Source organism: Apteryx mantelli, chromosome 14, assembly GCF_036417845.1.
Source record: "Apteryx mantelli isolate bAptMan1 chromosome 14, bAptMan1.hap1, whole genome shotgun sequence".
Taxonomy (NCBI): Eukaryota; Metazoa; Chordata; class Aves; order Apterygiformes; family Apterygidae; genus Apteryx; species Apteryx mantelli.
The window spans coordinates 13009825-13070772 of record NC_089991.1 but is presented as its reverse complement, the minus strand read 5'-3'; the positions used below and the strand labels follow the sequence as shown (position 1 = coordinate 13070772).

The following is a 60948-nucleotide window of genomic DNA, read 5'->3' as shown; positions in this document are numbered from 1 at the left end:
CCTCACAGAGCTGGCAGCCCTCGGGGCTCACCCGCCGCCTCCTCCCTCCCCCCGCCCCCCCCCCCGGTGCTGTGCGCTCCCCGGCAGCACTTCCCCACGGGGGGCTGGCCCTGAGGGCCCCCCGGGGGGTGCGGGGCTGCCGGACCCCGCGGCTGGGTCCCGCTGTGAGAGGGGCGGCCACGTTTCTTGAGCCGGGCGGCCTGAGGTGCGGGGCCCCCGGGGCCGAGGCGAGCCGGCCCTTGGAGGCCGCTCCCCCCACTGTAGCTTTGCCGTCTCCATGCCGATCGCTAATGACATCACTGACGTTGAAAGCATAGTTGAGCTTCAGTGACGTCATTGGTTGTCGCTGGATAAATTCGGAGGCGGCTGGGGGCGGTGGGCTAGTCGGCAGCGATCCCTTCGAGCGGCGGCTGCCCGCCCGCATGGGGGCACGGCGGCCGCAGAGAGCGGGGGGGGGGGGGTGGTGTTAAAATATTCCCGCAGGCAGAGGCCCTGCGCGCCCGCGGCGCTGGAGAGCCGCGGAAAGGCACCGCTTCGGAGGGCCGGCGGCGCCCAGGTGGGTCCGGGCGGAGGGCCCGCGGGGCCTGCGGTGGGCGTCGCGGGGCCGCCTCGGAGGCGCTCGGCTGCTCCCGGCCCTGCCCGGGCCCGGCCTAGCCGCCGGCAGGGGCCACGGGCCGGGCGGCGCCCGCGCTGCCCCCGAGCAGCGCGCGGCTTCGTGGCGGCGGTCGTCTCCGTTAGGGCTGCGGCTTTACTTTCAGAAATGAGACGAATCCCTGTTTCTCCCAAGTGTTTTCGGCTGGGCAGGGGAATCCCGGCAGGCATGGATTTGGGTCCCTTCAGCAAAAGGCTGGTGCTCCTTAGCGCGCGGCACCGGCGGCTTGTGCCGTCCCTGTGTGGGGCCGGCTGCGGCCAGCCTGCCCTCTTCGCCGCCCTCACGGGCTCTTCAGGGACGCGTTGAGCTTGCGGTGCTTCTCTGGAGGCCTCAAAATGCTGGGGTGCAGGGTGCTGGCGTCCAAAATGAGATGTTATTCCTTTGCCTGTCCTTAGCTGGAGCTAGGCAGTGGGGTGTTGTTTACAAGGGAATCCCAGAGCTATCGAGCATGATAATAATAATAATTAAAAAAAAAAAAAACTTTATTACTTTCCAAAAATCAACCAACCAAAAAGAAAATCTCTCACAAAGAAATAACGCATTTCCAAGCACAAGGAAACAGGCAAACCCCATGTTCGTTAACCTCGCCGCCATGTCTTGCGGAGGAGACACCGCGTGCTGCCGGCCCTTGCTCCACTATGTGCACCTGTGCCCAGGGCTCACATTCGTGTGCCTGCAGTTTGTCGCACATAACCAGCGGCTGGATCAGCAGTCCTTTTGGCACGCTCTGACCATGCCCCAGGGACCCAAGGAGCCCTGGGCGGGTGGCAGGGCCATGTACCAGTGGCGTTCAGCTTGGGACCAAGAAAGCCACAGAGAGCCACAGGGATGTCCCTGCGCCATGGCCTCAGGGTTTATTGCTTGGCTGCTCTGTAGAAATGACCCCCCTGGGTTTCTTTTGGCCAAGTGAGAGACATGCTGATGGGGTCAGCCCCACTTCTGCCTTCTCTCTCCCTTGCCTTGGGCTCAAGGGGAGCAAACACGGAAGAGGGTTTGCATCAACTGGACTGTTCCACCTGGCAAATCGTTAGCCCAACACAAGGCCTCGGCGCCAGAGCTGGAGACGGGGGAGCCCCTGCTGTCCCAGCCTGGGGACTCCCAGTCTGTGCAGTGCTAGTTCATTTGCACCTTCTCCACCACAACCACTGCCACATCTGCAATGTTTGCTCTCCTCCTCCTCATCTCAACAGCCAGGGTGGATGACTCCGCTGTGGGAGGAGGTGGTACGTTCAGGTCCTGCTCGGCACTGGAGGAAGTTCCCTTAGCAAGGAGGGCGTGTTAGTCTGAGGCGTGTTCTCCGTGTCCTGGCAGTGGCAGGAGGATTTGCCCTCCGTTAGCAGCGGGAATGCCATGGAGGGCAGCAGGGGTCAAAGATCCAGGCCAAATTCCCACCCAACTGTGCAGGCTGGGGTGGGGATGCTGTGAACCGGAGGGGGCGGTGGGGCAAGCCTCCCCTCGGTGGCATGTGCTATCCCCCTGTGCGCTGTTCTGTGTGGAGATGCGCTTCCCTTCTCGCCTCCAGAACGAGTCCCCGTTAAAACATCACCTCTTCGCAGCTCCCATAGTCGCTCTCCACCATATCGGAGCCCTCGTAGTTGGGAGGCGGGAGCGGCTGGGCTCGGATGTTCGGTTGGTGGCCCACCTCGCAGTCTGCGTAGGAGGGCTGGGCCACGCTCAGGCGCATGCTCACCCGCTTGTACCCAGGGTCAGGCTGGTAGGGGACGCCTTCACCCTGCACCAGCTGGGCTGGGTAGTAGCTGATGGCGGTATATTCATTCTGGCACTGGGAGGCTCCCATTTCCACAGGGCCGAGCGGCAAGAAGTCCTCCAGGTTCTGGTTGCTGTAGCGAGGCGGGATGGGGGCCCGCTTGTTGCTCTGGTCAAGGGGGAAGGGAAAGCCCCCATAAAGAGCAACTGGCTCTGTGTCCGCTGGTGGAGGGGGGGGCGGGGGGAGAGGAGGGTGGGAGGAGGATGCAGGTGGGCTTTGAATGATCTCGTAGTGGGAATATTCCTGGACGTCCGATGACAGGTACCGAGGTGGCCAGTAGGTTGTTTCTGCTGGGTAGACTGGAATAAAACAGAGTCACATTAACAACTGTCCCTGCTGCGAGCTGTTGTTTTCCCTCTCTTGTCCTCCCTCTAATTCCTTTCATACAAGTCTGACCCTGCAGGACACGTGGTAGGAAGGGAAGAGAGGAGAGGAGAGGCAGGGAAAGGGGAGAATGAGGAGAGTGCTGGCTCCTGCATGTGCTGATCTCTGCTGCCTTGGCAAATGGGGGGATGTGGCCCTACTCCAGCCTGTGCAAGTCTAGGGTGGGAATGGTAGCACTCCTGTGGCAGGAGATATGCAAAAGCCTGGATGATGAAGGTATGGGAGCAGAGCAGGTGATCCACTAGGTCTCTCCCTTTCCCTATAGTTACCCTTCTGAACTCTCTTCTAACCACTGTCTTTGCTGCTGAGCTTCCAGTGAGATCCTGGATGGGGAGAGAGCACCTGCCCTGGCTATGGGCATTTGTTGCAAATGTCCCCACTAAAAATCACACTGACTTTTAGGATCTCAATTTCTTCCCCTTAGCTCCACTATTATCTTTTATAGGGTGTTTTGACCCTGGCTGTGTGGGAATACAGGCTGTGCATTAGTGGTTTTCTCTTTCCCCTGTAGATTGTGTAGGGGAGTGAGCCAGTTAAGGGTCAAAATTAGGATGTACTGGTGAGCAGGGAGAGAAGAGCTAATGAAGGGACCCTAGCAGGCCTCAGGCAGCATTTGCCCATGTTTCACTTGGCTTTAACCTACACTGTTGGTCTCTTATGTTTGTAAACTCTAGACCCACTTCAGGGGGAAAGGGAACCTATAAGTGCAGGAAAAAGAGGTGGCTACGAACCCATCTCCTCCCTGGCCCAGGTGCACTTGATGAAGGACTCGTTGTCGGAGTTGGAGGGAGGAGCAGCGGGGGGCAAGTTGGGCGCCACGCTGCACACAATGGTGCCTCGGTGCTTTGGGGCATTGGCCGAGTTGAAGGTGACAAACTCAGGAGTGCTGGTGGGTTTGCGCTGCTCTGGTGTGGCCCGGTCCAGATTGTTGTGCACCATGTCGCTGAGGATGTTGAGCTCAATGGGTGGCACAGCCTGGGTGCCCACACCCACGCTCTTGGAGAACTCACTCTTGGAGAGTAGGTCTGGGTCCTCCCGGGCCACAGGCTTGTGTGCCTTGGCCCGCTGGCAGTAGCGCTTGCGGATGAGTACGAAGGCCACAGCCAGGATGGCCACCCCCAACACACCGGCCACGATCTCTGCAATCTCCTCGGGGCTGACGGCCCACTGTGTGGGCATGATGGCGGGGGTGATGATGGGCTGTGTGCAGTAGTCCCCCTGGTAATCCGCCGGACAGATGCAGTGGATGGAACCCTGGGTGCTCACACAGCGCCCTGCGTTTTGACATGGGTTGTTTTGGCACTCCTCCACCAACTTCTCACACCTGTGGGAGGACACCAGGATGGAGACAAACACTGTCAGCCTGGGGACAGGGGAAGGAGGTGCTGCCCAGCTGAGCAGGGTGCAAAATCCACATCATCCTATTCAGGGCTCTGATTTACACCTGGCCAGGGATGCTCGGTCCTGGCCTGCGCTCCCTCCCTTCCTGATAGACTCTGTGCTACCTGGCTCTCCTGGCAGAGGACCATGATCCTCCAATTTAAAATGATGCCTTTTGGAAGGGGACCACATTTTACAGGATGGTCCCATTTTTCAGTCTTGTCCAACAAATGAAATTCGGGAATGCTTGGCCTTAGAGGGGAATATTTTGATCTTCTCCGTTGTTGTCAGAATTATCTCTTTTCCCAGGTTATTTGTCTTGTATGGTAGTCCAACAGGCTGGCTGCATACAGTTTGTGTCAAAAGATGTTACATGCAAACAATATGTTTGAACCATTTTTAGAGGTTGCAGGAAAATGTCCCTTGTGATCCTTTTTTGGGTCCTGGTTGCCCTCACCGAGGCTTAGCTGTAGAGGGACAGGGAGAGGGAGATGGCTCGTGTGCGTGTGAAGTGAGGAGGATGTATTTGTTGATGCCGCTGTTTAGGACAGGCCGTGGGCTGTATTCAGCTCTGTGCTGCGCCACTTTTCCCAGGATGGCCATGCCACATGGCTTGCCTTTTCTAGGGCAAACACTACATAGAGAGGCGCTCCTGTCCTGTTAAATAAGGGTCTCTAGGGTCACTCTGAGATTTGTTAACCTCTTATGCTGTTTCACATGTACTTCAGCCTCTGCGGAGTCTCAGGGTGATCTACAGATGTATGCAGGCCTCAAACATACAGGTAACATCTAGCCTAGCCCTCAGAAAGGTGCAAACTCCTGAACATAGTGAGGAGGAACACTCATTGTAGGGGGCTCTTTGACATTTTATAGAGTATCTGCAGAACCGAGACTGAATTTCTGATTCTCTGTCCTGTTCCACCCCATGCAACCAAAATGTTTCCCTCTACCATTCCCTAACAGGACAGGGGACATCCCTTATGCTAGGTTATAAAACACTTTGTTATTTTTCCTTCCTTTTTTGTTTTCTTAATACCTGGTGCTGCACAAACAGAAACTCTCTGTGAGGTTTGGCTCCTTTTAAATTTTAGTCAGTGCTTGCTTTTTCTTTAGGATGTGTGAGCTTGTGTGTGTAACAAGTATCCACAGGCTCACACTTGTGCTGGAGGACTGGCAATTTCAGATATTACACTGCCACCTAATGCTCAGCTATATACTTTTATTCCAAGAATTGTACTAATAGTTTCTGCCTTTGTATTGATCCAAAGTACCAGTTTTCATCATGGCCAAATGACTAAGACAGAAGGATGAACTGGACATGTTTCCATTTCAGCCTGTGGTGGGTATTGCTTGTCATGCTGACCTAGAGGCAGGAGCAAAAAGTTTGGTGGGAGTATGTGGCTAAAGCAGGTAACACCTGAGAGCTAGATCAGTTTCAGGACCTGGCAAACACATTCTAGTATTTCATGTATGGAAATGCATCTGAATTATAACACTGATGATGAAAACTCCAAAGTGATATTAACCATAGGCTTCAGGGTTAAAGCCAAATGCTCCAATATTAGTGATAATGGAGATCAGTAGGATACCTGATAGGGAAGGGGGAATATCATCCTGCACCTGTTTTACAGGGTAGCATGCTCTCCTGAGACTAGTTTTCGAACTTGCATTAATCTTGCCTCTGACCTGGGACAGAAATTCTGCAAGAATGAGCCCCACAGATCTGGTCTCTGACAGAAACAGTCCCTGTGGGTGGGTGTCCCAGCGACTGAGTGAGGGGGCAGCTCATGACTGTTTTTGCCAGCCTTTCCCCCTGCACCTTGGTGTGTAGCCCCGAGCCTCCAGGTGTGCGGGACAGGGCATCCTCCCGGCAGGCATTCAAAGCTTCTGTGAGGATGGGGGATCTTTTTTCTCTTGCTCAGATAACTATGGGCACAGAAAGGACAGTGACCGTATGACTACAGAGCTAATAAATCCTTTTGCTGCCTCACTCTGCCTTCTAATATCTCCCTGCTGCAATTCCCATGGTGCATGCAACTTGTGGTTAAACCTGGAGTGTCTGGACAAGGTGAGCTCCAAAAACATGCAGTCCTGGTTTGTTTGCCACCTCCACAAGACACTGACCAGATATGAGATGTGCTGAAGCAGAGGGCATAATTTTAGCCTGCCATGGGAGACCACCTGGCCCAAAGCATTCTTGGATCTTACCTTTCACCCAGGTACCAGTTGGGACAGTGGCAGGAATAGCCTGTAGCAGAGAAGGTGCAGGTTCCACCATGCAGGCAGGGCTTGGAGTCACAGGGACTGTCCCCTAGCTCACAGTGCTCACCAGAAAATAGCCCAGGGCAGATACAGGTATAACCTGGAGAGGATGAGAGAGAGCCATAAGGCGATCATATCATATCTGTATCTGAGTGCACGGAAGAACTAGCAAGAATAGCAAGTAGCAGTACCCAGCACTGATGGCATACACTGAGATAGCACTTAGGGCTCAATCCAGTGTCTACTTATAGGTACTTAGTGCTGCTGGAGGTGCTCTTAAGCACCTGGGATGTCCACAGAGAGCTGGCAAGGACCTGGAGCAGCTGCTGGAGGCTAGATGGCTGCCTGGGAGCATTCAAATGGCACTTTAGATCTATTGTTAGGCAACAGGTCAAGCCTGTCATCTCCTGACACAGACCCTCTCCTGTCAGAGGAGTAGTCAGCGTACAGCCGTATTGCACAAAGAACCTGGGGGACAAATTCAGCTTAAAGGAGGGGGAGCCTAGCAGACTGACTGCAGAGTTTCTGACTCTGCTAAATGTGATCCCATGTAACTTGTTGCTCTCTGTAGTCTTTGATTCTGCAAGTTCTTGCAGTATGAAGCTCCTGTCTCAACACGTCTGGTCTCTCTTGCCTACAGGAGGTATCTAGTCACGGCCAGAGAGAAACCCATCATACCCAGGGATTCAGAGGGGCTGCTGCTGTTTGATTTTTGGCTGCTGTTTAGTGTAGCCCTAAGCATGGGAATGTCCCTGGCTCTGCTGAGCTCTTTCTAGTCGTTCATCTGGTGGTGCTGTGTGGGAAATTCGGTGCTTCCACTTTCAGCATGCTAGAAAAGTCTTTGCTGCTCATCCACAAACTAAACATCCCTGTTTTAGAGCACAGTGTGAACAAATGCAGACCTCTTTCCACGTGTGTTAGTGGTTGTACAACAAGGACGTGCTGACGTTTGCACAACAGGTGTTGGACATGGCCTATAAGGCTGCACGTGAACAAACGTGTTCTTGCACACGAGTGTTCACGTGTTTGTGTCTATGGTCCTGAGCACTCTAGTTGATGGGGTGGCTGGTCTGGCTTTGACCCTTTCTGTCCAGATGCATTCTCATGTGGCCAACATGGCCCACCTGAACTCACTTGCACAGACCTGTCTTTGCCTGTGCATGTAATCCCGTGCCTAAGATCCCTGGGCAGAACTTTGCATAAACTCGCACAGCATGCCCATAGTCTCCAGGAAGGAGCCCACATTGCTCAAGGCAGCCAAGCACCCAGGATAACCTCACAAACAAAACATTCCTCCAGCAACCCCTTCCCGGTCATACTGTCCTGCCTGTTTCTGCCTGGGGCAACGTCCCATGGCATGTCCCACAGGCTCTTTCCTAGACATTTGGGCCATTTGCAGGGGAAGTTGTTCACATTGGAAGGAAACTGTGGGAAGGGCAGTGGATGATCATTAGCGAGGAAGTGATTTCTCCCCTTGTATCCTCTCTGCAAAGCAAGCAGGCGATGCCTTGGCCTAGAGCAGAAATGAGTCCTCATCTCTTGGACTTAGAGCACCTTCCAACCCAGACAGAGGGGGTTTCTGTGCAGAGGGTCTCAAGGGTAAAGCTAAGATGCAAGTGCTAGCCAGGCTAACTGTTCAGTATAGACACAGTGTGTGTCAAACAAGTTCACCTGAATCAGGCAGCTGCTGAGTCGACAGGTCTGGGAATCTTGTTCCCAGAGGCTGCAGGCAGGGCAGGAGGTGGTTGTGTTCCCTCCTCTGGTCCCCGTACGCTCTCCAGGCAGGGTGTGGGCATTGGCAGCTGGCCATGAGAAGCATATAGGTGCAGAAGGAGCTTCTGCCCCACACAGTAGCCTCCAGAGCACCCGCTGCCCCAAGAAAGGGAAGGCAGGAGGGCCAAAGCACAGGCCATTTCTGGCTCATGAGACAGGACATTATGATGTGTGGCCTTGCAGCGTTCAAAGCTAGGATGTGGACACAGGGCAGATGCTGCTGTGAGCGGTTCCCTCCCTCTGCAGACTAGCCCTGGCCCAGGGATATGGCTTGCAGGGGAGGAACCCTCTACAGAGGGATGGGCAGTGATACAGACTGTCTGGGGGCAGAGCCTGGTTCTGAGTACCAAACTTCAGCTGAGCATCTGGGTCCTGCATTAACCTGGGATTCTTGAATCTGAGCTTACGGTTTTCCCATATCCCTTCCCATAGCCCCGGGGAGTCACTGACTGCAGTGGGAACAGACTAAGATCTTGGCTTGTTTTTGCCCAGATACCATCACTGTGTGATCTGATCTTGCCTGATTCCAACTTTGCTAATGGCTCCTTAAGGAAAGAGGATGCAGAGGGGTGGGTGGAACTTCTATTTGCATTTGAGTTTTTGGCAAAGCTGCGCTCTCCTAGGTCATGCACACTCCTTAGAAACACCCTCTTGCCCTCCGGGCCATGGTCTGCTGAAGGGAGGCAGGACGATGATCTAATACACCCAGCTGCTACTGCACTGAGTCAGTTATCACTTGAGGTCGCTTGGGATGGGAGACCTCAGATTCTCCTATGGCATAGCCCCTTGCATAGGGATGATTGAAGAGGCTGTCTGTTTCTCTCCCCTTATTGCTTTCCTATTGCTCTGCGCGGGATATTTACTTACCACCTCCATGAGTTTCGGAGCACATCCCGTTGTTGAGGCATGGATTGCTGCTGCAGGCACCAGCAGGGGAGCAACACTGCTTTATTTCCACCTCCTCCATGACTTCCTTTGACTGCCCTTTTCCAGGCAGGAGAATCACTTCTTTGCCATTGATTGCAACGACATCCAGGCAGCCTCTGAACCCCCGTGTGACTCTCTGGGACTGGAGTGGCTGCCGGAGGCCCCCAAAAAGCAGATCTCGCCTGCCCTGGGAGATGCTGCAAGTCCCTGGAAGCTGGAGAGAGGTGTTTCCCAGGCCATCGATGAGCAGGCGGACAGATGTGTTTTTCACCTCCAGGAAAACTGAGTGCCACTCACCATCGCTCACAAAACGTGAGGAAGAGAGGTTCCCAGTGTAGTTTCCCCAACAGCCGTACCCAAGATGAGGAACTCCATTAACTATCTGCAAAAAAAAATCCCGGAGGTCACAGTTAACAGCGATGCAGGTGACAGTTGTGCATGGAGGCTCTCAACATTTCTCATGCTGTTTATTCCCCTCTTCCCTGCCGAAGCATTATGAGTCAAGATGAATCACAATTTTTAGACCCCAAGAACTACCATCCTGGCAAATCCAGTCCCTTTCACTCTTGTTAAGCTTTGCACTGGCCAATTGAAGCCCGTTTAAGTGAATGCAACCTCCTTTATTTTGCAAAATGCCTTTGTCTCACTGATTCGGCTTCACCCCAGGGCCCTTTCTTGGTGACCAGTGTGCAGTGAGGGAAGCTCATCTTTCCACATACCAGGGTGTAGAGCTGTGTGATTGTACTTCTGCAGCTGTTACCCCTTCTCCCCCCTTCCTGCTCCTAATCAGAGCTTCGGTATTCAGGCTATCCATAACTGACTGGACACAGATGGACTCTTGTTATGGGCACCATGGCCTTTATTCTTTTCTCACTGTCTCGTTACTGGTGGGGAAGCTGCCTGTGCTGGAGCAGTTCCCCCTTTGGCATGGGTGAGGAGTGCTGAAAGGACCTTGTTGAGGAGGAGCACCTGGCTGCCTTTCTTTGGAGGAGGCAATAAGGAGGTGGGAGGCAGAGAAAGGAATTACTGTTGTAGCCAGTTCCTAATCAGCATGCTGGAAACCCGGGCCAAAGCTGCTAATAGATGTTGCAATCCAATCCTCTCTCCCCAGCACCAGAGGATGGGAGGGAGACAATTGAGTTATTGAGTTTCTAAAAACTAACCACACCAATGTCTTCTGCAGTGTACTGGGCAGTCAGAAATCCCAGTCTGTGGCCCAAGGCTCCTCTTTAAAACTCAAGTGGAGGAAGAGAAAGGAAAGGTTATCGGTGCTGTTTCAGGGTGAATTGAGGGGCAAATCCCTTCTTCACATTTTCTCTCCAGTGCTTTGTTAATGAAATATATCTTTCATAGAAACCAGGAGACTGGAGAAGGAGGAAAGAGGGAACAAAATATTCATGGAAACCTGCAGAGCTTGCTATATAACATTAAGTAATTCATCCCAGGCAAAAGAGATCTCTGTAGGGGATGTTGGAGAGAATGAGGTGTGATGATGCCTGGAAGAGGCTAGAGGAGGAGGAGGAGGAAAGGTTATGGGCTACACTGAACTCTAGAAGAACCTACATCTGATATGATGGGGCTACTCTGGATGGGCCAAAAGCAGGCCAAGACAACAGTTCACTCCTAGAGAAGTCCTCAGTACAGATAAAGCTCAGTGGATGGAGAGAGCAACCACCAAAAGAACCCAGGAATAACAAAAGAAAGCTGATTTCAGAAGAGCTAGATACAGCTGGCACGTGTTCTGGAAGAGCCCCAGGGCAATGTGTGTGTAAATCCCTCCGCACAATTGGCAAGTACACCAGAGAGTTTTGTCGTTTTGTTTTATCCGAAGGAACCTGATTTCACTGAAGATGGGTCTGTAGATTGGGTTTATCAATTTCTCAGGCTGGAAGACAGCTGAGAACTCAACTCCCTGAAGCAAGAACTGACAGATTGCCAAGTCTTTCCCAGCTTGTCTAGTTTTCCATGTTCGTGCTGCAGAGTGCTATTTCTGAATGTCAGGAAAGCTTAGCAATTGGAAGGGCAATGATATGTGCACCCTTGGGAGAGCTCATCCTTTTCACCAAACCATCACCTGCTAGATATGAGTCTTTTAAAGATTTTGGCTTATACCTAGAGTGCTGCAGTTCACAAAGCTTAATATCTTTAGGACTTCCCTGAATTTATCAGTCTAGGTGGCCTAGAAAAGGTTTGGTCCCTGAGATACTGTTCATAAAGTGAGTCAGTGAAGAAATGAAAGGCAACTTTATGGTGGAGACTCTATGAACACTTCCCATTGAAAAGTCTGCAGAGAGGTCAGGGTACAGTAGATGGGTACACTGAACTCAATTGTTAATGAGTCTTTTCTCCCTAGACCCTGTGTGCTTGGGCTGGCTAACTAGAGCTTTCTGCCTTTTCATCCTTTCTAAGTATCATCCTGAGTGCTGGACTGCTTCTGCTGAACTACTTGGTGATTTGGAGGCACAGCCAGTCCATGTGCCGGTATATTGCAAAGTCTGTTGTCCTTCATGATGAAGTGGGAGATACATACTCCATGGCAGGAATTTGTTGATGATATGTGTTGCAATGGGTGTGGTAGGTGGAAAGACCTAGATTGTGGCTGATGCTGTGCGAAAGGGTGCAAACAGGGCAGCTAAGCTCTTCGTACTCTTGCAAAAGAGACTCCATCCCAGTCCTTGCCTTGTGCTCAGTGACTCATAGGATAGATGGATGCTATTTTTTCATTCTTTTTCTTGGTCAGTGATGACTGCAGCAGCAGGAGCATGCAATATATACTTTGGGCAGTTCTCTGTGCCTTGGTTGCTGCACAGCTTCCTCTCTGTGTGGGTCTGAGGATGGCATTGCGAAACCATTTGAAGGGACAAGGGAATTCAGGGACAGGATGAGCACTTGAAGATAGATTTTCACTGTGGAGATTACAATGTGATTAGGCTCAAGGAAAAATCTCTGTAAGCTGGTATATCCTAAAGTCTTGGTCTCCAATTAGGCTGATTTTAATTAATAAGGAATATACAAAAAAACTTTTCTTTAGTCATCTCTTGCTTTTTTTCTGTTGCCAAAGTAGAAGAGGGAGACATTCTCGAATGCTGGACAGATTCAGTGTGTGAAGCCAGGGAAAGGGAAAAGATCAGCCTGAAATATTCCTGACTTTGCAGTTGTCCTAAATAGTGAAACCACCTGAAGGAAATATAACCTAACTGGTCTGCAAGTTTGATCTGACATTTTGCCTTCCTGCTCCTTACTTGTTACAGTTGTTTACATGATACATGAAAAGTGGGTGTTGAAAAGTAGCATTTAAGAATCATGTTTTGTCCCTTCTGTCCATTAATATAAAGGGCCTTTAATTTGCTGAAGTCCATTCAGTTAGATGCATGGTCTAACTGGCATATGCTCTGGTGCAGGTAAAGGCTAGTGGTTATCATCCCTGTCCTCAGAGCTCATCTGTGCCCTCCCCATCTCTGTACCCTGGTACCCAGACTCTTTGGCCCTGTGTAGCTACCTCCTCTGTGCTGGCTGTCCACAATGGTGGGTGGCCATCCCTGATGAGGAACCTGGGGATGTTGGATATTTCAGCCACTGAGGACACAGGAAGAAACAGAACTTTGAGTTTTTTAGTTTGCATGTCCCTGGGTAGATAAACTCCATGTTTAGGCATCACTGAACAATTCGTTGAGGGGTAAGTGGGGTCAGTGGAAACATTATGTCTTGAAACTCCTGATCAGCTTTTTTTGTGGGCTTGTGTACTTTGGAGCATATCTATCTTGGGATGCAATTCCCATGGAACTATGCTGGGTCACTGCTGTGAATCTGCCCCCCGTGGTGTGGGGTTACTTAATTGACCAGTTTGGGACTATTTGGGAACTTTACATTCTGATAGCTCAGAATTTTCTCTGCTGCTGCTGTCAAACCTACAGCTCTCTTCCCTCTAGAGTTTAAGGTTCTCCTTATCTTGCCAGTGGATCAAACCATAATGTGGTCTGGCAAATGATTTGTATGCTCAGTGTGAATCTGCCTCCACTCATAAAGTTTGGGTGAAGTTTGCCCTTTGCTACAGTGGAAGCAGACTGGTCTGGGAAAAATTGTATCTGATAAATTCTTCCTCCTGTGAGGTATGATATAATTGCAGGATGAAGACGCAAACTCTAAGGAAAAAGGAAGATGTAGATCTATAATACGGGTAATTGCCAAACTGTGCTCACTTGGTCTTCCAAAGTCATGTATTTTATGAAGCTGAGTTACTAAAGATAAGTACTATTGCCTCTCCTTCCTGTGATTCCCTTCCCCAAAGCAGTAAGTGGTTTATTAAACCAGAAAGAAATCCTCAGGTATTGCAAAATGTACCTCCAAGGTGGTGTGGTCAGTCCCATTAGCGTAGAATACAATAGCATGCAGCTGGTGGGTTTTCAGGCGGAAGTGCATGTGCCAGGACCCAATCTGTGAGTGGTGGTACCAAATGTAGCTGTGGCCTCCAAACCTCACAGCCGTTCCTGGAAACAGAATGAGTGAAAGGTCCCATCTTTGTTGCACTTTAGGAGACCATAGACTGTATCCAGCCTTGCCTTTTTTCCCAGTGTGACACCATAACTGACCAGGAATAATCCTGTCCACAGCAAGCCCATGTACAGCTACACTGCAACTCCTACTGCTTCCTATTTGGAGCTCCTAGGATTTCTTCTATGTACTGAACTGCAAGGCAATCCTGCAATAGCAGCTTTGCTGTCTGTCCCATGGATCCTTCAAGGTTCCCTCAGCATGGTCCACTACACCCTTGACTTTCCTCATCCTTAACATGACTTTATCTTAGCCTGCACTGTCCCCCTACTATTCCTGCCCAAGGCTAACCCCCATCCTTGCTTCCTCATCTCTTTTCTTGAAGTATTCTAGAAATGAAAACAAATACATATTCTTTGTCTTTCCTGGAATTTTTCAATTAGTCTCTGCTTTGCTGAGTCTAGGACCAACACAGTAGCTCAAAGAATGAAATTCTGATCACTGAGCTCAGCTTCCTTACCTGCTAAGTGTGAGTCACTTTTCTCAACAAGATAGATGCTGCTATTAATGATATGCTACAGAAGATTCATTTTAAAGAAGACTAAGCGAAATTTTAAAGCTCTAAGAGTCTAGACTTGGCCATGAAAGTGCAGCCAGAATGGTTAGTCATTGGGGCAGCCTAATTCCATTGAAAGTCCTGATGCTTTACACTGGACTGAAGGAAAACACAATGTGCCACAAAACAGTTTCAGGTTTCTAGCATGGGATGCTGACAAGAAGGATTGCTCACCGTTGCAAGAACAGATTTGCTCCAAGCTGTGCCTTGGGGTGAGGACGCTGAGTCGGGCGGTGCTGTAAGTAGACATCATGCCTGGGTCCAGCTGAATGGTTTCCTTGCAGACACGGTGGGCACAATCTGACCCATGACATGGCACGTGAATTGCCTTCTTCATTCGGAGCCCAACGAGCTGGTCCATCTCTCCAGCTGATACAGTGATCTTATCTGCAAGAACCCGTGGTTCATACAATGAGCCATGAGGTTCTCCAACAGCCAAGAGCAGGTCCACTCCGTCAGAGGTAGCTGCAGGCTGCAAGCTGGCCATGTGGATATTTTGGCGCCGGGTGACAAGGATGTTTCCCAGAAACCTTTGCAGGTTGCGCCAGTGGTCCCCCACAAATTCCTCAGGAGAGAGATGGCGGAAATGTAGCACTACAGCCTTGTCCAGGGCCTCCTGTGTGAAGCACCACACATGGACATTGACACTGGTGGTGGCTGTAAATGTACCATCACTGACTGTCACATTCAGAAGATAGTGGCCATGGGGAAGTTTGTCTCCAGCAATGATCTTTCCATCTGCAGCTCCAACAGAGAAGAGCCCCTCCTGGGGCACTTCAGCCACCAAAGTATACACCAGTGTGTCGTGGGGATCTCGGTCTGTGGCGTGGATCTTGCCCAGAACACCTCCTCGGAAGGCTCTCTCATTGGTAGTGATGAATACCTCCAGGGGAAGGGCTGAGGGAGCATACTGGCTCTGCTCAGTCACTTGGATATTTATAAATGCAGATGATGACAGGGGAGGGATACCACTGTCAGAGACCTGTCAAGGAAAACAAGAGGATACATTATAGCTGTCTGCTGATTTACTGTCAGCTCACCTGACCTGACAGGCTGAGAAGGTTTTACAGAGGAGAGTGCCTTGCAGGTAGCAATGGGTGGAAACTGTCAGGCAGCGGTTTGGGAGTGAAGAAGGAAGGGTGCTAACTGGGAAAAACTGGAAGCAGTGTTGGATCTCATCTGGAGATGGCTTTACGAGACTGGCTCCAGGGCAAAGGCAGGTCAATCTGGCAGAATGCCTTCCAGCACGGACACTGATTGAGACCTTCTGTTAACAGAGGGGTCGCAGTCATTTCTGTGTGTGCTCATCAGCAGCTGAGACACAACTTGGCGGTTCTGATTCCTGAGAATTAATCATCTTTAGAGATGTTGACAGTCTTTGGGGCTCTGTACATAACTTAGTGTGCAAAGATATAAAGCAGTTACACACATCAATGCATTTACTCTCCTGGTCTGTTTAAGCCCGTATCCTGTCTCTGACAATGGCTGCCTATCATTAGTCAAGGAACCTCAAAATAAAAAAATGTGAATAATGAGATCATAGGAGAAGTTTCTCCCTAATTTTAGGCAGTTAGTGGCTGAGGTTTATAATAATAGTATCTAGCTTTTAGAACAGCTATTATTACTGGAGATGTATGTATTTTACATGTTGTTATCCTGTTGTTTCTAATGGGATATCCTTACTGATAACAGTGAAAAATAATTCATTTATCCTGTACCAATACAAATCCTTTTTGAAGAAAAGCTTAAATCCCTCTAGGATGCTTGGAGAAAGTTTTCAGAACCAGATCCAGGTCTCACTTTAAACTGGAAGTTGCTAGGATTATGCTGGGAAAAGTGATTGTCTAAGGAAACTGGTGACAGAGCACTTCTCATGATCGTATTATCTGATTTTATCAGTGTAGAGGCTGGTTCCCGGCTTCTTGTGGACAAACTTTTTGGAGAGATGAGCTCTGTATCTGGTTCCAAGATGCAGAATTTGTGCCCAGGCTGGATTTCTCCAAAGCCAGTGGAGTTCCCATCCAGCTGTGCTGTCCTAATCTCATTTTGTTATTACTAAACTTGGCTGGGTGAATTCATATACCAGGGGAGTAAGGCAGGCTATACCTGGACTTGTAATAGGTACTGTTCTTTCATTCTTCTGTTCAGGATGGATGATGTCACCAGCAGACCATTTGGTGTTACATCAAAGGCCTTCCCATCATTGCCCTGGGTGATCTGGAATGAATATGGTGGTCCATTTTCTGGGGAGTCTCTGTCACTCATAATCAGCTCCAGGATGCTTGTACCCACTGGGGCATTCTCCTGAAATAAGGAAGGATAATAGTGGAGAAAGGCAAGCAAGGAGAAAAGGCCTGGGAGCCTGCACTGCTCCTAAGACTGCTGCATCAGGAACACAGAGATAAATTTCACCCCAGTGCATGTGCGCTCTCTCTTTTCCCCCGTCTCTCTCTCTCTAATATGTGCACATTGGGACTCTTGCCATCACTGGCAGTAATGCAGTGGTGACAAGGGTCTCCCTTACATAGCATTAAATACATGGTAGAGTCACCTGGATTAATGTAGACAGCTGAGCTGCTGCCCTGGCTTCCCCCTAGAGTCATGTAAGTACAAGGGGAGATGAAAGCATGTTCTGGGCTCCTCTCTCTCTGAGTACATATGGATGCTTTGAGTCCAAGCTATGGGCTCGCTGGGTTATGTCCATCAGTGATAGCGGTGCTTGATCATGTGCTTGGGTCCGTGCTTTATTTTGTGGTGTAGACATGGACAAATCCAAAGGAGGAAAGGACTGCAGGTCAGGCTTGAAAAGTGTGAAAAGAGCTCTGCAGGCTCTGTACTAAAAGGACAGAAGGTGCCTAAAGCTGTTGGTAGGAGAAAATGGCATCTGTTCGCTATCTGCCCTGGTGGGTCCTGCCAGTTCTTTGTGGCAATGAGCACAAGCAACAGCATGCTTCCTCACTAACTCGCCCCTCTGCCTCAACAGCAACTCACACATGGGTACCTTAATACCCTGAGATGAACTGGGAGAACAAACCCCCTCCTGGCTTACCTGCACCACCACGCTGTAGTTGAGCTGGAAGAACCGAGGAGGGTTATCATTGACATCAGACACTTGGACATGTACAGCAACGTCACTGAACTGAGCAGGGTGGCCATTGTCTGTGGCTCGAACTGTCAGGGAATAGCTGGGGATCTGGAGAATTTATAGAGCATGGTCACTTGGAGAAGTGAAGGAATGCTGGCTTTCTCATATAGATGTTTGACTGTTGCAGCTTGTTAAAATGCTTGAGGCTTTGCATTATACCATAGCAATAGCTTTGTCCCTCAGCTAGGACTCTCCATTTACAAATCTTAAAGCACCTTGCTAAAGAAAATTAGCCTCGCGGTAGTTGTGGAGAAGGGAAACAACTTGCCAAAGATGGATGAGAGCAAGCTGGGCAAATATCCGTCAAGGGTGGTTTAGATAGAGTTGCTTCTGCTTTATGAATAAGGGATGGTCCAGATGACCTTTCAAGCTTCTGTCCATAACTATTTTCTATAATATGCTGAAGCAGAGAAGCAGAAACCAACTATGCTGGTTTCCAGTTTGGAGCTGGCTCACATCCAGCTATCTTGGAGCACTAGCAGAGCAGACAACAGCCCAGTGCTGTCACCAGCAAAGACTTTATCACCTTCCCAAAAGCCCAGCCTTTCTACAGCAGTATCTATGGGTCTAGTAAATAAACGAGTGAAAGATTTGCCTTCTCATTACAGTATTAGCATTAGGTCATTCAGAAGACAGGATGCAACTTAGTGTGCTCCCTTAGTCTTTTGCGCCTCATGTTTTCTAACTCTCCTGTTTCTGTTATCTTGAACTCACCTCCTCCCTGTCCAGATGCTTGGCAATGCTGATCTGCCCACTCTTCGGTTGAATGGCAAAGTGTCCCAGTGGGTTCCCTCCCACAATTGAATATGTGATCTGATTGTTCATTGCTCCGTCCAAGTCATCAGCTGATACCTATTAGGAGGAAAAAACCCCTATGGTTCCTGGTCTAAGATGGCCTTGCCGAGGAATGACAGGCATAAGACCTACTTGTCATTTAAGCGTATTGGATTGAGCTTGTTTCAGATGAGGAGGAAGGAGGAAGGCAATTTACATAAGTTTCATTCATTAGTTTTTCCAAGAGAAAACTCTGAAAAACTACAACACAGGTTTTTTGCTCATTCTTTTCCTGGCTTCACCAACTCTGTGATGGTAATACAGGCTTGGCAGGGGACATCTCACTGGAATACCTTGGGCTCTGCTTTTCTGCCCAAGGAACCCCCTGCCTTCCCCAGGCCTCACAGGCTTTGGGCCTTCTGCAGTCATTTGTCTTGTTTGGGATATCCCCAAGCTTCTGTGTTTCTCTTAGGTATCTTAAGCTTTCACTTAAAGGTTGCCTTCTAAGGCTAAATGCCCTCCATGTCCATGGTCTATCATAATGCTGGCAATCATCCTCTTTTAAGTAAGGTCTGGATCTTAAGTGCTGAATGTCACAAACCTGCTGTCTGTGTCAGTCCCAGTGCACGCTATTGAAGATGGGGATCCCCTTTTCATTCAGTGGCTATGTTGAGGTATCTCTATGCAAAGGCAGAGCAAATACTGTGTAACATAAGTAAAAGAAGAGAAAAAGACAGCTGGCCTGGTTCTTTATCATACCGTGAGGATGATTTCTCCAACTGCAGCATCCTCCCGGATATCAGCAAAGTAAGGGTCTTGGATGAATTCTGGCGCATGGTCATTGATGTCAGTGATGTTGATCACCACCATGGTGACATCACTCAGAGAAGCTGAGCCCTTCCTTGTCCCCTCAATGGATAGATAATACTCGTGACTGGCTTCGAAGTCCAAGCTTCCATTTATGTATAAGGCACCTGCATTGGCAGATGGATAGAAAAGGGCAGAAGATACTCTGAATAGATAATGTAAGGATTCTTGGAATAATGCAGATCTACTGAGATAATTGCCAAACTGCCAGCTGATAATCACAGAATGAGGTGCAACTGACCTAGCTTTGACATTATCTGGTTAAATCAAGGGATTGAAAATCCTGGCATCACATTTAAAAAAAAACTATAAGCAAACTGATTCTGCCATAACCTGCCTCATTCTGCTATCAAGTGTTTGAAGAGGTAAAGTAACCTCACATTCTGAAAGGTCTTCAGGAATCAGGGACAAAATCGGATGAGAATCCGACAGTGCTATTGAAAATTGTGACAAAGACAGTAGTACAGTATCACTGAACTGTGTCTTAGAGAAGCAGATGCAGAGTTGTGCAGGAGAAAAAGGTGCATAGAAAGATTATATGATTTGGAAGTGAAGCTTGGGATGCAGCATGGAAGAAAGGAGGAGGCTGTTTATCTCGGAAGATGAGAGAGGAACAGGGACGGAAGATATGAAATGAAGCAAAAGCAAAACAAATGCAAAAGCAAAGTGAAAGCAAAAAAACCAAAAACATGCCTGAGTGCTTCAATGCTTTTCTGAGATTAGCACTGCAAATTTCACATAATTATTCCCTGGAAAAGACCCTGCTCAGTGTCTTTTAAGAGGTATGTAGTAAGGAAAAGACTGGTGTGGAAAAACTAGCAAGAGTCTTTGGGGACAGAGAAGCTGAGGAAGGCACCTTGAGTCAGGATGTTACAGCCAAGGGCAGAAGGCCACTGATAATGCAGCCAAGGGTTTGTTTCAGGGAGCTAACACTGGCCCTGTGATGGGCAGCTTTTATCAGATCATTGTGCAAACAGAGCAGTGCTTTACTTTAGCTACTAAACCTGGCTCGATACCTGCTCTTGGTTAATCGGATGGTATTTTCCACATTCATTGAGCACTACCTCATATAACTGCATGTTACCCTGGGCTACAGGTTCCTTGTGGGATCAGCACGGAGAAGGTTTTTAAATGAAATCACCTCCAGCATTATGAAGTGGAAAAATGTTCCCACCCTATTCTCCATGTATTCCTCATTTCCATAGAGCTGTCTTAGATCCCAGAGGTATTAGAGGAATCTTTCTGTTGATTTCAGTAAGATTTGAATCAGGCCTTAAGTGACTTGGCTGGTAAAATTTAGGGTAGAAGAGAAGACTGTATTCCCTATCCCCCATGCTGTACTCAGTGTAGGAGCAGAAAAGATTTGTGGCCGAGATGGACTAATTGGGAACATCAGGGGAAGCTATTTTTTAAAATGAAGTGTGCTGAAATTATTCTTCTTCCCCAGCATCCCCCCCCCCCCCACACACACTCTGATATGCACATGGGCACCCTTCAGCAAAAGAATAGGGAGGGGTGTTAAAGGCTGGGAAGATAGGAGGGAGAAGAAAAAGATCAGAGGACACATGCAGGGAGAGAGAGGGATGGGAATGAAAGAAGATAGGAAAGATCTTCAGAGAAAGATAAGGAGAAAATAGGGGGAAGAAAAGATGAAAGCAGTCTAAGAATCACATGAGTGGATCAGTATCAAAGAGCAAAGGCAGGAAAAGAGCAAGTGCAATACTTTAAAATGGCTGAAGTCAGAGGGGAAAAGAGAGAAAGAAGTGCAAACCAAATGGAGAAGAACAGGAGAAGGAGCAGACAAGGACAGCTGTTGATGTTGGGTCAGTCTGGACCTTTCTGGGCACAAGACCATCTTACCTGTGTTTGAGTTGAGTTGAAATTTCCCGTGGTCATTGCCATTCACAATTTCATACTTGATCTCTGTGTTTTCTGTGTTGTCCCTCGTCAGCGTTGACAAGTTGAGAACCTCCGTGCCCACAGCCACATCTTCTTTTACCACGGCCACATATTCAGGGGCCAGAAAAACAGGCAGATATTCATTTAGATCCACCACAGAAACAGTGACAGTGCCAAGAGCAGAGAGGGGCTCTGGGGTGCCCCGGTCTGTGGCACAGACTGTCAGCTCAAATGCCGAGTGCTGAGAGTCCTTTAGAGGCTTTTCCAGACGAATCACCCCTGTTGTTTCCTCAATTGAAAAGTGTCCGTTGGCGGAGTCAGAGAGAGAATAGACCACTTCGGCATTGAGACCTGGAAGGATACCGTGACAGACTGCATTAATCCATGGGTAGGAATGCTGCTGTTTCTTTTTCTTTTTTTTTTTTAAACCCACTAGGACTACATGTACCTATGTGAATTTAAATTCTCAGGGGAAATGGAGGCTGTATGAAGATCTCCTTCAAGCGTGCTCCTGTCCTTCTGCAGATTCAATTATCTAGCCACCCTCACTATCATCTATCAGCATCACCTGTCTGTATGTACTGGTGCTTCCCATTTTTAATTCCTTTGTAAACTTCATTTCCCATCCAACAGTAGATAAATATTATCTTGCTTCTCTATTACTGTAAGTTCAATCTCTGCTTTGGAGGTTTAATGGAAACTCTCTTCTAAAGGAGCCTTAGCTATTTTTTCTGAGAATCTGAAATCACAGGAAAAATCTCTGCATCTTCAGAAGGACCACTCCAACCATATCATCTGCCCCTTGCAGATCCAAAGTCCCCTTTCTTCCCAATTATGTGGGTTCTCAGTCTCTGTCTTTAGGATGATTTCTGTCCAGTTTGGATCCAAGATAAAATTTGTTTTACAGTCAGTTGTGTCATAGTACAGTTTCTGAACTTGTCCTCAATGTCTGTCTGTGCATGTTTCTACAGACATTGCACTTCCTACAGGGTTGCAAGAATGCTGATGCCAGCCCACAAGTCAGGAACGTGTCAGTGATGAGATTCAGGTGCTTGTCTTTGCCAAGATTCAATCATCTATGCCCGTTGCTGCAACCCTTCCCTAGCTTTTAAAGGTTTCTATTCAGGATGAAAGATGAACTGTAGTAAAAAAAATGCATCCTATTCTGACTCACCTTCATCAAGGTCCCTGGCAGCAACCACAGCTATGGGTGTCTTTGTTGTGGTGTTGTCAAAAACAGCCACAGCGCAGTGACTTGGGAAGAATCTTGGTGCATTGTCATTCGTGTCCTCTATGATAAGCGTAATATCTGCCTGGCAGGAACGGCCTCCACCGTCTGTCGCCTTGGCAACAAGATGGTACATAGGTTTCTGTTCCCGGTCGAGAGGTGCAAAAGTGGTCAGCTCCCCTATTGGAAATAAGAGGAGATGGTCTTGTCTCTTGCAGCTGCAGTCTAGGAGAGTTTAGAGAGGTTCAAGCATGCTGTCTTCCTGATTGAACCATGGGAGACAGCAGACTGGATTTGAACACCAGTTCTAATCCAGTTAATAGTGGTGATGTGTCTATGCCGCATTGCTCAGAGCTATTTTCAGATCATTGCCAGTCTTACAAGTCAGGCTGAACTTTATGTGAGGGATGTTATCATGGAATATGGGTGCTCATAAATAAATTGTACTTCTAAACACCTTTGTAAACCCTGCTGAATTAAGCTTCCTGCAATGTAATGAACCCCAAGTGATCTCTAGAAGTATCAGTATATCTATTTGGAAAGGAGGAAACCAAGATCAGCAAATACACTTCCAAGACCGCTAAGACTTCCCTATAGAGTTTAGACCAAAACTTACGTTTCTAGCTCAAGTCAGTGCTTCAATACTTTGCCTATGTCTCCTCCTTGGGGTCTGGCTGTTAGCAATAGTGTCTGCCCTTCATTTTCATAATGTTAGTGCCAAACATTTGTAAATAAAGCTAGCAGGAAGACACGTAACAAGTGCTCCTCTATACCATATTGCAATAAAACTGCTGTTTGTCATCCCCTGCTAGCTTGGGAAAGTTAAAATGAACAGTCATTTTTGTTTGTTCAAGAGAAGATAAGTGGTAAGCTGTGACTGGAAGCTGGTATCTCTCTGGTTGGCGAGGAAGAGAATAAAAACATCCAGTTTCCCTTATACTGCCATGGGGCAGGGTCAGATCTCACCTGTATGCGGGCCCAGTCGGAACTCCTCTGCTCCGGGGCCATGGAGGCTGTATGTTATCTGGGCGTTGCTGCCAACATCAGGGTCAGTCGCTGATATTTTCAAAATGAAAAGACCCGGGAGGGCATCTTCAGAGACTCTCCCAGTATAGAATATCTGGCAAGTACAGAAGGTGTCATTGGCTTCTGATCTATCTCCAAATCACCTTCACTCACCCTCATTCAATAAGGGGAAAACAGACTAGCAGAACTTTCATAGAAAAGGATAAACCATGTGGTTTACAGTGGAGCACGATGTGCCTAATGTCTTGCTGTTGTGAAAGAAAACCACAATACCAGGATATATGAGTGCAGACTGGAAGACAAGCCTGTTATGTTTGACACTTTTAAAGCCCCAACTGGAGCAGCAGTCAACTGTGAAAACTACAGTTCAGGAAGAATGTAGACCACTTGGAGAGAGTTTGGAGATCTACAAAATGTGACCTATGGTTGACCTAATCAGTGCTATTTAGCTTAAAAAAAAAAAAAACTGACAGGAATCATCTTAACTTTGATGCTCTGTAAGAGGCTGCTGCATTGAGTGAAGAAGCAACCTGGTTTCTAGGAACATTCAACATTTGGGAAGCTGTCTGACAGATGATGCAGTAAAACTGAGTAGCAGATTATCAAGGAAGACTGCAGACCTCCATCTCTAGGTCTCTAAGAATGGGTTAGACAAACAGTTTTGATAGATCAGTTCTTGTTTGAGACCGGAGGATGGAGTAGCTGCCATCTTGAGGTCCTTTTAAACCTGAAGTTTCTTTGTTAGCAAGTGTTAAATGATAGATATAATCTCTGTTATCCTTACTCTTACAGTAGGGTGGGGAGCTATAGAGTGCTATGGTGATATTTCAGTACCCATTCCTTATCTCTGCTGTGAGCATGCGAAGGTCAGTAATTCGCATCAGTGCCTTTGAGATGAGGGTCGCTGGCTGCTGGGAAGTTGACTGGGACCAGTGCACTCATTTCACACAGGTCTTTGAAAGTTTAGGAAGTGACCACTTCTGTTGTTTTCCACCTCGAGTGAAATCCATGGTAGCGATCTGCTCTCTGTACAGTAACAAACCTCCTGATGGGAATCTCTTAGCTTAGCAGGATATAAAGCTTGGTAATTTACATGCCCCTACCCAGGAGGCTTCCTGGCATTTTTTATCTCCAAAAATTATCCTTCATAATGCTTAGGCACTCATTTACTGCTGGCAAACATGCTTGGAGGCTAGATTTAATGTTCTTGCTTGACGTGCAGCTTAATTAAAAGTGCTAAGCACAATCAAAGCAACAGGATCGTGTGAGAAAAATTATGACAAGTCAAACCTCTTCACACGTGCTCCTTCTGTCCTTTCTTCCTCTCTGTTGCTTTTACTTCTTTCCAGCTGCTTCCTCATGCCCCCTAATATACCGGCACAGATGTCTTACCTGACCACATTCAGGGCTGTTGTCATTGATATCCAGAACAAAAATTTCCACTTCAGTGGTAGCCTGAAATTTTCCATCGGAAGCCATAACCTTGAGGAGATATTTCTCTGTATCTTCTCTATCCAGAGGCTTCTTAGAAGAAATTGTCCACTCTCCCTCGATTTGGTTAACTGTGAACTGTCCTAATACATCTCCTTCTAGAAGGGTACAGGAGACAAGATGAAGAAAAAAGGCATTTACATGGTGCTGAAAATCTGAAGTGACAAGAGATGGGGATATATGCATGTTCGCTCCCAGTCCTTTATGAGAGCCGACGGACTTGCAGTGGTGACACAGAAAGTGCATTGGTATTGTACTGACTGGGTGGGGAGTAGTTGGCTCCTCCTCACTGCACAGCAGACCCTGAGAAATACGCTTCATGTTTCTGTTATTTACTGTTTGAATCCTACAATGAGGAGAGGAAGGGGTTGGAAGGAGGGAACAGCTCCTAATTGCAGAAATGTCTGTGTAATGTTCTGCAGACGTGCATATTAGTTGCCACAAAACTGTGTTCTCTGTCACTTTCTAAAGCGTGTCAGTCTTTCTTGGTGTATATTCTTAAAGGGACCTGAGAGTTATAAATATCCTGCAAACATTGGTTGGGTCTTATTGTTACAGTACCATGTTTAGTTTCATTTGCTTTTAACTTGTAGATGCATTTAACATAGAGCTCTGTTATCTGGGGCTACGTTTTGATTTTATAAGGGGCAAATTTTGAGATACCCAGATAAATCCAGGCTAGGCAGGCTCTCCAATCCATCAGCTTCATGTCTCTCCTGCTGATGTTAGACAAAGTGGATTATAAAAGGGGTGGCTGCTACCCCTGGAGAATCCCTCTTTTCTGGCAAAGAGCTCGTGTCCTCTGCTGAACCCAAGCCTTTGGGCCAAAGGAGGGAGCACATTAGGTAATGGGAGGCAATGAAGAGAGGTGGCCGCAGGGCTTGTTCATGTTCGACTCTAAAAGGCTGTGCACAGCCAGGTAAGTTATGTTCACTCTCTTTCTGCTTTCATTTGAATTAGGGTGACGTGGTTGTGAATCTGGAGGCACCGGAAGGCCTCTGTTAGCTCTTCTTCTGACATTGGGAGACTCTAACCCATATTCAGATTTAGTTTCCTGCATTTGAAATCAATGTGCATATGAGGTAGCTGCTCCACAGCCATCACTATGATACCAGCAGGGCCACAGAGAGCTTTTGGACAAGATGGACCTTAGGTCCTCCTGATGCAACTCCCCTGGAAGTGGACTAAGAGCCCTTATTCTTCCGGGTAGCACAACTTGTGGTGCGACACCAGAATCCTAGCCCTGCCTCCTACCACAATGCCCATGAGAGGAACAGAGAGGAAGACCTCTTCCACTAATTCTCTGTCTTACTTTGGGGAAACAGTTTATGATCTGGGACAGATCTCCTCTCTGTACCACTCTTCTTTCTCTTACTATCAGGGAAATTTGGGCTCTTCACTAACGGATGACTGGATGGACAAGAAACTGGTGGACGCTCTTCTAGGCTAGTGCTTGAAGGGTCTTCTCTGTTTGGGTCTGAAGGGATTTGAGCACTGAGAAGTTAGCTCCTTGTTCACCTCTTAGGTTCTTTTGCTGCAGCGCTATACTGCAGTCATACTTATGTGTTTGTTGTGTAGAGTTTGATCTATGCTTGTAAGTACAAGGCAGAGGGAAGGTATGTTAATCATCGCAGACATAAATGTGCACCTTTTTTGATCGTAATTTGAAGTGGAAGTTACTAGTACCTTTAAAACAGCAGAAATGCTCCTACAGAAACGAATCTTTCCTCTCAAAGGCTTACAAATACCTAGGCATGCCATAAAACAATTGAAAGTACCAGCATTCCTGTTCTGTTTTGAATGGTTATACTGATAGATAACAGGCTATAGCATGATCAGGCTGAGTGCTTTGACCCTGAAGTGTCTTGTTTGAGTTGGAAAAAAACATTTTAATTTGAAGTATTTGTTCCAGGCCTGAGAAAGACCCTTTGAGGTCAAAAACTACCATAAATTCAAGCTTCTACTTGTACAGATGCATGATGAATGTTCAGTGTAACCTTTTTTGTTGTTTTAGAACAGTGGTTAATTTTAGTTGGCACAACTGATGTTCCAGGGATGCAAGAGCCATCTTTAGTATTTCTTGCTAGTCAAAAGCTTAACTAAGATTGATATAGCAGTCTCAAACATCCACCAGCCTGCAAAGTGGTTAACTGCAGTCTTTGGGGAAAAAAAGTGCAGCTCCATATATTTGAGGACTAATTTTTTGATAAGTCAGAGTTAAACTGACTTTGTAGGAAATGCGCTTAATACCAGAAAGTTATACACATGCTATGTGCACGTATACAGTTATAAAAAATATATGCAGAACATACATATGTGTGATGTGTAAACTCAGGGCAATGTTTGCAAGAAAAAAAGCAGGGCCAAAGAACTTAAATACAGCTCACAGATCTCTGCAGAAGAAACTTTCCTTCCAGCTGTATCACTGCTTGTGTCCATGCAATAGGCATTACAATTACACAGTCATAATTATTTAGCTAATAAGAAAATGTCTATAAATATACCTCCAATATTGTATAATTACTTATATAATTTTGTGTTTATTTGTTTCCAAATAAGTATGAAAAATACATCTCGTAGTTCTGATGGAATTATTAGTATAATACTATTTGTATATCAATATTCTATAAGACATTGTATCAAAACCTGACTTTGACATGACACTAATTATTCTTGTCCACTGAAGAATAAAAGTTAGGAAGAACTCACCAGTTATGTAGCATGTGACCCGCCTGTTCTGCTCAGAAATATCTGCATCGATGGTACTCAGTGTGATAACAACCTGCCCTGGCTCCGCATTCTCAATTACCGACCCTTTATAGAAGTCTGAGGTGAACTGTGGAGCATTGTCATTTTCATCAGAGACAGTGACCTCCACCAGGGTTTGGGAAGACAGCTGGACTTTCCTGCCATGGTCAGTGGCCACCACATAAAAACGGTAGATCTCCTGAGCTTCGCAATCCAGCTCTTTCAGTGTGGTGATCCACCCACTCTCACCATCAATAGTGAAGAGTCCTCGGAGGTTGCCAGATTCTGCTTCCAAACTGTAGGTTACCTGTCCATCATTTCCTGTGTCCTGATCATTAGCTGTCACTTGAATGACTGTGGTTCCTGATGGCATGTTCTCCATGACAAAAGCTTTGTATGGATCTGCCTCAAAAACAGGTCTGTTGTCATTGACATCCTGTACTTGGATGTTCACAGAGACCAGCGAGACAAGTTCAGTCTCCTGATGTGAGCAGTGAGCCATAACATCAATCTGGTACCACTTGGTGGTCTCATGGTCCACAGCCTTTTTGATTTTCAGAGCCCCTGTTTGCTCATCCAGTGTGAACACCTCGTCCTTGTTACTTTCTGTGGTGGTTCCCTTTACCAGGCTGTATATAATGGGATCCTCTGCAAAAGCTTTGACTGACCCTATTTCTGATCCTTCTGGAAGGTCCTCAGATGCTGAGAATGTATAAAGGGGCTCAGAAAACCTTGGCAATGTCACCTCCCGGGGGACAATCTGAAGATTCACTGGGACAAGGGAGTTCCAGTGAGGGGGTCTGCCATCCTCAGCTTTCACCTTGAAGTTAAAGGCTCTGTTTTCTAAACCAATAAGGCTCTCCTTGACCTTAACAACCCCAGTGGCAGCATTGATCTCAACAAGGTCTTCTGCCACATCTTCCACAGAGTCAACAGAGTAAATCACATCTGCATTTGCACCTTCATCAGCATCATAAGCCAGTACCTGAATGACAGGGGAACCTTTGCTTACGTTGGACTGGATGGACAGCGTATATTCAGAGGCTTTAAACTGAGGTGGGTTGTCATTCTCATCTGTAAGGATTATTTTGACAGTACAGAATGCCACCTTCCCACCCCCATCCTTGGCCATGACTTTAATGGCAATGACTCTCTCTGTAGAGTTTTCCCTGTCCAGTTTTTGCAGTGTGGTGATATGGCCTTTATTGTCTATGGAGAACTTCTCATGGGCAAGTTTATTTATGATAGTATAATCTATGGTGCCATATGGGCCACCATCTGGGTCAATAGCCAGCAGCTCAATCACTTTGGTGCCTATCTCAGCATTTTCTGCCAGTTCTGCCTCATACATGTTCTGCTGAAAAGATGGGCTGAATTTGTTGGCATTTGTGGTATTGATGTATACAGGCACAGTGCTCTTGAAAACTCCATCTGAGGCAGAAACTCTGAGGTTGTAAGATGACTCCAAGTCTTTTCTGCAGCGGTTAAACATAGATATTATTCCAGAAGTGCTGTTGATGGTGAAATGTCTATTGTCATTACCTGAGAGTATCACATATTCCAGTCGGGTGGTATCTCCGCTATCAGGGTCCAGGGCCTGGACTTTTACCACGATGTGCCCACATGTAGCCATTTCGCTTACCTTGGCTTCATACTGAAGCTGGCTGAACTCAGGGGGATTGTCATTGATGTCTGTCACATATACAATTACCAGGGCATCACTGCTAAGTGGAGGCATCCCATGATCTACTGCTCTTACTTTCATGCGAAACTGTTGATTTTTCTCATAATCAAGTGCTTGGGCTGTTGTTATTTGTCCTGTGCTGGCATCAATATTAAAGAACTTGGCACTATCTGAACCATCATCCAAGATCTGATAGGAGACCACTTTGTTTCTTCCCGAATCTTTATCAGAAGCAGAGAGTTGGACAACAGGGGTCTGTGCAGGCAAACTCTCTGAGACAGATGCCATGTAGATCATCTGAGAAAATATGGGGGGATTGTCATTAATGTCCTCTACCTCCACTTCTACTATGGCTTCAGAAAAGGATCCGAGTGCTGTGTCTGTGGCTCTAACAGTGAATGTGTGTTTCGTCTCTAGCTCATAGTCCAACTGGCCTGTGACAGTAAGGACACCAGTTTTGAAGTCAGTGCTGAACAGTTTCAGGGAGTCTTCTTCCACAATGTTGTAGATGAGGCGCAAGCCTTCAGGACTGCGGGCTTGTATGTGGAGGATAGATGTGTACAGGGGGATATTTTCTGGCACCTTCACTCGGTAGTAAAAACTTTGGAACAGAGGATTGGATTTGTTCCTTACACTGATCACAACCTCCTCTTCAGCTTGGAGAGGAGGCTCCCCTCTGTCCTTAGCAATGACTCGAAGGTTGTATTTATTTAAAGCCTGATAATCAAGAGGTTTCTTAAGTGAGATGTCTCCTAGGTAGGGGTCAATCCAGAAATACTTGTAGTCCTCTGCAAACAAGTAGGTAATGGCTCCATTATCCCCTATGTCTTTGTCTGTTGCTGACACCTGAAAAAGTACATCACCTGGCTCCGTGCCATCCTGCACTGAGGTATAATATGGCACATTCTCAAAGTGAGGTGGATTGTCATTGATATCCTCTACATAAACCTTGACTGTGGTTTGGGACACTCTTGGTGGTTTCCTATTGTCCTTCACTTCCACAGCTACCTCGTGCATGTCTTGTGTTTCACGGTCAAATTTCACACCCTTGGTTTGGAGTACTCCGGATGCCTGGATCATTTTGAACCTTTCCTTTCCATTTAAAAGTGAGTAGAAGAGCGGTTCATTTAGCTGATATCCCTTTACCCCAAGAACAGTGAGAGTCTTCTGATCTGTAGAGTTCTCCATCACGGTTGCTGTATATACATCTTGATCGAATTTTAAGCCAGTACCTTGTGCCTGAGTTAAATTTAGCTTAACCTGTGCAGTGCTCTTATATAAGCCATCCCCAGCTCTAACCATAAATTCACGATAGCTTCCCAGGCCAGTAGAATTAAGAATGGAGATGAGACCTGTGAGTGGGTGGATATAGAAGGCATTATCAAGGTTCCCTTCCACGATGCTATAGGTCACATCTGAATCTGCATCTTTTGCTTGCACTGACAAAAGCTCCATCCCTGGGTGGGCAGGTAACAAGACAGAAAGCTCATAAGTGTCTTTGAAAAAGACTGGAGGTGAATCATTCACATCTTTAACATGGATTGTGACCTTGGCTGGCTTGGATGCAAATAGGCTGGGATTTCCACTGTCGTGGGCATGTACACTGAAGTGGAAGACTGGAGTGAGCTCATAGTCTATTTCAGCACGACTGGTAAGTGTCCCTGTGCTGGGATCTACTGTAAAATATTTCAGTGCCTCTGGTTCCAAAATTTCATAGACCAGCAGAGCATTGGAGTCTTGATCAGCATCTGTTGCATGGGTCACCAGTGGGGCATTGCTTTCATCTAGAACCATGCTTTGTGATGGAGCATTCTCCATGATCCAGCCAACAAAGGAAGGCTTAATGAAGATGGGCACATTGTCATTCTCATCTATGACATAGATAAGTACCATTGTGTCCATAAAGGCCCCAGCCATGTTGGTGCCACGGACTTTCAACTGGTAAAAAGACACCTGCTCAAAATCTAAGCTCTTCTGAGTGGAAATCAGGCCTGACTGATAGTTAATGGAAAACACTCCATCTCCATTTCCATCTTTTATTTCATAGCTGACTGGTGACAAGCTTGTGGCTGAAACTTGAATCAGAGGAGAGCCCACAGCAGTGGACTCACTGATCTCTGTGATGTATTCAGCCTCTGGAAATTTTGGAGGGGTCCTGTCAGAGGGTCTAATGTGGACATGTATGGTAGCAGAATCTTTAAGCTGAGGGAACCCTTGATCTTCTGCCTTTACAATAAGAGTAAATCGGTCTTGCTTGGATGGGTCCAGTTTCTGGGCAACTGTAATAATTCCAGAACGTGGGTCGATGCTGAAGAAACCTTCCCCATTACCTGCAGTAAGAGAAATAACAAAGTGAAGAATGCAGATATTCTCTTGGTCTTGATTTTCTGAGCCTCTTGCATTGATGCTCTTTATTTCAGACCAAGCAGTTTGCACTAATCATCATCTGTTTCTTGCACTGGGAGACAGCATGCTATCTTGATTAGTTTCTAAGTAATTCTTAGTGGTGGCACATATGCTTGGAACTTTCGCCTAATGTGCAGAACGTGGTAGCACAGAATGTACTAATTTCTTCAAGCCCTGTCATGCTTATAATTACCAATACTTCAGGAGCAATTAAATTTCTCAGTACTTGATCTAAATTGCAGTGAGAAAGATGGAGCAAAGGCTGGTTCATATCCTGCAAAGAGCTTATGTGCTAAATAGTCAATGTGACACAGTCATAAGTACTTGTGTATTAACCTTTACTATGTTAAAATAGTTGCCCACCAAGCTTGTATGACCTAAAAAGACCATCAGTCATTGCTGTGAAAGGGTGTTCCACTTTTCTCAAGGACGTATTTCTTGGTAGAACTGGTGCAAGTGATAATGACGTGTGGGAATGTGAGTACTTTTGCCTAACAACTGGATAGTGATCCATCAGTCAGTTCCTGTGGCTGGGAAGAGCAGACTTAAAGTTGTTCCAACTGGTCCAGTCACATTTTTGCTTAGAGCAGTGACCCAGCATTGAACTATATCCCTAAGGAAGGATGGTAATATTCTATAACACGAAAATTACCTGCTATCTCCAGCTTTTCTCTGGATAAAAAGGAAATCACAGTTAAGAAGCATGCAGCTATTTACTATTCTTCTTTCCAACAGAAGCAAGCAGAACAATCTCACTAAGGAGATATAGTATATTCTGATTCTTTTTCCCTAGCAGGTCATAACACTTTTTAAGGTATCCAGGAACACTCAATTCCCCAGCTATGCTGGCTGTCTGCAGTCTGGCTGGCTGTCAATTAGAGAGGTTAACTGTATACCCAAGGAACATCTGTAGAGCAGTAACACCCTGAAGACTGATCTGGTCCAGTGTCTATGTAGGTGTATCCTATAAAATACAGAAAGCTGGTCAACTGTATGTCCACCACTAGAGCATGGAAATGCAGATGTGTTCATAGCAAAGACTGCCTTGTTGCATGGGTCTCACCTGCCTGTAGGGAGTAGTGGATTTCAGCATTGGCTCCTTGGTCTGGATCAAGGGCTCTGACTTGTATAACCTCTGTGCCCACTACTGCTGAGTCCAGCACTTCTGCTTCATAATGGATGCTGCTGAACTGTGGAGGGTGAAGGTTGCTGTTCTCCACATGGATGACAATCCGAACGAAGTTCCTCTTGATGGGGACCTCCTGGTCCCGTACCTGAACGACAGAAAGAGCAGGTACCATCACACTCAGGGAGCAGGCAGCCTTTCCTGCACCAAGCTTCCAATAGCTCATCAGGATTCTTAGAGAGGCCAGTGTGTTTCAGCTGTACCGACCCCTCAGATGGCAGTGAGCCTACAAGTTTCAGAGCCAAAGCATAGCCTTGGAGTTGAAAGCAAAACTTAACAATTATTCACCATGCTTGCCAGTACAAGAACCCAGTAGCCCTCCAATGAAACGAGCAGGTGATGGGGCTCAACAGATGGTTAGACTCTATGGAACTCCTTGCCACAGGACTTTGTGGATGCAGCAAGCTTTCAAAAGGCTTTAAAAAAAACAATTGGAGAAATTCATGAAACAAAATTTCCATCAAGGGCTATTAAATATGAAGGCATCAACTCTGGTTCAGGAAATCCTTGAGCTGCAAATGACGGGTGGCTGGATGAATATCCTTGGGAAGTATCACTACAAACTTTCCTTGTTGTTATATTCTTCCCTGACTACTTGTTATCAGCCACTGAGAGAGGCAAGGTACTGGGTGAAATGGTTCTTTGCTCTCATCTGATGTAGCTGTTTTTATATTCTTATGTTCCTATGTTTCATCTGCTGTCAGGGGACAATAGTAGGTTTTTAATCTGTATGAGAACAGCTGCGACCAGATCTACCCAGAATGGTTATATAGTAAAAGTTAACCCTGCTTTCCTCTTCTGTGTCATTCTAGACAAAACCTCTGACAAAGACTAGAATCAGTCTGAAATTCTCAAGCAACCTATATTGCAGTTATATCCTGGCTAAGCTGATGGACTCAGCAGGCTTTGACTAGAACTCACCATCACTGTTAAGGTGTGCTGTGGCATGGGCTGGGAACTGAACCCTTCTGCTGTTGTGAGGACCCCACTGCTTGGATCCAACTGGAAAAGTCTTGTGCTTTTGGGGTCCATGCTGCTGTGGATGGTGTATATGAGCCCTTTCCCTTTGTCCTTGTCTGTTGCGCTGACTTGAAGGATTTCTCTCCCCGAGGGTGTATCTTCAGGAATTGTCACCTCATAATGGCTCTCCAGGAACTGGGGACGGTGCTGGTTGATGTCAATCACATGGATAAAGGCCTGTGGGGGAGACAACACAGTGAGGGCAGCAGAGACTTGGGAGCAACCCGATTTATGTATCCATGCAAAATCTCAGCCTCTAATCCCTCTTGGGTGGGGTAGTGCTCTGAGCTCTGTAACAGTCACAGTTTTTTCAGTTCTTGGGGCTTTGCCATCCTTAGTGACTGGCAGCCCTTTCATACCTTTCTCAGAGGAACACCTGCTGTGCTTTCCCTTGGTGATTTTTGATTTGCTTCCTCTCATTTTGTTATTCTCTCCAGTCTGCAAAGCCATTCAGACTGAACATGCCTGCACTTGGCACACAGGGAAACCTTCATAGTGTGCCCTGTAAAGTAGCACTCACTTAGCCATGGTGCTAGGCTTTGCTGGCTGATGCCTCCACACTGACAGAAGGGAAATATTTGGTAAAAGAAGGGAAGGGCTGGGATATCTCAAAAGCAGCACATGCACGGAGAAGGTATTTAGAAGCAAAGCTTGCAGTCTACATTTATTACAGACAAATCTTCCCTTCTGCATTTAACAGCAAAAACCTGTGGATGGCCAACCCTAATTCTGCTTGCAAGGTTGCCTGGTTCCTTCTATTTGTTTTCGTACCTTGACTGTCCCCTACCTCCCTACTGATGTGTTGACCGCCTCTTAGGAAGTCCCAACCAAGTGTAATAATTGCTTCCTTTAACAAACCTGAACATGCCATAGGTGTTTTGCACAAGCAGGTTTGCGGACATGTGCCAGTGGCTTTGAGTGCCAAAATAAACTTGGGGATGAGATGCAAGGTGGCAGGGAATGCACACCAGGCAAGGCAAGGCTTTGTTTGTTTGTTTGGAATATTACTTTAAGATAGTTGAGATAACAGCCATCCGTTAGCACTGTGTTTCACAGGAATGGTTGCGTTCTTCATTCATCAGCCCTTGCAAGCCTCTGCAATGAGTTTCCCACGATAAGTGTAACTCATAGGTGACTCATGATCTAGGCCTTCCTCCATACAGTGAAGGCTGGCTTTTTGGTTTCTTGTGTATGGAGAAAACAGTTGGTGAAAGATCAAGCCCTGAACACTCCTGAGGATAGCTAAATATGGGCAAACCTCAGCAGCCATAGGAACCTGGGCTCAGGGGCATGCCTGAGTGCAGCATGCCTCCTTTCATCAGTGCTTACTTCTCACATTGCAACTCAGAGGACTCAGCATTTCTGTAGTTGCCTTGGTCAGCCTCCTGGATCTCTTTGCTGATACACTATTAATGCTCCATGCACTTGGAGCTGGACAAGGCAGGTCCTGACCTCGTCTCTTATAGATGCATCTGTGCTGACTTTACACAGTCTGTCAGGTCCTGGGAACACCACTAGATGTGCCACCAGGGATCCGAGCACAGTCTAGCTGCATATCAAGTCTGTTATCCCAACTAAGCTGCAGTTTAGTCCGAGCAGCTGAGAGCTAGCTGAGGAATGACTGTATGAACTGCCACTCGGCTTGTGCTGTAAACATGTCCTTACAGATTGGCTGTGATCATCAGGAAAGAGCTGGGCTTTCCAGGACCATGTGTGTTTCCAACAGCATGAAAAATTCTTAACCTGAGATTTAGAAAAGACTCATGTCCCTCTGTAATGGAAGATCACAGTGTAATGAGATTCTTGTGCCTGGCACCTGATCCAGAGCTCAGTGGATTCAGAAGAAAGATTCCCCTTAGCTTACTCGCTCTAGATTGGGTCTATTAAAGTGAAAAGCATTACCTGGGTTTTGATGGTAGTGGACCCATCAGTGACTTCTACTGTCAGATTATAGCTTGACTTCTTTCTGGCATCAAGGGCTCTTGCAATGACCATGCTGCCTGTACTCTTTTCAATATCAAAATCCATGTCATCATCACCACCTGGGATAAGGGACAGATTAGAAAAGGAAATGGGGGAGAGCAAGTTATGGGTAAGATTTCTCTCTGGAGCAAGCTGCAGGTTACTGCAGCCTCTGCAGGGGAAGGAATGCCAGGAACTGGCTGAAGATCTAAAGGATGAGGATCTCCCCTCTGGAGACTGTACACAAACCATACACTGGGCTCACCTCCAGATACAGAGATATGTGGCATGCCAGGCAATACACCTTGAGCAGTGATGTGTTGGCATTCACTCTTTGGCCACAGGCAGTTTGGGGACAGTGCCGTGAGTGAGGTCTCCCCCAGTTCTAGAAGGTCAAGACTGTGTCTTGTGATGGACTTTGTGATGGATGGAAACAGGACACAGGGAGAACATAGAGAAGCCACACAAAGCGGGAATCAGAAACAGAGACAAAGGAATATGAGAGAGAACAGAGGGAAGATGAGGGGAATTAGACAAAAGAAGGGGGAGGAGAGAGGAAAGGATACACTTATGCATATGATATCTTGGCTAGATTTGCAACAGGCACATTCAGGCACTGGTTTATTTGCACAAAGTCTCCAGCTATGCAGCATCAGAGGCTTAGCATGCATCAGTGTCCTGCAGTGCTGAACAAAGCTCCTGCTGGCTTCCAACTCAAGGTCACTCCACAGGCATGTCTGCAAGGGTCTCCATTGCCGTGGCTGGGAGCCTGCAAGCTACCCAAAGAAGCCCAATACCTGAACAGTTGGGGAGGCAGACGGTGCTTCCAGGGTGAGCAAGGCCTGTTGCCTCCATCCCAGATGGCTGCATAGTGCAGGAGACCACAGGCCTGAGCAGCTCAGCAGCAAAAGGCTGTTCCTCCTGATATTGCTGCTCAGCCCTGGCATGGTAGCTCCTTTCTTATGCCTCACTTGCTGGTTGCCTGTTATTTCTCTATTGCATTTGAAACACCACCGCACTGTTCTCAGATACAGACAGGTAGAGGCAGTTTTCTGCCATTTATCCCAAGTCTCAGCCTCTCCATTTCTGGCTACCAGATACTCTGGATTCCACCTTATTCTCCTACCAGGTGGGAAAATCCTGTCTGACTGTTAAATTACACATCTCCCCTTGAGGGAGAAATGCAGTGGTTGCTAGCTATCTGGACAAATATTTTCCTGCTGGAAAGAGACAGAAAGCAGAGACAGAAGAGGAAGATACCTGTGGATGCCTTCCTCTGAGACAAGAGATAAGGGCTCCCTTTGCATGGTGCCAAATGGAAAAAGGAGGCTCAGGAAAGGAAAGACATTAAGTAGGACTTTAAGCCCTTTAAGTCAGTGTTTTTGCAGACACCATCAGTCCTAACAACAGAGCCCTTGCTGATGGGGAGAGGCTAGTTTTCAAACCAGGTGCTCAGGGGCTTCTGGATCTCTACATTACCTGCTTGGTTTCCAGCTACTGTGAAGCTTAGTTTCTTCAGCAGGTGAAATGAAAGCCCATCCTCTTCCGCCACTCTCCAAACCAACAGAGTTCTGACTAAGACTTAGGGCAGTAAGAGCCGCCAAAGAGGCAATCCAGCATACAGGCAGGCACCCAGCAAGTAAACGATGGGGTAACATTCAGGGGAAGATACTTCTAAGGCTGCAAACCTGAGCAGACACTACTAATGCCAGATAAGCCTTGCACTAACATTGCCTGCTCTGTGCTGCATTGTATCTTTTGTTGTTTAATTGTATTTATACACCATTATCCCTGCCCTAGCATACTAACAGGAAAAACAATTTACTTGCCCAATTAAGGCTTTGTATGATGAGGGCAAGCCCTGCAGGCAGTGTCAGAGAAGAGGCTGTGCAAGTTAGATTGGGGTACCACTTCAAAACAGCAAATTACATGAGCGCAATTGGCCCTCATTAGTAGGACCAGTTCTGCACACATGCTGCCTGACAAGTCCCCTGAGGTGGCAGCCCACATCCCCTCTGCCTTGGCATCAGGTATCTCAGAGGAGGACCTGGAGCCACTTCACGTTTCATGTGTAAGTCATCTCTTGGGTGCCGTGAAGTGGAAGCGAAAGCCCCACCAGTCAAGTCAAACCTGCTGTTTAAGGAATCCTTCCCTCTCATCTCCCTCTTGGGGCTGTGGGTGCAGGAGGGAGGGAGAGACAGGGGCAGTCTGCAAGATGGGAACTGCGAGACCCATACCAGTCACTTAGATCTCAAGATATTTTACCACTGCCAACACTGTCACTCGTTTCCCAGGGAGAGCTGGGGTTGGTTGTGTGCTACCTTTCAGGCATATTGGAGAACGCCTCAGCACTGGCAGGCACCAGAATGTCATTTGAAAAGTGTGTTAGATAATTGCATTTGGCACAGGAGCCCTTAGACAGGCTGCTTTGTCTCTTTCTGTTTAAGCCTTTCAATGTCTATGAGAAAGCTTTTGCTGTAACTCACCTACACCTAAAGCAAACAAATTTATTAGCTCAGGCATGCGAGTGCTCAACACCAAGGCAGCTGGGGCAAGCTCTCCCAGACATTGTTGGGCTGGTTTAATTTCTGTATCTCACCTGTGATATTAAACCACACTTGGCTGGGGCCCATTTCGATGCTGATCACTCCTACCATATGGTTCACAGGATCTGTTTCCATGACAGCAAAGTTAAAATGGGGCTCATCGAAAGCTAGAGGCTCTGAGGAAGGGCCAGGTCGGGCAACCCAGCTGATGTGAAGCCGCACGTGGGAGGAAAGTGGTGGGCTGCCTCCGTCTGTTGCCTTGACCTGCCAAGAAATGCATGCACGGTTAGGGAGAAGGGCTGTTTTTGCAGTCTCCCATGTTAATCGGGGCTGGCTGGACTTCTCAATGCCCTGAAGTAAGCTGCTTCTCCCACCCACCAGGAACTTCAGGTCTGAGTGTGCCCAAAATCCCACAAAACAAATTTTGTCCCAGTAGGCCATGTTCTGGCTGCTTCCTAGGTGAAGTTGTGCAACCCAAATTCCTCTTGACCATCAAGAAAATCTGCCAGGCTCAGTCCAAAGCAGAGACTGGACCACAAGTCTTGATGCAAAGACCCACAGAGTATCAGAGAGCTTTAAATCTAGATCCAAGCCCCATGGCCTGACCAGAATGCCAAAGGGAGGCACCACTGAAACTCCCAGACTGTTCAGATTCAGGCCCACATCTAGATGGGATCATGGATCACTGTATCCTAATCTGAGAGTGGGTTGGATAGTCCATTTTACATTTTCCCTCCATTTTTTAATAGCTTCTAACTTTCTACATTTCTCCTTTCTCCCTCCCTCTGTCCCTCTCTCCCAGTTAATCTCACTGTAACCCAAGTCTGTCTCATTCAACCTCTCTTCACTGTTGCATTTCCTCCACCTCTTTCTTCCTTTTATCTTTTCCATTTCTGAAACCTTCCCTCTCTTTCACTCTACATCCATCTCTTCCCATTGGTATTCTCTGCTTCTCTCTCCTCTCACCGTGAGTATGTTGTATTCAGAGGCAGGAAAAGCCTTCCTGGAGAACACCATGCCTGTTGTGGGGCTGATGGTGAATATCCCTTCCTCCTCATCATCAATGGTGTAGGTGATCTGGCTGTTTTGGCCCTGGTCACGGTCGGATGCAATCAGCCTGTAGACCGGCAGCGGTGTCTCCGAGGCATCCCTCTCGGGGAGCTGCACCATGAAGAGCTTGTGGGGAAAACTGGGAGGACTGTCGTTAGCATCCAGGACTTGTATGACAACTCTGCTAGTGGACTTCAGGGCTGGGTCTCCATTGTCTGAAACAGCCACCTGCCAGCAAGCAAAGGGAGTAGGTGATAGAGATGCTTGCCATGACCTAAGACATGAACAGCCAGCCTTCATCCTGATGGGTAGTGATTAAAATAGTTTTTTTGTGTGGATCTGCATTCGTATCCCGGCATTTTCAAAGGCACTGCTGCTTTCTACAGGGTAAAATGTAGTGGTTGTATCTCGCGAGGCTTGTGCAGATACAGGAAGGCAAGTCTGCAGGGTTCTTGCTTGCAGTAGTTTGGAACAGTGGGTCGGATCTCGCTAGTAAGCCAGACTTTTGGTAATTAGGGGATCACACAATTGAAAACATTTGTATTATAGCAGCTTTGCAAGTTATCACCCATCCTCACTTAGCTGTGCCTATGCATGCTGCCAGAATGTTCCAGTTACAGAGAAGTGCATTATCCTCACTCTCATGTACTAAAACACCTTAAGATCCCTCTAATGTAAATATGTATAGCTTGGAGCAGCTAAGGACAGGGGCGGGTAATGCAAAGCTACAGAGCGGTGTTTGGTACGATGAGATAAATAAGGGTGTATTTCTCTGGCTTGCTCTTTTTCAAGTGATTTATTATCCGTCCTGCTAGAGGACAATTCCAGGCCTCTTCCTACATTCCTACAGCTTCCAGAATAGGCCTTTTGCTCCAATTTTCAGTAAGGAAATAATAAACCCTGCAGTACTTCAGCAGCTGTCTCTTAGGGCAACACACACCATTTAATTAACTTTCCCAGCAGTGATGGGATGAGATTCTTTCTCTGTGCTCCAACTTGTAAGGAAAGTTCTTTGAGGACTTAATACACTTGTAAGTAAATAAAACTAATTACAATCATCATTACCCACCTCTAGGATATGTTCAGCCTTGTATTCTCGATCCAGCTGCTGTGAAGTTGTAGAAATCAGACCTGCCAAGAAAAAAAGAACCTTTGAGCTGCAAGCCTCAATGCCTGAGGAAAGCAAAGGCTGACTAAATACTCGTGTGCCCAACATCAGCCCACCTGATGGTGCTGTTTAAGGTTTCCTTCATAACCAGAGGAAAGACGCAGATACCTCCAGAGAGCAATTTGTCCACTTCCAGCATGAATCACTTGGTGGAGGTGCTGCTCTCTCTCCTCTGATTACAGAGACCACAGAGGAGGGGAGGACATCTACCAGTTGCCTACGTTATTTGATGGTTGTCAAGGACTTGTGGTGAGCCATTTGGTGAGAAAGGCTACAGGACTGTGAAAATAAAACTTTACTTATGCCTCTAAGTAAGAAACATTGTGTGTGTGTGTGTGTGTTGGCAGAAGTTTGGCCTCTTAACAAGTCTTGACTCCTGTTTTCCCAGTCTTGAACCTTGCTCTTTGTAATTTCCAGTGTTTGGACAAAAGTTTGTCTTCTCTCTTGGGGAAATACCCTCTTTGCAGTATTCTACTACTAGAACAAATGCATTCAGTCTAAAAATAAGGTGCACAGTTGATAATGACAATGACTATTTAAGCCTTGTTGAGAGACAGGGTGAATCCTCTAACAATTCAAAGTCTTTCCTCAAGATTTAGGGATTTCTAAGAAATACACATTAGTTTAACTGCAGAGGATAGGCTGGATGCAGGAGGAAAAATTTATGGCTTTTATAGAGTAGAGGTTAAATAAAACTATCATAATTGCCTCTTTTTGGCCTGTCAATTAGTGAAGCTCAGTAGATGCAAGTGCAGAAAGGACAGAGTCAAAACTTGTGATTCCATGTCTGGCTTGCTAATAGTCCTTATCAAGTGCCTTGAGTCTTCACCTCTGGTGAAAACCAGCTCTAGATCATTTTCAGAACTGTTTTACAGATGATGGAAATTGTATGTACAATGCATGGTTTTCTGATAGTCATCAAGTCTGACACCTATGAGTGCTTTTGCCCAAGCCCCATGCCTCCTGCTGCTGGCAGTCACAGTTATCATGGTGTTTATTCCTAGCGAAGAGAAGTCCCGCCTCCTCCCGCAAACTGTCTGAAGGCAGTGAGAATTGCCTGGCAAAAGCAAGTAGTGATATAGGCTCATGCTACTTTGGGAAGTGCTTTGCAAGGGAGTCAGTGTGCACTTGCAGGGGTGTGAGCATGTGTACGTGTGCATCTGACTAATCAGATGCACATGTAAATCAGAATTGCATGAACCCATCTCATTTCTCATGTCCGGTCCAAAGCCAAAAAGCTTTTTGTTATTAGTATTGTTTTCAGTTTTATTGTAGTTCTTTGGTGTATTGCTGTCCGAGTGTGATAGACAGGAGAAAATTTTAAATGGCTGCAAGAAATATCAGGCAGCTGAAGGAGGGAGCAGCTGCTTGGAACAAAACTATTGTTAACTGTTACCACTTGTTCTCTGGGATTATTCGTATTTGGCACCAGACACCACACTAACCATTTATTTGATGCCTTTACAATCATAAATCAACACTCCTTAATGTGTTATGACAAGATGATTTGAAAGGCTGTGTTTGCGTGTATGTCATGGATTTTTTTTTTCTCCCTAATCTCCCTTTTGACATCTCAGCAGGTGAAGAAGATTCAGTAGTGGCCTAAGTGTACTCTGACTGAGAAATTCTGAATCTCTCCCGGACTGATGGGGGACTGTAGGGCTCCAATAATAGCAAAGCATTTGATGTGCATGAAAGTGCTCTCTTAATGGGGACGTAAGCAGGGAACTGTAGCAGTGGTTGGTTGAGATCTCTGATATTCCTGTGTGCATTGCCAATAGGCTGGATGAGACAGGGGAGCAAAGATGGAAACTCCTGCTACTTCTGGTGATGGTTAATAATTTTGTCCTAACAACCGCAGGACACACAGCTGGTACTGACAGGGGCGCCACCCAATACCTATGTAAATACTGTGGATACTTTCAGTCTATTGCATTGCAAAATTCAATTGCAACGGACTGACATCATGTGCACACTCAGTTACTGCATATCAGCTGATGGAAGGTAACTTCTTAAAGCTTCACTCTAAAGTGATTGTTTGGATTTGCCTGGCCACACTCTGAAATTCTTCCATGCCCTGATGATGAAAATGAAAGAAAACAGGATCATAGCTGAGCATTTTAGGAACTAGGGGAGCAGGACTTTAGTGAAGGCACGTGAACTGGAACTTAATGGTTATCTTTGATGTTTGCAACCCTTGAAGATGCTCAGATCTCCTGGGGAGTAACAGCTGACTCTACTCTCCATCACAGACCTGCGCCATACCCCTGACTGGGAGTTTTAACAGTCAGCATTTGTGGGTTTAGCTTCATATCTGTTGACTCACAAGTCAAAGGATTGGCTTCTTTTCCTGACACATGGTAAACTCCCTTTGTCCCTTACCCTGTGCCCAATTGCAGCTCTCAGTTCCTCCCCAGAGTCAGTAACCGCTCTGCTGTGAGATCAGAAAGCTCTTGAGGTTAACGGTTAATCACTCTATTCCCACATAGAGCCATGGTGCTGTGCTGCTGCCAAGATGCACAAACTGCCAGCAGTGTTCACAAAGCAGCTGAGCACCGAGAGACAGGGAGATGGGGATCGAACGTGGTGCTCGAGAGAAGCCAGCTGGAATTAATGCATATTTTTATTAGTTGCTACTTACACCTTGTTAAGCCAGAGGGCTAAAATGGAAGTGGAAACTGTTATTAAAGGGGAACTGCTGTCAGGTTTTGTGGCCCAGGGAAACAGTTACTCTCTGTTCTTTTTGCTGCCCCTTACTAGGCCCTGGAAAATGTTTGCTTATTTGCTAATGAAAGTGTTTTGTGCATGTGTGTGTGCATGTGTGTTATCAGTGCATTCCCTGCCCCTCTGGAAAACACCAACTAGCCTGTCCAATGGGTGTCTTATATTTGTATTCTTGTAGGTGACCCTGAAAGTGCTGGTGTTTCTGCTGAGTTCCCTAAAGACTGAAAAAAATTTGAAGGCCTAATTGGCCTTTGTCAACCAGTTGAGCTCTGTATTCACCTGAAGGTCCAGAAATGATCCCTTCTGCTGCTTGCATGTGGACAGGCACAAGCCCTGCTCTTGCGACCTATCTACATGCAAGCAATGGGAAAGGATCATTTGTGTTCTCCTGCTTGCAGCCTGGGAAGGGAGAGAGGAAAGCTGGTCGTGTTGGAACAGGAGCAGCAAAATTAACAGTGCATTGTTGTTAGGGAACAAAAAATAATAACTTTTACTGGCAAGAGCAGGACTGGGGTGGAGGTTGCTGGCCCCCTGCCCTTGCTGCAGGGAGGCAAATCTTAAATAGTTAAAATAGCCAGAACCAGGTTTGCAGACACTGAGGCTTTCACAAGAGCCTGAGAAGGGAAGAGGCTGTTCCCCTGAAATGCTCTCTTTCTGTTGTCCCACTGCTGTTTCCCTCTCACCCTCTCTTCTTCTTTTCCCTTACCATCTCCCCTCTTGTTCTGACTCTCCTCTGCACTACTCCATGCTCCACTGAAGCCTGTGGTATGTTGGATCAGGTAGCAGCAGTGCAACCATTCTCAGATTTAAAGAACAAATTGTCTGACACACTTCTATGCAGAAAAGTGCAGAGAGCACCAGGCATCCTTGTGAAGCCCATGGACACAGACACAGCAGGAGAAGTACCAGAAGAACAAGCACTAGATAGGACAAGAGTTGCAGATGAATAATCCAAGGCAAAAGGATTTTCCAAAACAGCCTTTTGGCAGGATGAATGGCTTTGTCTGAACTTTTCCTGCCACCATCTCCTAATTCCTCCCAGTCCTGTCTGGACTGGAACCCGCTTTACATCATGGACTGCAAAGCCAGCACAAAACAACCTGAAAACTTTTCCAGCAAAAGAATACCCCAAACCCTACTACCTCTACATCTCTCCATCTATCTCTCTCTCTCTCTATCTGTCTCTCACAAAAGCTGCTGTGCACCAGCTGCCAGGCTGGGCTGGAGAGATTCCATTGCCGATGGCAGAAAGCTTTCATCTCATTGCGCAGTTTTATTCCTTCTTCTCATTAGCCTTTCATTTATTTTCCCTCTTTTTCTCCACCCTCTTTAGGGAACTGAGAGCTGGAAGAGCTTAGAGCCCTTCTGTGGTAGTTCAGGGCTGCTGGAGGAGCCAAGCCCTGCTGAGGGACAGTTATCACAGCCATTCCTGTCTCTTTCCAAGTCCTCAGGAGGAGAAGTCATAGGGCCTTTCTGGGTATGTCTCTACTGGTCAGCCCATCACCATGCAGAGATACTAGATCAAATGCAGAACAAGCTGGTGTCAGAACCAGAAACAGGTTACGTGCATTAGTGTGGCACTGTGCCCTGAATAATTATCCAGGGCTATTCTGCAGGGTTATTCCTGGTGCAGACATGCCTGTTGTAACAGTAAATCAGGCCCTTAATTTCTCTTAGTGCACAATATGAGAACAAGTTTCCTCCTTCTCTCCCTCTGCCAAGGGGCTCCTACCTGGAGAGACCTGCTAGTAACGGGCAAGGGAGCTCACCAAACTGACCTCTGGGGCTCCTCTGCTCTGATTTGCTTCAGTGCTGATGCAACGAAGTCCCTGGGAATACAGTGTGGGATAGGAGAAGAGGAGAGGTCTAGATTATAGTATTCTCCACATGTAGGAGCCTCCCTTCTGATCTAAGTGCTAGAGAAATTCCTGAAAAATGCAGATTATCCTATACTTTGCTAAAATCACATGACTAAGGGCAGCAGCCTCTGTGGTTTCCTCTGGAAACTATTGCTTATCATTGAATAATGTGACAGAGATTCAGTTGAGCTACATCATGGATAAACCTATACCAGCAGCCCTGCCTACTCAAACTCTTCTGCAGTCATAGGATTTGGCGCTGACCTCAGAAGAAGTATTGGCAATCTGGATTGTATAGATCTTTAGCAGTTCAAGATCTGAAATGCGACTGGCTCTTTTTGTGATCATTTCCTCTAGCCAGTGAGGAAGTAGATGCATTTATTGCATCTGAAAAACAAAGACATGTCCTAACTAAAAATCCAGAATAAACTTAAGTTGTCTAATAGCACTATAGCTTTCATAAGGTTCAGATATTTGCAGTGCTTTCTGTCTTCTTTGTTTAAATGTAGTTGAAGTCATTTGGTTTTCACTGCATTGGGGCAACCCATTTTGAATACAACCCTGCACTAATATGAATGACCAGAAACTGAAACAGCAACAGTTCATCTTCCAACACTGTATTACCATTGGGCACCCCCAGATGAGATCAAAGAAGATTATGTTTTTATTCTACTTATTGGAGGCACTTGCATGTCCTTGTTCAAACAATGAAAATATCACAGTGTTTCCAATAAGCTGCTTACAGCCCAGAAATTTAGACAAGCTATAATTTTTTTTTTTCTGGCAACAGCAGTAAATGACTTCTCTTTAGATACTGTAAACACTAGCATAGAAACTGCTCAGTTTATGTTCACAGGTAATCATTTGTTCTTTTGGATGACATGCAAGTAAAAGAACAGAGAACTGAGTCCTCATCAGGCTTGCAAGGCCTTAAGCAACCTCCAAGCTCAGGATTTAAAGACAAGACCTCCAGCAACTGTCCAAGAGATAAGATCAGCTCATGATTTTCTTACAGGACTGAAAAACGTATCACTCTTCACATGCAAATTGCCTCACTATAGAGGGAGATGGATAGAAGATGACTCATACCTCAGAGAGCTTTTTTTGTCTAAGATCGGAACTAAAGGATTGGCTTAGAGATGAGCTGTCTCGCTAGCAAATGTTTGGAATTTGCAGGTGTCACTTGTTTTACCATAAAAACACAGCAGCCTTGGAGTATGGCTTTCTGGAGCTGCATTCACACTACAGCGAAAGTTTTCCCTGGTGCCTACAGCATAGAAAAGGCTGAATTTCCTGCAGGGGGCACGAGTGCCAGGGGTCCAGAGCTCATCACATGATGGGAGCTAGCATGGCATCCTTATAGCCATTTCCAGTCTATATACCATCTAAAAGGCAACATACAAATGGGGCCTCTGGAAGCACCTCTCCATGGAGCCCAGCAGTTATGCAAGTTGTTCATGGTGCTGCATTGTGCATGGCCATCTGGACTACATGGCAAAGTTGAATGCAGAGCAATGTTCTGACTTGGCTAAAAAAGTTCTGACAGTGGAGGTAGCTTGGTCAGAGTTAGTCAATATGTCCAGGTGCATCTGCATGGTGCCAGTCAGAGGCACCCTAAGAATCTCTTGAAACGAGAAGGGTTTCAGTGTTTCATCCTAAAAATTTCTTTCTGAATAACTCCCTGGCCAACTCTAGAGGTCTGGCTCCAACAGAACCATCGCATCTGCTCTAGGAACGAGGCAGGAGGTTGTTGGCACACCACAGGCACATGCAATTAAGAGCTACAGTAGCCTTTTTCAGTACATCCAAGCTCCTTTCTCATCTGAGAGCAGGCTTCTATCCCACTGCAGTAATTGAACTGTTTTATCACCCACAGGAGATCAAAGTCATGCAGTTAATTCTCTCCCATACTCGGGCTCTGTGCCCTCCCTTCCCTCTTCTCCCAGAAGCTGATAGAGCGAAGGGCATGGCACACCTTTCTTTGCCAGACTGGCCCAATGTCAGGACTACTATGATAGTTTAAGGAAACTGTTTACACTAAACATCAGTGGGTTTTTGATGGCTCTGAAAGATCTGGTAATTAATCCTGAGATGAAAGATACAGTCTAGGAAGATGGCAGTACATTTACTACATTAATAGTGCTGGAGAATGGGTGGAGCCTTTGCATGCAGTAGGATTCATTTTCATTAATCCTGCCTTGTTCTGTCTCATGAACAGATAGTCACCTCCGTAAGGATGTTTCCTGACTTAGGCTGTGCAAGAGGCCAGCTGTTTGTAAGGGGGAAGATTAAAAGCAATTCTTTGACTCGCTTTAGCGTTTTGAAAGTAGAGAACTCATGCCATTTTAAGAGCCATCTGGCTGCAAGTAGAAGCCTTCAGGTCCAGGGAAATGCCTATCTCAGTCATTAGTCTCCTCCCAGTGTATTTGGAGACTGGAACTTTTGCTGCAGAAGGAAGGTGTGACAAAGGCAGCTGTGTGGGCTGTTTGTACTGAATATGTAACATCCTCTGGACACTCGAAAGTTCCAAAGGCAGATGCTGAGTCTGGTCAGTCTTACCTGTAATGAGATTAATGGTGAAGAGTCCCTGAGGATTTCCAGTTAGGATGTGAAAAGTCAGTTTTCCCTCTGAGCCAGAGTCTGGGTCCAGGGCATCGAGCTGAAGGACAGATGTGTTTGGTGGGGAGTTCTCCATCACAGAGGCATAAAAGACTGGTTTGGACATCTGAGGTGGGTTGTCATTGGTATCAGTGACTTCAATATAAATTTCTGTCACAGCAGACAGAGGAATTGTTCCCAGGTCAAGAGCTAGCACTGTCAGCCAGTAGTGAGATGTTCCTTCTCGATCGAGTGGTCCTATAGTCCGGATGGTTCCTAGAAGAGTGACAGAAGGTGTTTGTGAGGGATTCAGGAACTCATACCATTTTGTCCTTAACGCCAGACTGGTCTGTGTCTCTGTTCCGCTTTCTGGTCTTTGATAGAGATATAAACCTTGGTTCCCACCTTGCATGGCCATGTGATTGTGTGGAAGGTGAGGGCTCACTTGTGCTGAGAGTAATTTGGCATGCAAGTGAAAGGGAAGATCTGAGTATTTTGGGGAAGGACAGACATTGATTTAACATTATTCTAAAGAGACAAACCCTGCTTGCTCCCCACCAGATACAGGGATACACATTATATGTCCCTGCAGAAACAGGGGAGATTTGAATCCATAGACCTTTGCAAATAGACAGAATATAGAAATGTCCTATTGGGGCAAAAAGTAAGGCCCAACACTGGATGTGGTTGAAGCCTTTGAGGTACACCCTTAAACTAAACTGTCATTACCTGTATCCTTTTCAATGCTGAAGAGAGACAGGCCAGTGCCCTCTCTGAGGAAATATTGAACCTCTCCATCTTTCCCCTTATCGATATCCTTTGCTGTAACCATCATCACTGATGTGCCCTCGGGGCTGTTCTCCTGCACCCAGCCTTTGAAGACAAAGGAGGCAAAGCGTGGTGGGTGCAAGTTCTCGTTGACATCAAGGATGTTCACTTCCATGTGGCAGAGGGAAGAGCGAGAGAAGGGCTTCCCGCCATCACTGACCTGCACGGTTAGATTGTAAGAGTCCTTCTTCTCATAGTCCAGCTCCTTCTCCAACCGCAGTGCCCCTGTTAGCTTATCCACATGGAACATCATCTCTTCATCATTAATGAGGCTGTATCTCACTTCTCCCCCAGAGCCAGTGTCTGGGTCAAAAGCCTCCAGAAACAGCAGAATGGTTCCCACAGGCAGGTCCTCTGGGACCTTCACATTGTTCAGGGCTGGGATGCAGTGTGGGGTGTTGTCATTTACATCCTCTAGAGTTACAAAGAGATCCATAACTGAGAACAACTGGTAGCCTGTTTTGGGCTGGTCCCTAGCTTCTATTTTCAGCACGTAGCAAGGCCACAGTTCTCTATCGAGATCACCTGTAACAGTCACTTCTCCAGTGACACTGTTAATGGCAAACTTATCAGTGGGGGTTAGGAGAGAATATTTTACTCTCCCATTATCATCTGTATCAGCATCTTCTGCTTTCAACTGAGCTATTGTTGTTCCTGTTGCTACATGTTCTGGTATCATCACCCAGTAGGCACCTTGTGGGAACTTAGGGGTGTTATCATTGATATCCAACACATTCACAGCCAGGAGTTTCCAAGCTGATTTTTGTGGAGTGCCAAGGTCATACACAGTAATGTTAAGAATGTAGAAGCTGGTTTGTTCATGATCTAAAGGAGAAAGGACTTGAAGGAGGCCAGTTTCCAGGTCAATGGTAAAGCAACTGTCATCATTTCCATCTGAGATCACATAGACCAATTTCCCATTAAAACCAGTATCAGGATCAACAGCTGAGAGGTCAGCAATAGTTGAGTTGATGGAAACAGTCTCTATGATGTCAATAGATCGTGGAAAGCTCTCATCAAACTTTGGAGCATTATGGTTTATAAGGTGCAAGTTCAGAGATGTCTCATCGTCCTGCCCACGGCCTTGAGACTGAGACTCAATGGAGTGTATGATAGTCTCTGTCAGTTGTTTCAGTACTCCTGTTTCCTCACACTGCATTTTGACTGGGAGACCTTGGCTGACCACGGTGATATTTACAGATGTTGGCAAGGCATAGTTCTCTCCATCTGTTGCAGTTATTTTCAAAGAGTAGAAGAGTGGCTGTTCAGAAGGAAGATCTCTGAGAGATATTCTAAGGGAAATTACTCCAGAGATAGGATTCAGTTCAAAATGCCGTAGCTCGTTGCCAGACTTGATTTCATATTTGATATGTTGCAGCTCATCACTGTCAATTGCAGATACTGTGGCCACAGGGTTCCCAACAGGAAAGTCCCGAGGGATGGTGCCACTGCAGCTTGCTTTCTCAAACACAGGAGCATTGTCATTGATGTTGCTCAGCATGAGGGAGACGTACACCTCTGTTTCATGGCGGAAGGGTGAACCCCAATCTGATGCCCACACTCGCAGATGATACCATCTCTGCATCAGCTCATAGTCCATTGACTTGGAGGTGGAAATGATGCCAGAATATGGGTCAATGACAAAGGGAACTGATTTCTGGTTGGCTATGGTGTAGGTCACAAAGCCGTTGTCTCCTTCATCTTCATCTGTAGCCCTTACTGTTAAGACACTGGTACCTGGAGGAGCATTTTCATCAAAGGCCCCACGATATGAAGACTGACTAAAACTTGGAGCATGATTGTTGCAGTCAGTGATGTCAATGACAACAGTCGTAGATATGTGGCTGTTAGTAGTTGTAACTTCTAGTTCAAAATGAGATTGCTCATGGAAATCCATTGCTCTGACTGTAGTTATTAGCCCAGTGTGAGGATTGATTTTAAAGCTTGTGCTGTCGGGAGTGGGTCTCAAAATATATTTAAGATTTGGGAAGACTGGTGTAATCTTTACCATAGCAACTTGACTTCCAGGTGGGGAAAATTCACTGAGCTGGACCCGGTACACTTCTTTCTCAAATCTGGCAGAGACATACTTGGAAGGAGGTATATGGATAACTCTAACAGGGGAGAACAGTGGTGGTTTGCTCTTGTCCTTGGCTTGAAGACTGAGATTGAAACCAAAAGGGTAAAGTAGCCAGTTGACATCTTTGGTTGAAACGATCATGAACTCATTGCTCCCAAAGTAGGATTTGATAGCTTTGAAATGCCTTCCTGCATCTCCGTCCACTAAGTCAACTGAATCTATCCCTGCTTCTGAGTCACCACTTTCTACAAACAGTGTTGCATAGAGAAGATCCTCAGCTAAGTCAGGTGGTGTCACCTTCACTGAGGAGATAGAGGGAGGTTTCCTGGCAGATGGCTCCACTTGGATCATGAGACTAGCCAGGTTCCCAAAGCCATTCCCCTCTGTGATCTTTCTCATTCTGTCCACAGCCAGAACTTGCAGGTGATGCCTGCCTCGATGGGTGCTGTTCAGCCTACCTGTGGTCATAATCCCTCCTGTGGTGGGGTGGACAGTGAACAAGTCAGACTTGGTGTTGAGTGCATAGTAGAACTCTGCATTCTGGCCAGCATCGGCATCTGTGGCACTGAGTGTGCCAATCACTGTTTTCAGAGGAGTGTCTTCTCTGATGGACACTTTGTAGGAAGGAGGTGAAAAGAGAGGTTTTAAGTCATTTCTGTCCAGAATGTGGATCAAGACTTTGGCCCAAGCTTCATATGCAAAGGTGCTCTCTGTGGCCTTGATTATTAACATATAATTATCTTTGACCTCCCGGTTTAAAAGTGCTGTGTTGCTACTCCTGGTTCTTATTCTCAAGAAGCAGAAATCCCCGATCACATGTTCCTCAGTTTTAAAGAGACCAGTGTTGTCCCCAGACGCTATTCTGTATCTGATGTCCCACTCAGGATCTGTCTTGTAAATACCCATTTTGACATAGCTCTCCACGTAGGTTTTGGGCGCTGAATTCTCATAGATAGTGGCATTATAGAAGAAGTGGGTGAAGTGCAGAGGGGAAGTGTTGCCTTTTTCAGAGCTTGCCTCGCGGGCCATACAGTGCATCAGGAAAACAGCAAAACTCAGGAAGTGCCTCTTAGTAGTGACTTCCATGGTGTGGTGTCTCCTCGGGCCCTGCAGGGGATAAAGGAAGAACATTTGTAATTCTGGCACATATGGAGTGTTTTATTGTGTTAGAGGAAAAGTCGCACAGGATCAGTCTTTGCCTCTCTGCTCTCTCCTTCCTGTCCTTTGCTGGCATGGTTGTTAGCTCAGCTCCTTCTCCCTTCTGTCCCATTGAGATGTCTGTCCTGCCACAGCCCCACAATGTTTCAGGCCCATGTTCACTTTCTCTCCTTCAGTTTTTGCCCTGTAGAGATTCTCTTTGTGAAGTGCCATGATCAGGCTGACTTCCTATTTTGCAAACAGTCTCTCCCTTCCTTCAGTTATGCCTTCTCCCTAGTCAAACTGCACATTTGAACTCCACAGCCCCAATCCAAACCTCACCTCTGATTTATTCCTCCTGTCTCCATCTTCACTCCTCTCTCCACAAAACTCTTGCAAATCATTTTCAAGAGCCAATTGACAAACTGTGACTTGATGTCTCTTCCCTTAGCTTGTCTTCCCTTTCCCCTTCCCCTCCTACAGCAATCTTGAAACAGAAGTTTCTGTTCTGCCCTCCTACGTTGTACAAGTTCCTTCTACAAAGCCAGCTCTGCAACATGGACTTTTCAACAGCTCTAGTTCAGGTCCTAATCAGTGGTATCTCAGTTACAGCAAAATTCTTCTGATCTGCAGGTCTGACCTTGGCCTCCTGCTTTCTGTTGCTTTGAAGATCAGGTTTCTAGCAAGTCACTTTGACCATGTTGCCTTCAGTTGTCGAGTAATTTCTCTGGTTCCTCCCTTCTCATGGCCAAGCCCCAGGGTCAGAATTCTTGTGGAGAATCTGCCATCCATGACCATCCACCATCAACTTCCTTCCTTAACATCTCATGAAAGACTGTGAATATGGTGGAATATGGTGTATCAAAGACATGAATCTGATATCACAGAAGGAATCGTGGAGCACATATGTGACTAGCAAGGACATATCTTTATTAGTGAGCTTTGCAGAGCTTGTTAAAGGATCAAGGCTTGTTCTTTTCAAAAGCTAAGTGTGTGCTGCTGTATGTGCATTTGGGGGTTGAAACTGGGGATAAGCTAAATATAGGTGCATATATTTCCCCTAGATATCCCAGATCTTTATCTAGAACTGTTTCTTCCTCTTTTAAATTTAAATTATATATCAAGTACCTGCCAGTCATTTGGCACCTTCTTAATTTAAACAGGGAAGACTTGTTTTTCCAGACACTTTTTCAAGACTCATCTCTTTAAAAGACAGAGCTAGTTCAATTTCTAAGTCAAGTCAAATGTTAGGAACAGATTATCAGAGCCTAGCCAACAATCTGCGTCATATTCTTTCAGAGAGTTAGCTAATTACTGATAAATACAAAGCTGTAAATTTGATACTTTCTTCAAATCCCTTCTTCTTTAGTAAATAAATGCTAATCATTTAGCAATCTCCCTGTCTGTGGTCATTCCTTTTTGCAACATATGGTCTGAAGCTGAGTTACAGCCTATGTCACTAGGATCTTAGTGCAAATATCAGAATTTGCAGAGAAGTCAGTGCAATTTGGATTTACCATACCTGACAAAATTCAGACTCATTTGTGTGATGACATCATTTCACTTCTAGGAAATACAACATAATTTCCAATTCAAAGCAAATGAAAGAAAATCTTGGAGGACAGGGCTAACAGATCCAGAAAGGCATGCAGTTCCTTCTGAGGAGTTGGAAACCATGTTCTTAAAAGATCTGCTTGTTGCTTAACAGGGCTTGAGAGTTCTGTGGCATGTAGGGACTTGCCTAGAGCTGCTCCCTTCCAACATTTTCAACTGCTGAACCTAGAAAGAAGATGTATGTGTGCTGTGTGTGTGCGTGTCTACTAGGACTGTGGAGCAGGAAAAGTCACATACAATTCAGAGTAGAATAAAACAGCAGAATAAAACAGCAACAAAATACAGTGTTGTTCTATGAAGAGCAGAGTTAATGAAGCCAATCGCTTTGTATCTGGGGCTAATTGACTTTTTAATTGAATTGTACTGAAATGGCAGTGTGAACTCATCTCTTATGAGACATCAGAGAAGCCACAAGGCAGAGATGTTATGAACTCCACAACCACAAGAAAAGCTACAGCTAGAGCACCTGCCTTCCTGGGCTCCAGCAATTCAATATGGGAGGATAACCTTGAGCAAGGAGTGGGTTCTCTGGCATTTAACACGATGCAAACTTTCTTCTGAATTTCTCCTGGAATGTCCTTAACCTCACTCTAGCTGGTAGGTTTCCTGATATATAAGATGGGCTTCATTTTTGCCAGTCTTTTTCCCCTGTGGGGGCATTGGCAGGGTTTTGCTCCCCTGTCCAGCTAACCATTTTGCAAGCCCTGTCATGACCTCATATTTCTGAGAGCTTTTCTCTCAATTACAAGCTGAGTTGAAAGCGATCAATGGGTTCAACAGTTATTATGAGGGACAGAGAGTAATTACATAGATTGGGCATGAGGCAAAAGCCTCATTTCCTCTGGAAATGATCTGAAAAAGCAAAAGGCACAGACAGAACTTAGGGAGAATTTTCTAACAGACATCACAAGGAGCTCGTGAAGTCTAGTAGTTTCTGTTTCCAGCAGGACCCATGCCCAAAGCATCAATGTTAGTCCAGAGAGCCCTTCCTGTCCCCTGCTGGCACCCACCTGTGCTCTGAGGCATGTTATTTCATCACCTTTGTTACTGCATGTGTATCTACTAGGACAATTTCTACACCAATATTACTGCGAAAATTCTACCACTGTTTGTGGCCCAAAGAACCCATGTTCACGAATGAAGCACCAGAATTTTGTTAACAGGTATGCTAATGTTTTTGCTCTCCTGATGTGCTGAAGATCCCTCCAGTTTGTCCTCATGTTGGTTAGCAACTGGAACACAAGCTCAGCTATAAAATTCTCCATTATTATGTCTCCAAAAGGATGTGTGTTCCTTTAAACCAGGGTTTCTCTAGCGTCTTTATTGCTCATAAGAGATGGATATCACCTTGCAGAGCCCCTTTTATTTTCCATATACCAACCTTCTTTATCAGTTTCATGTTCTTTTGGTCCTAGAGATTACAAGGAAAACTTCCAAAGATCACAGAGTGATAACTGCTGGTATATAGATCATTTTGCTTGGGGGCAGGAAGAGGAAAGAGGTAAAAAGACCTGTAGGATTTATTAGGAAAAAAAGTGACGAAATGATAGAATAAGCTCAGGGATATTTTTCTTAACTATAATTGAAAATGACTTCTTTTCTATGGTATGGCTCACAGCACTATTAAAGCTTTTATCTCTCAAGTTCATGAGTCTTAAGAATAATTTCTAGAAAACCCTCTGAAATGTGTGTGGTACCAATTGCCTTTGCTGTGTGTATACATCATAAGGCTATATAAGAGAAAGCTCTGAATCTGAGCTTACAGGAAGATCTCTGTATCAATAACAATTCTGTGCGCTTATTTTCACTTCCTGGGCATTTCCTCTTTTAGTTGATTCTTTGGTAGAAAGAATGAGATGGAGAGGGTTGGTGGCAGCAGTATCATTCAAGAGTTGGCCTATTTCATTTGAGTGTCATGGGACTTCCAGGAGAGCTCTTAACTTCCCACCCCAGCAATGGGTTCATCTGTCCTGCTGCCAGGACTACACTAAGTCCAGGGTTCAGTTCAGGTGTAGATGGGTGTACCCCCAGCTGGAGGTGTAGCCAGCTGGTGACTCCAGTCTGATGGTTTCTGGAAACCCACACCTAGTACTTCTAGCCTGAAGTTTGTTCTTTTCTAGGTCACAGTGAACACTGGGAAACAATGGCGTGTTGGGTGTCTTGCGTCTGTTTCTCCAGCATGGTTTTAACGTCGTTTGGAGAGTAATAGATCTCCCAGGAGTGACTCTGCACCCCCTGCTCTGTCTCCTTTTTCTGGGATCTTTTACAACACATTTAAGCACACTTTTTGCACATTATACAAAATGATACAGAAATGGGAGTGGGACATCTCCAAAGGCCATGGTGAAGCGCAACAGAAAAATGGGGCACAATGCTCTGTACAGGGGGAAAAACTGGTTAACTAGAGCCTTGCCTCAGATCCAGGGAAAGCCTTGTTGGAACCACTCCCTGGAAGGTATCAGTAACGAACCCAGAAAGGAGGCGAGTTTCTGCGACTCTTGTGGTATGGATGGGAAGGTTGCAGATATCATGAAAATAACACAAACCTAGTAGCACTTAAAATACCAGAGGTGGGTGGGAGCAGGGCTGCCAGGGAGAGGCAGCGCTGCCAAGCTCAAGGATCCTTGAAATGGAGTTCAACAATCTCTGCCTCAAAACTAGGTGAAATGAATTGCACATGCAGTAGCTTCTGCCTGTAGATTAAGAGAAACACCTTCCCTGGTTGTCTGAGCTGTGCTGTTCCATGTCCTCATGCTGACTGCAATTAGTACACATTCCATGGGACCTGTAGCAAGGGTTCAGGGTTGCCAGACCAGCTACATGCATCAAACACCCTTATCTGCCCCGGGTCCCTCACCTCACTGGGCTCAGACGTTGCTGCTCCTGTTTCTTGCTCAAGAAAGCTCTCTGCTTCTCTCTTTTGTGGCTTCCTCGCATGCAGAGGCCCTCCTGGAGCTGGGCGCAGGCAGGGAGCACGTGCGTGTCTCCTGCTGGGCTGCAGAGCTGCGCTTTGCTGCTCAGAAAGCCCATTGCCAGGATGGAGTGCACCAGGCAAGGCAAGCTCCCGAGAAGGGAAATACCAGTGCATCATTATGTGGTGACTCAGACTCCTCTCCTAATCACCAGTGGAGGATCAGAAAGCCTCAAGGGGCTTCGCCCTCAGCCCTAGAGATGCAAACTCCCCACAGAGCGCGTAAACACTCGGTTGTGTCTCTAATCAGACAGAGCCTAAACGCACATCTAAATTTAACATCCAAATTGTGATCCTGCGTCAAAGACATGCCCAAATCTGTTGGTTTGAAATTAAGGAACAAACACAGCACCGAGATTCAAAGTGTGTGTGTCAGGGGTGGCCTCGAAGAAGGACAATTCAGCAGCGATGGCCTCAGGGGCATCGGTGCAGGGCACACCTACTCCAGCCACCCGAGGCCAGTGGCCGAGGCTGGGGCATGGCCCTGGCTGCTCCCCCATGGGGGCCTTCCTGGGGGCCTCCTGTGGCGTGCGGGCTTCTGTATTTTTCAGCCATACCACAGAAAAGCACTGCAGCCTGCCAGGGAGCAGGTGTGGCCCCAGCCCCACCTTCCCATTCCCTTCAAGAGGAGTCTTTAAAAGAAATAAAAACACAAAACACAAAACAAGCTGAGTGCTGAGCACACCAAGAGTAGCATTACCCTTGCTCGCTGTGGTGAGGACTTGGCCCAAATTTTTGGCACAGAAAGTTAGGGAAAAATCAACATTTTGATGGGAAAAGGAGGACAATTTTTCCCCCACAGCTTTCTTCCATCAGCACGCATCCCAAATTTTCTTTCTTCTTTTTTTTTCTTTCCTATTCTCTCCTTTTGTTTCTTTGTGATAAGAAACAGTCTGCCTTCTCCCTGGGATAAGTACAGAGGGGTGAAGCGCATCCCAGTGAAGGGACAAGGACATCTCAGGTGGATGTCCCATTGTCCTGCCTGCCTGACACCCCACAGTCATGAGCAACACTTCTATTCATCTTTCCTTTGGAGAGGCTCTCTTAGAGGTGCTGGGGGCAGTACATGACGCCTTCCGCCACCTTTATCCCATGTGAGAGCTCTGCCCCATTGCTTCGTCCATGCCTGCCCCTTGTTTCTTGCTCATCTGTTTAAAACCTTAGGCAAAGCCTGATCAAAACCATTTGCACCAGCTGAGCATGTCAACACAAAGCAACCTCTTTGTCAGAGGTTACAAGCACCAGGGGCTGGGGGCGAGAAGGGAGATACACTTGGTTATTCAAATAAGCAACGGTGGGGCAGCTTAATAGTGTGTCTGAAATTCAGTAGTCATTAGGGAATAGAAGCATGGAGCAAAGGACGCAAGTTATTTAAGAAAGGGGGTACTAGGCTTTGAAAAAGTGAGTACGAGTTGGGACTCTATCCTTTCTCTGGCTTGGATGGTAGCTGAACAATCAGGTAGGATCAATCAGAAAGCAGTCCCTGGGGTTTTACATAGGAAAGTCACAGACTAAGAAGTAAGCATGCTGTACAGGTGTTGAGCCATGTTTTGTGAGATGTTTTGATTCTCAGCGCTAAAATAGCCCGTGTACATGCTGCTCGGGGGCCAGGCTGCTTGGTTAATGTTTGCCACTTTCCTCCACCACAGCAATGCTGACGGAATTAGATCATTTTCCATTTGGTGCCTCATTCAGTTTTGGTGAATTTCCTGCTTGTCGCTAACAAAGCCAGGCCTGCGGGGTTTGAATTCTGCAGGGAGCTGGGTATTTTTTGATCTGTTTCTTTTGCACTTTGAAAAACAAACAAACCAACCCCTTCCCAAGCCATGGCACAGAGCTGTTCCCGTGTTCTCAGCAGCATTTCTCTCAATGGGACTCTGAACCTGGGCTAGCAGTTGGCGTTTTCCGTAGCATTCCTGCTCTTGCATTCAGACGTGCAGAGAATCTCTGTCTGCTGCTTTTACAGCAAAGCAGTAGAAATGTGTCCCCAACATACTATGCAAGGCCAGAAGACTAATGGAAAGAATTCCTGAAGTTAAGATGTTTCCTTCTTCAGTATAGCTGAGGGTTTTCCATGGTCTTTGGATGGTTTTTGATGGGCTGAAGCTGACAGTACTGTAAGTTATGCACCAGCCTGCTTGGGGACTGTGTTTGCGTGGGTACAGCTTTTTGCTGGACTTGCAGATTTCACCAGGGCGCAACCCGATTTTTCATTCACTGTCTTGGCTTTCCAGTCTCCAAATGGCTTGGATAGACCTTTGAAAATTGTTTCCAGATTGCTAAGCAGCCTGGAGCAAGACTTCTGATCATTTAAAACCTGGTGCGCATGCCTTTTACGACCACGGTCTGCCCTTGCTTGGAGTGACCCGTTAAGCACCGTTCCTGTTGTGCAGCGAATAGCCTGTGCACAGTCCCTGGACCCTGTGCCCTAACAATTTCATGCTTCAGCTCCATTCCCAGCGGGGAAGTGGCTGCACGCTGAGGGGGTGGGCTGTGCCTGGGGCTGCTCAGCCAGCAGAGCTGAGGAAAGCCATGGGATTAATGAGTGTCACGCTGGCACGTGGAGCGGTGGCTCTTGCTCAGATTGCATAGTGCAACAGGCACTGCAGGAGGTCACCCAGAGGCCCCTGAGTGGGGCAGACAGTCCTCTGGGCACCACGGATATGCTCATCCCATCATCCACCCGCTGGGCCAGGCAGGCACATTAACCCCTGGGAGCTCAACCTGGTTTGGGGCCGAGGACTGGAAGCCTCTAAGGGGAGACTAAAAGGAACTGCTGGTCATTTACTTTCTTGGAAAGGAGCTTTGGGGAAGCTTGTGAGGTACCAACTTGTGTGGGGCAAGCTGAGCCCTGGCAATCGGGGGTAGGTTAGTGGGAGCTTGGGGAAGGTCGTCCTGACACAGGGCTTGGAAGCTGCTTTCCTCTAGTCATGCCACATTGCTGCTGGAGTGGGTAAACAACGCTTTGCTCTGGGACAGCTCTGCTTTCCCTTGGCCAGGTCTGCTGGAGCCAGCAGGCGCTGTGAGCAGTCCCCAGTTGGGACCACCATTCAGAGCTGGCAGTGGGAACACTGTGGGATGCTGCCCCTGGAGCAAGGAAGCTGGACTTGCAGGGTGTGGAGCAGTTGCACAAGCTCAGGTTAGCCTTGAGTAGTGAAAGGGTGGCTAGGAAACGTTTCATTACCCTGATATCCATCTCCTTCTCCCCCATATGTGGCTGAAAGCCTTTGTGACCCCTATCATCACAGCTGCTCTGGTTATTCAGCTGTAGTCAGACCCTCGCGCCCAGGTTGGCTCTAAGGGCATCTTCCTCCATTACGTCTTGCCATGGCCTTCCCTAGCCAGCTGCTCACCTCCAACTCTCGCCTCCTTCCTCCTTGGACATCTCACCTATTGCCCCTTCCTCACTGCTTTGAACGTGTCCTGCTGCTCTCCCCAGTTTGCTCCTGCATCAGAACAAGCAGGCACCACATGTCTTCGCCTCCAAGCCATCCTCTGTCCTTCAGCAAGGTAACACCTTGCTTATGAGGCCAAAGGCTCTCTCCCAGCACCTTTACACCCATGATGTGCATTTTCTGATTTTGTATTTCTGCCGACACCATGCCAAGTAATGCTTAGTTTAGGTACGTTACATAGCTGAGGTTTGCCTGTCGTTGTTCTTATAAGCCTCCAGGAGCTCTTCTGTTAGGCACAGGAGAACTTGAACAGGCTTGAACTCCCCATAGAGGTATAAGGGTCAGCGATCTTTATCTCTGTTGGCATTGCAACATCACTCCAGAGTAAGACTTAATAGCACAGCTCTGGGGCCCTGTGGAACGCTCAGATGAGCATCTGGAATCACTGGAGAAGGCCTGGGAGATGAGGAAACCTTGCAGCCACCCTGTCTGAGAGCAGGACAATTGCTGGCTTTCCTGTGATTGCTGTCACTGGGTTGGAGCTCTGCGGGTGTCCCCTTTACCAATGGAATTCCTCTTGGGTGACAGTGGTCACAGCCTAGCTGCAGCCCTGGGGCTGTTGGCACATCTGCTCCTGGGTCCAGGGGAGAAGTCCATATAACACAAGACAATGCCTTTTCAATCCCCTTTTCAGGCTGACCTGGTGGCCCCTGCAACCCTGCCAGCGTTCTCCAGCAAGAGGGAGAGACTCAGGCTCTCCCAGGCCCTTCAGTAGGAGCTGAGATCCCCTCATCTCCACAACACCTTGCTACATACTCTCAGACATTCAGCAGCCCTCCCTCGCAGTGCCAGCCACCCCATAGCACCAAACCTCACTAGTGTCAGCTCTGCCTTGATTCTGGCTCCTTTCCCAGAGAAAGCATGACATCTGGGAGGTCAATTTGCTTGTGCCAAGGGCAGTGGGGAGCGTCCTTATACATCACTTCTAATCTCCTTCCTCTGCTTTCCCCTGAAAAGATCTGCTGTTTGTCCCCTCCTCACCCCTCCTTACTGATCATTCCTTGCCCTCCCTGGTGGCCAGGAACAGTGGGTAAATCCTACCCATGGTCCAGAAGCTGCCATCCCATAGATAACCAAGGATGGTGTTGGGGTAGTGGTGCTTAGCTCCTGGGCCAAAGATGGCTACTAGGATAGCCAGGAGACGGAGAGGAAACTGCACATCCCACTTGTGGCTCTGAAGGGAACTGGGTGCCCACTGCCTGAGATGAAGAGAAACAGGGTCTGGGGGC

At 46.8% G+C, this 60948-nt stretch overlaps 1 protein-coding gene across 1 annotated transcript; it reads right to left on the bottom strand.

Annotated features, from left to right (window-relative positions):
• Positions 1–738: 738 nt before the first annotated feature.
• Positions 739–51628, bottom strand: FAT2 (FAT atypical cadherin 2). Its single transcript, XM_013953636.2, has 23 exons — positions 48364–51628; positions 47596–47910; positions 40355–40416; positions 39202–39513; positions 38289–38499; positions 35630–35769; positions 33629–33904; positions 32585–32795; positions 27393–31445; positions 24585–24781; positions 23133–23286; positions 22113–22346; positions 20900–21289; positions 18932–19146; positions 18113–18250; positions 17303–17446; positions 16360–16557; positions 14428–15235; positions 13488–13633; positions 9087–9528; positions 6393–6546; positions 3536–4128; positions 739–2719 (listed from the first exon to the last, which is right to left on the bottom strand). The coding sequence occupies exons 1-23, from the start codon at positions 51626–51628 to the stop codon at positions 2187–2189; spliced, it is 13191 nt and encodes a 4396-aa protein (XP_013809090.2). The 3' UTR covers positions 739–2186.
• Positions 51629–60948: the final 9320 nt, after the last annotated feature.

Bases quoted from the DNA above. Each gene is read 5' to 3' on its own strand.
- FAT2 (XM_013953636.2), bottom strand. From the start codon at position 51,628: ATGGAAGTCACTACTAAGAGGCACTTCCTGAGTTTTGCTGTTTTCCTG. The intron at 22,347-23,132 runs GTGAGATCTGAC...TATTTCCAATAG, and splicing joins CCGACTGGGCCCGCATACAG to GGGAGCTGACCACTTTTGCA. The intron at 4,129-6,392 runs GTAAGATCCAAG...GTCCTCCCACAG, and splicing joins AACTGGTACCTGGGTGAAAG to GTGTGAGAAGTTGGTGGAGG.